The sequence below is a fragment of the Achroia grisella genome, unplaced genomic scaffold, assembly GCF_030625045.1.
Source record: "Achroia grisella isolate CSIRO2021 unplaced genomic scaffold, CSIRO_AGI_Agris_v1 utg1241, whole genome shotgun sequence".
In the NCBI taxonomy this organism is placed as follows: Eukaryota; Metazoa; Arthropoda; class Insecta; order Lepidoptera; family Pyralidae; genus Achroia; species Achroia grisella.
Window position 1 is genome coordinate 1,291,667 of NW_026712604.1, and position 59,404 is coordinate 1,351,070.

At 34.7% G+C, this 59,404-nt stretch overlaps 1 protein-coding gene and 1 pseudogene across 1 annotated transcript; both read left to right on the plus strand.

The window, feature by feature from the left end:
• Positions 1-436: 436 nt before the first annotated feature.
• On the plus strand, positions 437-18,431 carry LOC131854665 (adhesion G-protein coupled receptor G2-like; annotated as a pseudogene).
• A 28,411-nt stretch (positions 18,432-46,842) lies between these two features.
• On the plus strand, positions 46,843-58,741 carry LOC131854666 (mucin-2-like; the record flags this gene model as incomplete). Its single annotated transcript, XM_059205798.1, has 9 exons — positions 46,843-46,866; positions 48,033-48,206; positions 48,910-49,039; positions 53,069-53,676; positions 54,046-54,444; positions 54,823-55,074; positions 55,207-56,049; positions 56,164-56,369; positions 58,516-58,741. Coding segments are annotated over exons 1-9 (2,862 nt in total), but the record flags the coding sequence as incomplete, so codon positions are not given.
• Between the last annotated feature and the right edge of the window lie 663 nt (positions 58,742-59,404).

The following is a 59,404-nucleotide window of genomic DNA, read 5'->3' on the forward strand; positions in this document are numbered from 1 at the left end:
ATTGCTACTCTGGATATGCAGCATTGTGTGAGTAAAGTTTAGGACGCATTATATTTATTATATTACAACTTATTATACATTGCACAAATTAAATAAGTAATTAATAGACGAATTAACCATTGAATATAATTATATTAACCAGCAGAAGCAATAGCAATGCGGTTCACTATGACTTCCTTATAGATATGTCTTGCATTTCATAAATAAAGGAATTGCTAAATTATAATATAGAATTATTATATTGAAGTATAAGAATGCATTTATTAGATCACCACATTGAGATTAGTAATATTAAGTGTATATGCACTTAATGTTGTAACAACCTTTATGTTAAATATATTTTATATGAATAGCATAAATTAATAATTAGGGTTGTAAGAGATTACATTAATATATATGTAACTGTGAATATTGTAGGCATTGGGGGGTTTATTAGATGAATTCTGGGAGGTTCCCAGAAGTAGTGAAGGTGAGTGTTAATGCATTCTAAAAGAGCTCTTTAAACCTACACCCGAGTCACAAGTCTCGGGCACCACTTGTGGTTCTCTCCCTGAATCATCAGTGGCCGGTATGAAGGCTAATCGTCATCATAACTAGTGGGTTTAATAAACATGTACATATAAAGTATAATTGCTAATTAAGCCAGTATTATAATAAACTATATTGTTTCTTATTTAATAAAACTACAATGTAATAATATATAAAATAACTATAAATAAGACATGGGATCTTAACATCTCCAGTCATTTCTATCAATCAACCATTGGGCAATCGGAATCCCATGCGATGCATTATCAAAATTATTATATAATTTTGAATATATTGAAATACAAGACCAACCATATACATATAGATATCGGTAATAATAATATTACATTTTATTCTACAATCAATTCTAAGGAACTTCGGTTCTTTATTAATTAATATATTTAATATTATTCTTCTTGTTCCAGTCAATTCAATAAAATAAAGGTTTATTTTAAGGTCTTTGGCCTTAATAATAAATACTAATTACTTGAGCGTAAATATTCAGTATAATAATATTAGGACTCTTAGTCCTTTAATTTATATATACATATTATATGTGTATATATACATACATATATAAATATAAATACATACACATAATCACAGCTATGGGCTTCGGTCCTCAATGAAAATATATTTTATGACTATCCATTTTATGGCTAAACATTTTATCAATTACCAAGCCTTGGCTTTTATATCCAGGACTCCGGTCCTCTATCATATCGACTACCCACCTAGTGGTTGTCTATACATAACAATCATCCAGGTCACAGACCTCTGTCACTATTATTTATATTATTATGATTATTTCACTATGTGATTAATCAAATTCTACTGATTACTATATCAGGACATGCAGTCCTTCTACAAACTAAACATTACCTTCTGGTTGATTCTTTATGTGGAGCATCCAGACATCTATTTTCAGATATGGGACTTATAGTTCTCGCTTATAATATCTCATCAATATAAAGATTACTTCGCCATGCAAGTAATTCTAATTTACATATAATCAATCATAGTAGAGCCCAGCTCTTATTCACAAATATCTAATTCTTAATCCCTTGAGTATTCTTGGTATTAAGTAAATTTATAAACTATACATGCTATGTTTGTAATATAGCAATTATCAACATTATATATTGGATTGACCAATATTGTGGTGTTGATGGCATTGAGCTATCACACTACTCTATTATTATTATTTATCGTACTGCAATTACTGGTGATCTCCAATGTCACATTATAAGGCCGAAAGGATTATCCATTAGTAAGTTCTGGTATTTGATTGACCTCCTAGTTTCTGTTACGACTCGTACTGTATCTTCAGTCTGATCTCCAATGTCACATTATATATAGCCGAAGGGTATTCCCCATTAAGTAAGCTACGTGACCGAGTGATGCTGGGATTTAGTTTCGAGATCGGGCAGTCTCTTTGACAGTCTCTCTATCGCCACATAGAACCGAAGGAGTCAATATCCATAAGTAAGCTTCTGTGTCGTGAGTGATCCTGAATTCAGTTTCGATCTGCCTATGGCAACTATATTTTATCTACCTGCTTTAAGCATCGCAAGCTTGGTGAAACCACTTGTAATGTTGAATTAATAATATAAATTAATCTTGTTTTGGTGCTGAGAATACTCATCCCATTTCACTTTCAAATGGTGCGTATTGCAACCCTACCTTGCATATCCCACTTTATTTATTAAAACCATAATGGTTCAATGATTCAAATTTATACCTTATAATTAATATTCATAACATACTCTGTATCATAATTTGTATTATTGAGATATGTATTTATCTCGCAGTTATTACTCCATCATATACCAATAAAAGAATCTATAGTTACTACATATACACAACGGGTCCACCGATACTAGACGATCACAATAATTTATTTATATGGCCAAATGATTAAAGATTAAGTGTTCCATCGTTATATGATCTATTATTATATTAGCGATTCCTCTGTTATTTAGAGAGGGTGTTTAGTTCATTTTCATAGGTAAGGGGGGAATGTTACAGTATATCATAAACCTAGGTGATGGATTCCAAGAGCAAATGCAGGTTGAGGTTGACCTGAGATCGTGCATTGCTAGCTATATATTAATAGTAACCCAGGACAATTTACACAGCGCCATCTAGCGTCTCAATCTGAGCAGGCGTTATGAGGACTAGACATCTGATAAATATACTAAAATACTTTTTTGTAAATATACATAGGAAACACCCAGTTAAAAGAGCAACAAGCAAGTTTCTTGCTCGTTCTTCTTGTGATGAGTCAGCTTTTAGAATTAGCGGCAGATTAAAAGAAGGATAACTGTGACTATTTAAAAGTGCTTAAAATAAGTTTATTTGAATAAAAGACTTTCCGTTCTAAGAAAAGTAATCATACTCATTAATATAAATGTTCGTACCGTGCGAGATATCGAACCTGCAACTACCAGAAGTAAGTGTGCTAAACCAGTAGAACTCCGAAGCTGTGTATATTTATAAGTCTGATTATATCCACTACAAGCCTAATTTTTGTCTAACTTTATAAATACATAATACACAGACATATAATATATAATATAGGATCAGGGAGGGCAAAACATTATCGCTACTATCGACACAATATAGATAGGTTAAACTCCTGTAGAATATTATGTTATCTGTACAGCAGCTAAAATTATTAATTCCGCTGAAGACATATTACCAGTGGCACCATTTTGTGTTAAAGTTTATGAATAATTTAATAAACATACACACGTTGTTCATAAAGAGGAGTGTCGTGTAATTATAACAATTGTAATCTTTGAAGGTAAGCCCACAGCGTTTTCAATCTAATTGATATTCGGTATACATGTGAAAGCTGTAAATTATTTTTAATTTTTCCATGGTTATTTACAAATGTATATATTTACATAACTTCAGTCAACTATAGTTGCGCAGAGAAAATTTTGCTGTGCAAATGTAACGAATTATAAAAATAATGTGTCAAAAATATTATATACAATCAGTAAATTATATAAATATCATATATAAACATAGACGATAATGTGACAATGAAATAGGGAGAACATCCGACAGATAGAAATTAAAAAGAAGGTAGAAAGAAGCTGAAAAAGAAAACAACTAGCAAAAAAATATATATATATATATTATATTATTTATATAATAATAAAAAAGTTACAAATTGAGGTAATATTACCGCAATTTAAGCTTGAACAAAAATCTATACATGGCCTTCTTGATACCAAAGTGTAAGTGATTCTAAAGTTTAGAAGCTTGAACGGCGAAAGATTAGTGGAAGAAACCGGATAAATGAGCCGGAATATGAAGTTAACATTTGTAGTGCGAAGAGAGCAATTGGAAATGAAAGCGCGAAGAGAGCGTTGTCCTAATGGAAATGAAATTTACTGCTAATATAATATGAAGAATTAGAATCATATAGAATATAATAAAGAACACATGCCATATGTACATTTCTACGATAACAGATACATAGCCCTTTAAGCTAGGAATGAAAAGAAGAGATGTGATCGAACTAGCACAAATTCAAACGAAGCGATTAGATTTGTTGAGAAGATGATCCAATTTGTTTAGAAGGTCGGAATGAAAGTTCATGTCAGAAAAGCGCATATTACCATAATCCAGAGTGGAGCGAACTAAAGGTTAATGACAAGAAGGATTTGAGTACTTACAGAGAGGAATTTTTCAATCTGTTTAAGTTGCACAGTGTAATTGAAATTTTACGGGTAACATCACTAATATCTATATATAAAGAATAAATATACTATTTTATTGTTGTTGCTATGAATTATTTTCATTGATTTTTTATTTATGTAATTTCAGGACATTTTGCACATTTTATTAGTAATACAATTATCTTAGAGCTAATGTTAGTAAAAAAAAATAGTAATAACAAGATAACAAAATAATATTTTACTTTTTGAACCGTTACTGCAGAACTCAACCATATGGTGTTGGATTATCACGACTTCATCAGAATGAATTGTTTATATGTGAATCAACTAGTTTAAGATGTGGCGTTGAAGGAAAATGCTGCAAACTCCAATGCTGATTTTCAGACCAACGTTTCTAATCTAGGGGAACTTAACATTGAAACTAGTCTCTCTACCATATGTGTCCGTATAATATTAGAGGTCTTTGGTTACATCGCCCGAAAAGAAGGTTATAACCTGGAGCAATTGATGGTGATTGGTAGGGTGGACGGTAAACCTAGAGCGGGTAACCTTACAAGATGGTTAAGCCAAATTCGCTCATCGTTGGACACAACCGTCGTTGGTTCCATATGCCCTTCATTATATAAAAGCCCAACACAGATGGAGCTGTAATCAGAGAAAAAGTAATTCTGCAAGGGCAGGTGTGACTTGAAAAGGACGTGAACCAGCAAACACGTACAAACAGTAACAGCCTGCCAGATTGTTCAGGATGCTAACAGTTTATTAATTTCATTTACAGATGCGAGTGTCAACTCTGACATGTGCAATTTATTTGTTCGTACTTGCAACATGTATTCAAGTAAAAGCTGAGAAATCGCAGAACATGGAAGTGGACACCGGTATTAATGAAGGTGCCAATGTTTTAGACAACAACATTACTATATTAAAGAACGCCGCAGATAACACTGATAGTAAGTTAATTAATGAATTATCAAAAGAAAGAAGATTAAGTGTGATCAATATAGGTACTTAATTGTTATTTTATGTACAACTAGCAATCCTCCTATTCTTTGTACGGGTATTTCAACCTATTTACACAGAATCTTAACGAATTACACAACTACAGATTAAGAAATAACTGTACTAGATAAGAACCGTATAAACATCCGTTCAGTAGCTTTTGAGATTATTACAAACAAATAGACAGACGCGGTGGAGAACTATGATACTGATGTTAGTAACATCTGTATCAATAAAATATTATTAACGATATTACAAAATGTTTACTAAGAAGAATGGAAATAAAATTATATCCTTATAAATGTAATATTAATAATATATTATTATTAATACACATACAGCAAACTCTGTTGCGTAAAAAGGTATTAATTAATTTACCTCATCAAAATTATATATATATAACTCGAATAACATACTGATGTAGACTTTATAAAAAGTAGTCAGCCTCTCCGATGGCTCACTTATTTCAGCCGCCAAGGAGCTTGCTTTGTAAGATGTGTTCAATTGAAGGGTGTTTGAAGAGAGAGATAAGGCATGGGAATCACAGGATAAAAGGTATAGGAGGTCTAAGGCCTCGAGAATGGCAACACATAAGCGATATTATTAGGGCACATAGCTCGTAGGACAGATGGCCGTGTTGGCCGAGGGCAATAAAGTCGAAGAGTTTAGTTTAGTTCTGATGGTCGCTGGTTCTATACCCACACAATACAAACATTTGCATTCAGTCGTTAGTTATCTGTTTGTATTCGTCTGGGTGTTTTTCTATGTACTTGTTATTGTAATCAATATAATTTACATTTCCAGATGCATCAGATTCTAAAGAAATTACGAATATTCATCAACACTCGAAGTTGAAATTTGATAATACATCACTGGTAAGTTCAGATAAATGATATTACCTCATCAAATCCAATCAAATCAAATAAAAATATCTTTATTCATGTAGGCCTATTACAGACTCTTATTATATCTTAAATCTACTGTCAGTTCATAGTGCTTTCGAGCTAAGAACTGACAAGAAACTCAGCTCTTATTCTTTTCAAATGAGCTACGTCATAACATCTACCTGCACGCCAAATTTCAGCCCGATCCGTCCAGTGGTTTGGGCTGTGCGTTGATAAATCACTACGTCAGTGACCTTTGAGTTATATATATTTATATAAAGCAGGAGTTGTGTGTAAGCACTTTATTTTTGTTATTAAATTAACGTCAACTATGTTGACTTATTTACTAAACTATGTTTTTTTCATGTCCAGGGTGTGGAGATAGTGGGACTCATAACGGCGGATGTTAATGATCGAGTTGAAACTGTCAATGTTACTGAGGTATTCACGAAATAATATAATAATAACCCAGAATAATTCACACAGCGCCATCTAGTCCCAAGCTAATGGGTACTAGACAACTGATAGATTTTATTTTGCTTTGATCATTTTTTCTGTAAATACATACATTTTATACATAGAAAACATCCAGACCACTACAAAATATACTCATGAATAAAAATATACCGCGCAAGGTATCGAACCCGCGACCATTAGAAGAAAAGCGGTGTACAAAACCGTTAGATTGGTAAAATAGATTATAATTATGCTGTACAACAACAGCGCCGCCATCAGTTACATATTAAAAGTAATAAAAAAATATTTATTTATTTACTTCATGCTACCAATGGCCCATATTGTAAATACCTTATACTTACACAAGAAAGTAATAAAAAAATAAAAATAAATAAAAATATACCCTAAAGAAGAAGAAGAAGTTAAGTTAAGAAGAAGTTAAGAAACCTCTTGTATTCGATAGTAATAAGTTGTGTATCTAAACAAAAAACTTACAAAAATACTGTAAAAAAAAACTTACATATGAATGTGTAACTGAGCCCGCGGTTTCACTCGCGTGAAATTTATAGCCTATATGTTATTCTGATGTATAAGCTGTATTACTGCAAAGTTTCATCAAAAATTTTTCAGTAGTTTTTGCGTGAAAGAGTAACAAACTTTCGCGTTTATAATATTAATGAGATGTTAAAATTAATATAAATTGTCTGTGTGGTCACGGCACTGATGACAGAAATCTGCCACGGTATCGCCGTTACACTATCCCCTCCGGCTAGTAGTCCTCCTTCAAGAAGGTGGTCAGTCAGTAATATCATCATCATCAACATCATTTCAGCCCAGAAGACCTCCACTGTTGGACAAAGACCTTCCTAAAAATTATTAAATTATTAACAACGTTATGTACATGTATTTACAGGTCATGGAAAATCTTTTGGCAGACATGACTGCTTTTCAAGATAGCACGCAAGTGTATGAATTGCATGAGGTTGAACCATTTATCGATCGTGTAAGTTATAAATATTAGGTCCTTACATATGAAATTGGCGTTTTGTCGTACTGGCCACTTTGATCTCAAATATCTCCTCTTTGGTTAGGAATTCCAATTTATATAACTATTTACTCATGCATTGTTTTTCCAAAACCGTAAACCATATGTTTTTTCCATCTTTGGTTTTTTCTTTGTGTCACAAAATGTGTTTAGAAAATGGAAAACTTAAAATATCGCGTTTATTTAAAAGTTTCGCCGTGGCACCAGTGCTGCAAAAACGGCTCGAAGGATTAATGATAATAGTTTTTCTACGTCTTAGTCGAGTATTTCCTATAGTATAGTGGAACAGAAAAGATTCAGATTAGCAGGTGTATGTTATAATGTAGCATTTGTCCATATTTAGACACAATTGATTGGTAGAACTATAAGATAATAATGAATTTATGTCGGCTTGAAGTTTAGAACTTATTCGTTGTCTTATACTTAGTCTATATCATTTTGTATAATTTAGTGTCATCTGCAAATAACAAGTAGTATGAGTTGTTGATTACGTCTCCAATATTATTGACGTACAATATATATATATTGTTTTTAGTTCAACAATCTTACTCACATTCTTCAAAGCGATGAAATGTTATTGGGCAAGATATTGGAACGATTAGACAGGTTTTTATACTTAACTATTACGGGTAATAATAAACAGGCAGCTATTATTCGAGACAATATTGCTGTCTTAACCCCTCCTGTGCCAATGAGGGGATTGAGAGTACACAACACAAATGGCCAAGGATTTACGGACTCATCATTTCAATATTTACACGGTGAGTTATTGTATTTATTTATGTAATTGGATTGCTAATCATGGCCTATCTGATGGTGGTAATCGTATTTAAATATGAACAGCACTGCGTACATCACGCTCGACACCCGCGATACTCATGCGTTGCTATTTCAGAGGACTAAAATACCATACGTCTTATTCTACTGCCTAATCTGCAGCCTACAACCAAATTTACAAAGCAAGCTACTTTTCGGCCGAAATACATCCCCGACGTTGAGTCCACCGAAGAACACTGATCGCAATCGACTCGCTCACTGACCACCTACAGTTGGCCGTCAAGGACTAAGACTCCAAGGAGGTACCGGCGGACCTTCGGACGGACGACCGCATTGACATAAACTCTCTGATGATGTAAGGATAATGAGTGAAAAGAACGCAGCGTACGATCGCTACCCCTTTGAAATGAACAGGATGCGTCTGCTTGTCTTATAACGCAACGTAAAGTTAAGGACCGTATAGCAGAGATCCGGGGCAGTTGGGGAAAGATCTTAGAAGAGATTATGCCATGGTGTGGTATGATGTGTACGCAAAGCGAAATCTCTCAAAACCGACCTACAGACAAACGATGCCCCTGTTAGTCCGACCCGACAACACTATAGTTTTCTTTGATGAGGAGAAAGCTGCGTTCAATTTAGAATACCCTAGCGCGCTCCCAGTCGAAGTACGTTATCTCGAGAAGATAGGCACAGAAGTTAATCGAATCTCTCTCACCGGTCATGCTTGAGGTCCAAACGCTAATTACAGGATTACTCATCAAAAAGTCATTCAAAAAAGGCACCTCACCCATCCCAGGCACCCTCAGACTAAACTCGTACCGACAGGCGGGAGTTGGACTTTAGCCGCTAATGATTCATGGTTCACACATGCTAATAGAATAGAAAATCATTTATTCAAATAAACTTACATTGAAGCTCTTTTGAATAGTCATTACATTTTTTAATCTACCGCTCGTTCGGAAAGCTGTCTTATCACAAGAAGAACGAGAAAGAAACTTGCGTGTTGCTCTTTTAAATAATTTTATTATTACTTTACATTTTTAAGTTTAAGTGTGTGAATACAAACTACCAATTAGCACTAATTCAATCAAATAGAAAAAAAATATTGAATATATAACCAACTGGTTAAACAATTAATAAGAGGAAATCAGTCATAGTGATTAGAGCAGAGCAGCACCCGTTCACGAGTATGACGGAGAAGCCAGCCATCACTGCGCTCGACCTAATGGTAGCGGAATTAAACAAAATAATATAAATTCTTTAAGTAATTTTGGTCAATTCGCCAAAATGGGTTGTCTTCATGTTCATCCAACCATCCTCCATTTGGCGATCTGCCATTTAATTTTCATCCATTAAAATTTAATCAATTCATTAATAATAATAATTTAAGTAAAGAGACTATATTACATTTTAACAATGTTTTTCCACAGAAATTCCTAGTAATGAATCGGACTACTTTTCGACTAACAACAGTGACGCAGTGGTTCTATTCCCGTGGCTATATACAAAAGCAAAGCCCAGTTTTATTGTATTACGTCAAGACTATAATATGGGCAACTTTGCAATTAAAGATGCACAGATTAACAGTCCTATTTTCCTTTTCGTTCCCGGAGCCTAACAATTACTGTGAGTTGCATTATATTAATGTAATTATTCTTGCTAATTCATACTAATATTATAAATGCGAAAGTAACTCTGTCTGAAAGGCATTCACACCAAAACTACTGACCGGGTTTAAATGAAATTTGATACCCAGATAGTCTAGACTCTGAGAAAAGACATAGTCTACTTTTGAATGCGAAAAGAATTGTACCGGAGGTATGTATGGAAGTATTGTCATTGTAAATGGTTACCGTAGCATATGGACGCCTGAAGTGGTGAGATGGATTCTTTACACACACATCAATTCACAGCAGGCCTGAAACTTCAGGGGTCTCACGTGCGCTTGTTTATTTGTCGTATAATTAATTTAAAATTTAAGTTGAACGTCGTTAAAGTTCAATTTTAAATACTCACAAAGCGACGTCTGTTTGTATTGTACGTACTGTTTAAAGACATTTTGACGTCTATTTATATTCGTCAACTACCAGCTATCTCAACTTATCTTATATATCTGTGTCTTTGTTACTCTGACTCTCTGACTTGGACGGATCTGTATGTGTGTGTGTATTTGTATCAAAGGTATGGGTAGGGTAGAGTGGGTAATGTTTATTTATTAAATGATTTTAAGAGTTTATAATTATGTAAAAAATAGTTTTCTGTGTTATTTTAATAAAAGGTGTAACTGATTTGTGTGATATTTTTAGTGCGGGTGCGAGTTATCCAACCCGCGACCATCGGAAGTGAAGCGATGTGCTAAACTGCTAACTACCAGCCGCTAAATAGTTTAAGTTTATGATTTAATTTTGTAAGATCTGCCAATTTATTTGATTATTTTATTTATTTTTTATAGTCCGTAGAGTATTATTTCAAACCTCGGACGCAATCTACCGCATATAATTGTTCGACTTGGCAACTCAACGAGCCCCATACAGTAGGCGAGTGGCGGAATGCAGAATGTCAGATGTCTGAGATGCCAGAGCCGGGGCGATTGGCTCTCTGCACTTGTAATAGCTTGATTTACACAGCTGAGTATATAATTCACGACACAGGTTTGTAAATAAAGACCTACTCACTCAATAGCTGTTTTTACAAGTAACTTCTTTCACGTGCGAATCTGTTTTCACGCAAGAAATAATGCGCTTGTAAATGTATACAATGAGAACTATACAGACCGCGCGCCGCCAGCTCGCGCGTTTACGCGTGCATGCTTTAGCGCCATTTAGTAATAAATATGTTTTAAAAGGTTTTTTTTATAGGTAGGTAGTACGTACTAGAAGGAATTTCTCTTTGATACTCTATTCTAAAATAATATTTAGTTGTAAAAATATTATTTATATTTTCGTATTACTTTAAACAGTTCATTTAAATGTTACAGGTACCACAACAACACAGCATTATGCGACAACTCTCGCGGTTTGTATAATTCAAATTCAAATTCAAAATATCTTTATTCACGTAGGTCCATTACAGACTTTTATGATATGTCAAATCTACCGTCAGTTCGGAATGATTTCCTGATGAGAAAAACTGACAAGAAATTTAGCTCGTATTCTTTACAAATAAATGTTGTACTGTACACGTTTACAATAATACAGATTCGTTTTTAAATTCAAATTTGCTATTGCAAAAGCAAATATTCTAATCAGTGTTCATAACCCGAATAGACCGGTCCCCACAAGTATGACGAGTCGACAGACCCAGTCAAAAGTATGACGGATGCACCAGCCAACATAACACTCAATCATGTTAGAGGGATCATATTGACCCGGCCCACCTATTACAGTATTTAATTTACCTTATTTAAATTACAACATGTAATTACATAATAAATTTATAATAAGTTTCTGTAATACTGAATACATTGATAATTATAGAAATATAAAAATACATGAAACATGTCATTACTCGTAATTCACTCTGTTAATTAAGGGATTTATATGATTTTGTTAAATTCCACTACCATTAGCACGTGTGCGATAACAAATATTCAGTGCGGAAACCTGACCACCGCTACTGGAAGCGTTACGACCTTCTGTTGGTGAGTTCTAGAGTCGGGAAAAAATACAAGTTGATATGCAATTTTAGTTTTTGGCATGAGAGCGTCGTGATTTAGTGTTTTACTTAAATCGCCAACTCAGCTACAATTCCCCTGGAACGGGTGTTCAAGTCAATGACGATCATGTGTGCCACAAGTTCCTTTGCCCCTATATCATAAAACGAAACCTTAGGACTTTAGACCTAACTACATGCTAGTTCAATCCAGTGATGATCGATAATCACTGATTTGTGTGGTTGTCGATTTTTAACAGCTGCGATGTGCTCTTTGACCCTTTCAGCTATCGTTTTGTTTGGCCAATATAAGAGCTTCTGCAGTCAATTTTGTAGACACCTAAAGCTTCGTACGTGAACGTAAATTGTTTGTTACTTTTGAGGGTGGATAATATACAGTCTTAATGGAGTATTTATTCTGTGCTGTTCCAATTTTGTCCGTTATTCCTCTTAAGTAAGTCATGTACGCTGATTGTCTGTTCACCTCCGGTTTCTAAATACATTTATTTACCATAAATTATTCGTGTTAAGACCCGCTTAATAATTTAAATAACCTGTTATTTTAATAGAACTATTTTTAATAATGTCTTTATTTTCAGCCCGTGGACGTAATTAAGGAAATTATAGACGAAATCAAAAACCTCTTACAGAATCCTCCGATATATATAACCGATGTAGACGAGATTTTTGATAAGGTACCGAATTATTTTTAATAGTAGTATTGTAAATGCTAATTGATTTAAAATATACACTTTCTATTGTAGTTCTTTATGGTTGTCGAGAGTTACAATTTGTTGACGATCCAATTTGGGTTTAAAGCATATATGTGAGTTAAAATATATAGTGAGGACATTGGTATTTTGTGTGTATTTTCTATAAGCGCTATATTTTTAAGCTCTGACAAACATCCTGGTTTATGGATCACCTAAAGATGGCGATGAATGTAAACAAATTTTTTACTCCCTTTCTCAGTGTTTTCTCCGGACAGCATTGTTACTTCTATGGTAAAATAGTTATATGTCTAGGTTCAGATTTAATTTATGTATTATACACCTACTACTGGAATTGGAATTAATGCAAAGCGAAAGAAGGCATAAATGCCAAAATTTTAATAGGGATGATCAGGACCAGGAAATCGTTATTTTGGTAATGGCAAATCAGTTTTTATAAACATAAATGTGCTTAGCGAGCATTACAACATATTTTTTATTGCAGATTAATATGCTTCTAAGTATAGACGAGGATGTAGTCTTCCCAGGTGAACTGTTACAATTGATTGAGGAACTTGGTATGACAATTAATTTAAAGGGGTCTCAGAGTGACAGGATAGTGAAGGAACAAATAGCTTTATTGATGGCGGATGCTGGGGATTTATACCCTGTTAGAGGGCTGAGGGTAGCTAGTACAGATGTTGACATATTTGTACATGACGCATTTGAGATTTTATTAAGTGAGTAATATTTGACAAGTATTTTATTCATGTATAATTTTTTTAATAGCCGTGTTTGGTATCACAGTTAAAAATTATAAATAACATAAACAACGTTATTGTTTTTATTCTGTATATCGTGAAAGACAATCAGAAGAGGCAAATTTCTGATATGATTGGATATATTGCTACTGTAAGAAAAATAAAAACTTTGAATTAAAAATTGTACCAAGAAATGGCTTTTTTATCGTGTGGAAATATCTTTCAAAGATCGTCCCCTCTGGCTGAGAGGCGACGATAGGTTGTGTGTGATTTTACCTTACCGACTAAAAAACTACTAGGTGTATCTTCAAAATCAAAATTATTTGTTTACGTGTTTGTTTGTGCGATACTCTTATATTGTCAAACTTGAGTTATGGTTTAACAGTTTTCGGTTCTATATATATTAGCAAAATCACGGCGGCTAATCCAGCTTGTACAAAATGCATGCGCCCGTTTTTGCTTCCGGATATCTCCTCGTAGTCATTTCTCTCTTCATCTGAATAATGCTAAGTTACTGAATATGTCATCACGCTACAGTCTTTATTTTGCGGCTGTATTGTTTGATGTTATTGATTCGAAAGTTTATTATCTTTATAAAAAATTCGTGTGGTCTTGCAATCAACATTCTTTTACAAGTATATATTATAATTATAAAGTTTTTTTTTATTAATTCATGATTTTTTCTGTACCTCTTGTATGTTATGTATCTGTAATTATTGAATAAATAATTTATGAGTCGTGGTGCGAGGTCGTATTACCATTCTATCGCGTCTCCTGGTCGTTGGCCCGCCCTGTAGATAGTGAAGAGCAGGCTTTTTTGGTTGTTAGGGCGACCTTTCTTATGGGGTATATCATTAGAAATATGTTTTATTACTACTACTATGCAGGTTAGGTTTTCTTTTGTATAGAGGTAACCTTCTTCTGGGAAGAAGTTATCACGCGGAAGGAGGCGGCCGCGGCAGAGAGGGAGCGGGAGTATTATCCCTTCACTTCACTAATTCCCCGAAGAAGAAAACTTCGGCCTAGTGGCAGGAGTATATCCGACTCTGCTTCACCTCTATCCGACTAAATGGCCCCAGGTTTTTTTTGGTCAAGCAGTAAGCTTAAGCTAGACCTAGCCTGCATAGTAGTAGTAATAAAACATATTTCTAATGATATACCCTACAATAGGGATTTTAGCCTGATATTAGAATTAACGATTGTTCATGATAATGATAAAAATGAATGATTTCAAAAAACTGCATCGAGACGTTTTTAATTTCGCTATAAAAAATTGTAGCCCGTATTAATCCTTGTTTGCTTTTTATTTTCATGTTCCTCTACGATATTTCGCAACTACGTATACTTTTGACATGAAGTGGATGTCAATTCAACGCATTTAAACGTGAAGGAGACTGATGTTGTGGTGAATCTCCCGCAGTCCGTGATCAACATCCCGAGACGTATTAGCTTCACCGTATTTTATAACGAGCGCGCTTTCGATTACGACGGTGAATCTATCGTTAACAGTCGAGTTGTGAGCGTTAATGTGGAGAATTACACACACTTCGAATCTGGAGAGGTAATTGTACTAAAAATAAGTAAATGAAAGTCTTCTTTAATATCTCAGGAGAATTCACACAGCATCATCTAGTCCAAGCTAAGCAGACCTTGTGGGATGGATTCTGGACAAGTGATATAAATAAATAGAGAGATTATTTCTTGTAAATAGCATTGAAAACGGCAGACCGATACAAACAATTATACTAATGAATACAAATGTTTGTGTCTTACGAGGAATCGAACCCGCGACAAGAAATTTGATATAAGCAGTTACTCTGCTTTATCATTCGAATTTATCGTAAGATTTGTTGTTGACTTGCTGCATATTAAAAGTTATATCTGGTCCTGTTCCAGGTAGTCCGGATACATTTTAAACCTATAGAAGAACCAGATCGAGACCAGAGGCGATCTTGTGCATATTGGCACTTTTTGGAGAACGGCACTGGCTATTGGTCACAAGAGGGCTGCACTTTTATCAGCTCAAATAATCCAGACATTTTAGATTCATGTCGTTGCGACCATTTAACACATTTTGCGGAGATTTTAATACCTCGACCTGTCTTCTCTGAAGGCAATGAAAATGCATTAGAAATTCTATCTGTTATCGGTTGCTCTTTGTCTATTTTTGGTATATTTTTCATACTACTCACAGTTGCTGTGTTTGAAACATGGCGTTCTAAATTCCGCAATCAAATTTGGCTTCAGTTGTGTATAGCGTTATTAATATTATCAATTTGTTTTTTAATTATCGTGCATGTGAAATACTTATATTTCAGTGCTTCATGCATGTTCGTTGGTATCGTTTTGCATTACTCTGTATTAGCTTCATTCTGTTGGATGTTTGTGGCCGCAGCAATTGCTTACAAAGACACAATACCATTCGGAAAGCGTATAACACATAAAGTAATAAAGACTTCAGCTTTTTCTTGGGGAGCTCCTATCGTGATCATCGGTTTACTTCTTATATCTGCACCACGGTCGTACGTCGGACGTTTTGAAGACATGACCCCCACTGGTAGTTTTTGCTATCCTTCAGGCCCAGGATTATGGTTGTCTGTATTTATGCCTATATGTTTAACATTATTGATAAATGTAATAGCCTTTTTCTATATGATAAGAGTCATTTACAAAAGCGAACAAAATACAAACTTAGGAAAACAAAAAGCGAGTTACCGTGAAGTGGCCTTGAAGTGCACGAGTACTGCGTTTGTTTTAAGTGCACTGGATATTTGGACTGTTTGCCTTTAATATTGTAGCAGCCTACTTGCGTCACTATTGATTTTTAATTGTCTAGGAAGGGATTAACAAACTACAATCCATATTTAACACAACATCTAGGAACGTATCTAAATTCGTTAGTTCTACCACTCATTTAAATTAGCTTCTTAAGTTATTAGTTTTTTACACAGTTGTATTTTTTCATTTTTAATATAAGAGCCACGCCCTTATCGGTGGAGCGGCATTTTACAAGATCTTACATCAGTCTCTTTAGTTATTTAGACATGCTCCAACTTTTTTTTTCTTAATCTGCTTGATATAGCTGTATCTTGATCTTCGCCTTGGCCTTGTATTTGTATATTTTTAAGGAATATAAAATTATATAATCTTTTTTTTTTCCATTCGGCTTTGTTTGCATTTTTCTTCGAACCGGCATTTGGTTCTATTTGTTCTATTTATTAATTCATGAATTGACGCAAATGTTGAAGTGACTTAAACAACATAACAATCATTATGTAAATAAATAAATAAGACATAAGCTGATGTACTGATTATATTAAATGTATCAATTTAGGGTGCAGATACATTTATTCCTTGGGTGTTTCTCGGTATATATGTATATGATGTATACTATAATATATAAAATTATCTGATGGCTTTCTTTTTTTTCTTGTCTTTCTATTATTGTTCTGATGTTGTTAATATAATAAGTTATTAATATAAGTTTGTATTATCCGTTGTCGAAATATTGTATTAGAATCACGTTTTTTTAATCTAATCACTATGACTGATTTCCAATATAATTATATATTCCATATTTTTTCCATTTGAGTATTTAATTGAATTAGTGCTAATTGATGGTTTGTATTCACACACTTAAACTTAAAAATGTAAAGTAATTTTAAAATTATTTAAAAGAGCAACACGCAAGTTTCTTGCCCGTTCTTCTTGTGATGAGACAGCTTTTCGAACGAGCGGTAGATTAAAAAAAATATAATGACTATTCAAAAGTGCTTCAATGTAAGTTTATTTGATTAAATGATTTTTTATTCTATTCTATGCAATCATGTAATATATGCCTACGAGTATAATAGCGTAGGGGACAAACATGGTTGCGGTTCACCTCTTGATAAATGATTACTGTCATCAATATCCGCAACACCAGGTGAATTGAAAGTACGTTGCCCGCCTTTTAAGATGGAATGAGTTCTTCTCTTGGAGGTTTCAATATCTTATAGGTTCGGAAAAATCAGCTGGAAGGTGATTCCACAATGTGATTGTGCTTGACAAAATGTTTCTTAAAAAACGCACGAAAGAGGACCGCCATTCATAAATCATACAAATTTATCAAATAATAATTCAGCCACAACTGTGCTGAAAAATGAGGTTCAGGAGATTTGTGCCAGTGACTGTAGCCCTAAAAGCAGCACAATGGTGTTCTTTGACAGAATAGGCTGTAATTTTGGGTCTATTTTGAAGTATCAGCTTAATGGTGATTTATTAAACTATTGTATGCCAAAAGTATCATTTGCATAAATAATTAATACAAAGAAGTCCACTAAAATAAACAATATTAAAAGTATTGAATATTTATTACAATTGAATGTGTAGAAGATTTGATTGTGAAAAAGCTTGAAAGGTCATGAATTGAGTGGAGCAAATCGACAAACACGCGTAGACTGCTGCGTTACATTAGTCAACCGGCATAATAATGAAGGGAATTTAAAATCAAATCATTACCTGTGATAAAAAGTGGATCTTGTACGATAATTGGATACGCTCATCCCAATGGCTGAACCCTGGCGAACCAAACAAATCCTTCCCCAAACGAAAATTGACTCAAAAAAAGTTACTTGTGAGCGTTTGGTGGACTAGTGCAGGTGATGTTCACTTTCACTTTCTTAAACCTAGCCAAATGATTACGGCAGATGTGTATTATCGGCAATTGCAAACCATGATGGAAAAGCTAGCTGCTAAACAACCGAGGCTGGTCACTATTAGACCACACACTGTCACTATTCAAGGATTTGTTCTTTTCTTATTTATTGTATGCGGTTATGATAACACTAGGAAGGCTTGGATTAACAAACTACAATCCATATTTAACACAACATCTAGGAACGTATCTAAATTCGTTAGTTCTACCACTCATTTAAATTAGCTTCTTAAGTTATTAGTTTTTTACACAGTTGTATTTTTTCACTAGAGTTTCACCACCGTACCACCCGCCAGAAACTGAAATACCATCCTGATCATCTGGATGAATGGCGGTCCTCCACAGTACGGTTTTCTAAAACTTTTTGCCTCGCACAACCACATTGTGGATACACCTTCCAGCAATGGTATTTCCGAACCGATACGATATTGAAACCTTCAAGAAAAGAGCTTATTCCTTTTTAAAAGGCCGACAACGTACTTGAGTTATAAAAAAAATAATTTCCCTAATATTAATGAGTGTGGAAATTTATCTATGAATATTCAGTAGGCCAAAACTACTGAACCGATTTAAATGAAATTTGTTACACAGGTAGTCTAACTCCTAAAAAGGGACATAGGTTACTTTTTAATGCGAAAAGGGTTCTAAGAGGTTGAAAGAAGTGATGAAAGGTTGTATAGAAGTGTCGTCATTTTTAAAGGTAGTTTTAATGTTTTTTTTGATAAAGAAAAATGGGTTGTAAGGGTTAAAGGAGAGTTGAAAGGAAAACTAAAGCTATACTGTATATAGTAATATGTTGACACAATTTATACAACATAAAAAGCCGACTGTCAGACTTTCAGTCATAAATAACAACAACAACACAAATCAGGATTATAAAGTTAGAGATAATCTTATATATAAAATTCTCGTGTCACAATATTAGTTATAATACTTCTCTGAAACGGCTCGACCGATATTTATGAAATTTTATATGAATATTCAGTAGGTCTGAGAATTGGCTACTATCTATTTCATACCTCTAAGTGATAAGAGTTGTCCACCCCTAACATTTTATTAAAAAAAAACATAATGTAGCATTAAAAAACATGTAACCCTAAATTTTCAGTTTTCTAGAACCATCAGAACATATAAATAATTTTAGTTAATAGGTAATAGCGATTTTAATTTATATGTCAAAAGAATGTTTGCGAGGTCAGTTAGTTTCCTTATTCCTCATGGTAATCCTTAATACGATAATATACACACATATAATGAGGTTACGGGTTATGTAAACTATAACGCGTAACCTCATTATATATCATATTGTGGATTAACCGAAGGCCGACGTAATGTGGTCGATAAGCCATGTGGGGATTCCCCGAAATTATGGTATCCATTGATACCTACAGGTTAATTACGAGCACACATTATTCGATTCATTCGAACGATTGTCCTATTCTTATGAGACATCATTCGATTGGTGCATTTGGTTCCAATGCCCCGCCCTGTTTTATAATGCGCCAATCGAAACTGAGTTGCTTAAGAGAATCGGTCGACAGAATCGTATAATGTGAGACCACACTAAGTTATAAAATGATAATGTGATAAATAATGATTCAATATAAAATAGCATAAACAAAATATTTGTGGAGATATTTGTATATTTACAAAAATATGTGCTAGTGGTGTCATACTTTTGTATATTTGCTTATACATATAGATATAGATTATAAGATTAGATTGTTACATCTTTATTTTAATTGAATAATAATCGTATTTCCATGTATTCTATAATTATCATTTTAAATTAGATATTACAACTATAAATGACTTGACACATTTGATTAACATTTGTAACTTGTAACATATATGAGAATTTATTTCTTCATTGTAGAACAGTTATGCTTGTGGGGACTGATCTGTTCGAGTTACGGCTGATTATATCTGACATTACTTCTTTTCTACAAAATAACAGTAACATATGGCAGTCACACTATTCTCCCTAATTAGAATTTATAATTGAATCTGTATTTTTGAAAACATGTACAAACTCATTGGAAAAAAATATGAACTGAGTTTCTTGTCAGTTCGTATAAGATTCTGTAATAAACCAACATGAATACAGATATTATGATTTTGATTTTTTGTTGCAGCTGTAATTTATGTACAATATGGTTTAAATAATATTTTTTATAATAATAATAATACACAATGATATTTCGAAATTCTATAGTTATATTCTGTAATTACGCAGCTATATTTCAGGATTTAAATCGTCAGTAGTTTATTATGTAGTAAAAGGTTGATAGTTCGAAATATTTTTATTTATTTCGAAATTTACAAATATAACAAATTGATTTAACATTGAACCTGTATGGTGTGAGTCCACAAAAGAAGTGCCAGATGTAATTATACTATTACAGATCAGTATGTGGAGCAGATTTGAAATATCATAAGAGTCTGCAAAAGATTCATACGATTGTAGGTCTAGGACCTGTAGCAACAGGTCCTAGCTCCTGACAATAGCCCAAACAGCCCAATAAAAAAAGGTCATACCACTTGTAGCGGTGGTCAGGTTTTCGGGCTGAATATTTGTAGTCTAACATACTAGTTACTGATACTGATAACGCAATTCAATAAAATAATACAAATTTACTAAACAGTCCTGAATCTTCGTTTTTTTTCGAGGTGAAGCAAATACTACAAAATGGCGTCTCCCCAACTCTTCCCCGTTCTTCCCATATGGCCAACATTTTAACATACAATTTGTCCAATTAGTATTGATGTTAATTATTGTGACTTTTTAACAGTTATATCTTCATTTTCAAATGCATTGCACTTCATTTTAACATACAATTTGTCCAATTAGTATTGATGTTAATGTTAATTATGACACTAGTGGGGTCATCAGCACCCCACTAGGGAGGTGAAGGTTCGGGCCTCGGGGCGAACACCCTTTGCCCCGTCATCTACTCCGGGGGCAACAACCTCCGGGTGGCTAGTTCAAAGCCCGTAGGGCAAGTATACATAAAAAGAAAAAAGAAGAAAAGCAAAGAGAAATAAGAGATATAATGTGTTCAAATGTGCAATGAACATATTAGATATAACAAACAATTGGCGTGCGTCTGTCAGTGGTCAAGTTGTCATAAGTGCGTTAAAAACCTTGATTTTATCTGAAAATTTGGAATTTATCGCACGCAGAACTAGCCGTCTGGGACATGGGACCTATGTGATGGGACTCCTCCCTAGATCCGGGACTGCCATTAATGAAATGGACTCCTGCAAAATAACACCTAATTTGATCAAATATATAAATATATATATTGATATGTTAGGCAACTATACTACTAGTAACAATACCCCCCCCCCTCCCCCCTACACCCTTCAGATTGATGGGTGCGGTCTCTTTAATTTACAGAAAAATGTCGACTAAATATTTAGATTTCCATCCGGGTTTTCTTATCAGTTCTTGGAAATTTGTTTATCCATTACAGTAATCAGTCCTTATGATTATATATCTATAGTAATATAACAAATAGGTGAAGTTTGTGAGTTTGTATGCTTGTGGTAATCTCCGGTATTAATGATCCGATTTTGAAAATTCATCGACTGTTGGATAGTCTGTGCATTGAGAATGGATGAAGGCTATATAACCTCACGCTACAACAACGAATTAAAAAAGTCTAAATTCTAAGAGATTGCTCTGAGCGATATTGCCACCTTTTGTGTACATATTTTTATATTGTTCTTTTTTGTAATTATTTGTTTTTTTATGCACAATAAAGAGTTCTATTATTAATAATAATAATGTAGGTATGTTTTATTTTCACAACTTTGGTTTCCATGCTTTGTTTACGCAACAAAGCAACATACCATACTTACGGGCCAAAACCAAGTAAGTACAGAGTGTGTGTATGATATTATTATCTAAATATATATAACTCAAAGGTGACTGATTGACATAGTGATCTATCAACGCACGGCTACAAACCACTGGACGGATCAGGCTGAAATTTGGCATGTAGGTAGATGTTATGACGTAGGTATCCGCTAAGAAAGGATTTTGATTAATTCTACCTCCAAGGGGATAAAATAGGGGATGAAAATTTGTATGAAATTTTGTCAATTTTAAACCGATCGGGCTGAGACTTTGCATGCAAAAAGCTACTATGACGTAGGCATCCACTAAGAAAGGATTTTGACAAATTCTACCCCTAAGGATAAATTAACTTGAGCGAAGCCGCGGGCAAAAGCTAGTAACTCATATGCTTAAAAACATTTGTAACGGGGCACGTTATTTATTATGAAACTGTGTGTATTATAGTAAAACTTAACAAGAAACAGTATTATAATGATGTCACTGGAACTTTCTGGAAGCGCGAGAGGTGCGCTCCTATTGGTCAGTCGCGTGGTTACTGCTCGACGCGCATGCGCTGTAAGGTTAGATGAGTCTCACGGCATAAGTCAGGGTCACAGAGTACTTTATTATGTATAGGAAAGTCAGGGTAGGCGAACCAATGGCACGCGTGCCATTGACGGCACGCGACACAATATTTTGGGTCAGCTGTCCACCATAAAACTGTTTGAAGAAGCTGGCTCATGCTATTTTAACAATATTTTCACCTACCTATGCGAGTTATTATTTTCAGAGATGAATAACATTAAAAATTCGGTTAGAAACCGTTTGACAGATGAATCCAGTTCAGCATGCATTTTGCTAAAAGTAACATCGTACAAGCCAGACATAAATTATTTGTCATCTAACCTACAGCAACAGAATTCACACTAATTTTACAGTGATTTAATTTATGCGTGTAACGAAAATAATCCTAAAGGTACCTCTTTTGTTTACTTTATTTCATAGAGAGTTTTGATAGTATTTATTATTATTATTTTCCAAATAATCAGAAAATCAAAATTATTTGACCCCATTAAACATTTTTTGGAAAAAATGGTACGTTGATGCATGCCTACCCTAGCGTAGGTACTTACTATACATACGTAATACATATACATCTCGGTGTTACATATTTGAAAATCGTACAAAGAGTAAGAAAATATACTCTAAAAAAAGGTAAATACGTCATACTCAAGAACTTGTCTTTTCTTAGAATATTTCCGTTTGATAAAAATGCAATAGCACATGTCATGATATTCTCCCTAATTGAAATCAAGTCAGTTCTTCTTAGCTCAATAGCTCCGTATAGACGGTAAATTTAATATATCATAAGAGTCTGTCATAGACTTTTATGAATAAAGATGTTTTGTTTTTATTTGATTTGATTAACTTTAATCCACGAATTCGTCTGCTTTATATGACATTTACGATATATCTATATTTGTGATTTTTACATCTTTCATTACTATCATTTCATTGATTTAGTCGTGAACAGATAATAAACAGACGTACAGACTATTGCATTTATTATTAGTATTGTTATGCAATAATTAAACACAAAACATAAAGCGGGTAATTAATTATTAATAAAATAATTAGACATTGCTAATTAGCGATAAGGCAGCCAATTGTTACCTCCTTCGTGTAGTTATGACATTTGTTATCATAATAATATATAATTGGTGAGTATAATAAATTTGCACTTACAAAATTCAGACTGTCTACAGAAAATGTAACGTGTATAAAAATTTACTTTGCGATTAGCCTTTGGAACCAATTACCTGTAGACTTACGTAATACACGATGTAAGCCACTTTATAAAAATAAATTAAATATTTATTGAGTGTACTCAATAAGTATTTTCATAACTTCACAGAATCAGCAGAATTATCTTTAACTATTGTGCATCGTATTAGTTTTAGTGTATTTATCTATATTTAATGTGTATGTATACATATGTATATAATAATTTTGTTTACTGTATATTTATATCTTATATGTACTTGTGTCACAGTTTTCGTTCCCATACTCCTCCGAAACGGCTTGACCGATTCTCATGAAATTTTGTGAGCGTATTGAGTAGGTCTGAGAATCGGCCAACATCTATTTTTCATCCTCCTAAATGTTAGGGGTAGTCCACCCCTAATTTTTTTTTTATTTTAAGGCAAATAACGTTTGCCGGGACAGCTAGTATAATATATATATCTTGTATAGTTATTTATATGTATTAGTAAATTTAAAACAGTTCTCGCTAATACTAAGATATCAATATCTTGATCTTCATCTTGGACGGATGCTGCTGCTGATGTAAATGTGGAACAATGGAAGCCATTGTCGAAACTGTAACTCTTCATGGTACGTATAGATCGCAGCAGTTCATCCGGAACGGTGTAAGAACAACAACATTTCCCTGCCCTCTTTAGACCAAATCTGATGTACAAAATGGCATTTAGAGTTTTTATTCATAAACGGTTGCAGTTTGTTTTTAACTAGATTCATTTGACTGAAAACTCATTCAATTTATACGTTGGAATGTGGTAGTGACAGTTACGATATCGCTTACTGTGATAAATCTGCAAAGGTGTTATTATTAGAATCTAAACAATTCTATTTCATAGTCAAAATATGCTAAAAAAATATGCCAAATAAAAATAATAAAAATATCCCAAATTTTGCATAAAATATGCCAAAATGGCAACACTGCCCAATATGCTGTCCATCTGCATGAAGGAAGACTACTGGGAGAAGGGAGTTGTGTACCGCCGCTACCGTGGCAGATTGCCATAGTGATCAATATAAAGACAATATTATTATTAATAATAATAATAAAACTCTTTATTGCGCATAAAGAAAAAAATAACAAATAATTACAAAAAATAAAGAAAGAAAAATATACGAACAAAAGGCGGTCTTATCGCTCAAAGCGATCTCTTACAGACAATCTGGGAGATAAAAGTATTGGGTGAGGGAAAGGTAGGTGGCGCGCTAAAAAAGAGAGTTAAATATTATATGAATACTAAATACATATACATACAAATACTACAGGTCATCCATCATCATTGCCTTGCCTTTATCCCATTATTTGGGGTCGGCGCAGTATGTCATTCTCTTCCACTGCTCTCTATCGGTCGTCATATCTAAACATACTCTTCTTTTATTCATATCATCTTTCACACAATCCATCTTTTCTTAGGGCGTCCCCTCCCTTTACATCCATCCACAATCATATGATGATGTTCATATATATACATAAATAATATACACATACATAAATAAAATATATATAAAAAAATACATGTATGACGAAACAAAACATTAAAGAAAGATTTTTAATTAGAGAGAAAGTGAGATTTGACTAGTTTTTTGAAAATGGAATGGGATTGAGCAGATCTAATAGAAAATGGGAAGGAGTTCCAAAGACGAATAGCCTGGACAGTAAAGGATTGAGAAAAGAAGAATTAATACTTTATTTTCTTTCATTAATTTTTATATCATAGTCCTTAAAGTATATAAAATTTGGGCCCATAACTTCAAATTTAAAAATCGTTTATTCATGTAGGATATACAAACATATAACAGATACAAATAGACACTCCAATTTTATTTATATGTTTAGATAATAACAATGAGGACCTGTAATATACCACTCATAACAGTGAAAAGTTTATTGTTTTTTTACAACATTCCTAGTGCAATCTAGTCTCAATTTTTTTCGGCTTCATCTGCCAAACTAATAGCTAATTCTACGGTACCTACTAGGCAGATTTCTAGTAAGTACAAGGTAAGCTGTATAATAAAAGGATGACAGCTGACATTTTTGTAACACACTTTGAGCAGAGGTGCTATATATGTTTTAATCAATATTAATCATCAATACCTAAATTGATAGTCATCAAAATCGGTGATTCGTGTTACGTAGCTACCTATAGTGCAGATATAAATGTAAAATACATATTTAAATGTAAAATTATTATGTGGATAAGAAATAAATACAGTGTGGAGTCAGTACATTTGTATTATTTAACTAGCTTTTGCCAGCGGCTTCGCTCGCGTTAATTTATCCCCTTGGGGGTAGAATTAATCAAAATCCTTTCTTAAGGGATGCCTACGTCATAGTAGATTTTTTTTAAAGGATGATAATGGAATGGTGCACCCACCGGCACTAACGGTTTACGCAGGCGGGGCACCAGTGGAGGATGATAGGATGAGCATGAGGTCAGATCAGTTAGCCCAACGTGACAAATTCACCGGGAATGTATCACGATGGTTTCCAGGGGGAACCGCGTGGAGGTCGAACTGACATGGTACATTGCTAGCAATGGGATCATTAATCCACATTACTAACAATTCCCTTCCCCCCTCATAGTAGATTTATGCATGCAGCCTCAGCCCGATCGGTATAAAATTGACAGTCTCATACAAACTTTCATCCCCTATTTTATCCCCTTGGGGGTAGAATTAATCAAAATCCTTTCTTAGCGGATGCCTACGTAATAACATCAAATTTGTACTGAAACTAGTTTTTTAAATAGAAATAGAAATAATCTTTATTCAAATAAACTTAATATATATATTTTGAATAGTCCAGTTTTATTATTCTAGACCATTATCCACGAATGCAGACTCATCACATCTCTCGGAATATAATAAGGCAGGTAGGTTTAAGATAAATATTTTATGTCTTATGGAATCTATTATTTTAAAGTAATAATACAAATTATTATATGTTTGACGAATACTCAGCACGTTAAATATTTAATTATATTGTTTGAAATGAAGTTTATTTATATATTTATTTTTATTCCAATTTATATATTATATTAATTAATGTACAAGTATGCCTGTGTGTAATATGTGTTGATATAGATATATATGTTTAATAATCATTTTAAAAAAGAGACTGTAATATATATATATATATCTATAAATAGGTACAGATATAAATTTATATCAAATTTGTGTAATTATATATTTATTTTTACTATTTTATATAATAAAATTAAGGGGTAAAATTAAAAAAAATCCTTTCTTAGGAGAGAGAGAGTCTACATTTTTTTAACTTTATGAATGTAAACTCAGCCCTATCGATTTTAAAATTGACAAAGTTTCATCTTAAACTTTCATAGACTAAATATTATGTTCAATTAAAAAAATCCTTTCTTAGCGGATGCCTACGTAATAACATCTACCTACATGCCAAATTTCAGCCTGATCCGTCCAGTGGTTTAGGCTGTGCGCTGATAGATCACTATGGCAGTCAGTCACCTGAGTTATATATATTTAGATTCCATTTACTTGACGTAGACCATTATCCACGAATCGAGGTTAACAGTAATCGGAATATAATAAAAGAAGATATGAAATATACTAATAAATAAGTCATTTGCAACAGTTATTTAACAGTAGAACAAAGTGTTATCGGTGCGTGTTATTGATAAATATTTAATTATATTATTAGTGTAGAAGTAATTGATTTTTTGTGATATTAATATAGTATAATATATGTTATTGACTGCCATACCTGCCTGTGTGTATTGTGTGATGATATAAATATATATGTGCTACGTGAGTGCATTTTAAGAAGAGAGTGTAATAATTTAAGATATGACTTCACAAAGTACAGATAAAATTTTATGAGAGTGAGTAATTAATTATTATTTATTACTATTTTATATAATAAAATTAAGAAAGTAAAATTAAAAAAAATACTACATAAAGGGAGAGAGAGCTACATTTTTTTAATAGGAATGTAAACACCGGAAGCACTGAAACGATTTGAGAAATATTTGCTGTTTGAAAGTTACATTCTTACAGAGTGACATAGACTAAATATTATGTTCAAATAAAAATCCCACAGCTATAAAGCTGCCGGGTGGGGTCCACTAATAAAAAATAAAAATCTTTTTATTCCACATTCAAGGCAAGGCAACACAAAGAGAAACTAGATCCTCTAATTTCCAACACGTTTATATTTTAGAACCCTGTACGTTGTGGCGCCTCTCAGCTGCCAGTAACATACTGAATTGCATTCTATTTATAAATATTTCTTTGTTTAATACATTTTATAAACAGAAATTATCTCTTGCTTTTACTGAATTCTATTAGAATTCCTTTACTGTAACTAGTATAAAGTTTTTTTTTATTATTCATTTTCAAGCCTAAAAGCCAAATATAAAATTGATTATACATTGGACCCAGCACTAGGCGAACCTGTATCGCGGGAGTCCACAAGAGAATTGCCAAATAATTAATTAACTATTACAGATCAGATCAGTGAGTAAAGTAGATTTGATATAAAAATCATATCAAGTTATTCGTTACCAGTGATTATCATAACTGCAAAGTCCATTGATGTTTCTAAACGACAAATTAAATAGTTTAGTTTCAGTAATGAAATGAATGAAAATTTTCAGAATAAGAAAAAAAATATCTATATATTTACTGTAATAATAAAGTAAGCCGGCTCGAGTAGAATGTAAATATTTACGGCAAAATTTCCGTTTGAAATTATTGCTATTGGGTGATGAATGATGGGAGACAAGAACTCTGAATAGAGAACTTTAGAAATCAGGTGATGGATAGATAGAAGTTCCAGGGGAACCACTCTGAACTGTTGTCTCCAACGCGGTGTCCACGCCCTACAGGGCGCAATTTGATTGTTAAAATATATAAACGATGTTGAACTATAATTATTAAAAAACATAAATATATTAACAATAATAACATGTCATAATTTTAAGTTATATGAGCGGTAGATTAAAAATAGTTGACTATTCAAAACTGCTTATATGAAGTTTATTTGAATAAAGATTATTTCTTTTATTTCTATTTCTATTAACATTCGTAATGAACATATGAAGTTTTATAAATATCAAAATATTTTTTAATAATAATAATAAATTTATAATATGTAACTTTAATTAAATTATGTAAATAATAAATAATAGATAAATTCAAATATGTATTGCAAGTCTATAGACTAAAGGTGAGAGCTATATTGTTATAAATAACCATACCATCTGTTATGTACTACTCTTATAACAAACTAGCTGTTCCCACGACTTCGTCCGCATGCAATTTAACTTTATTCATATTATAAAAGAACTTTTCTAAAATAAAAGTAGCCTAAGTTACTTCTTATTATATTAGCTACTTGCCCAAAAACGTGTGTGGATTTGACCTTTGACCTTGATGAAATAAAAAATATATTTTTATTTTTGGGTTAGATTATTTAATACAATAGTCTAATCCAGAATAGCCAAGCTAAAAGTTTCATCGTTCTAGCTTAAAAAAATATGAATGGTCCAAATTCATATTTTTTTATTTATACTATTAATGCTTATTACTAAAAATATGCATGTAAATGTATTAAACTTTGATATAAAACTATGTTGCCCTAAAAGCGAGACGGGGAGACTTAGTATAGTCCCTAAAAAAGTAGAAAGTCTGGAAATTGACATCCAGGAAGAAAAGGACAAAAAAAAAAGCAGCGTGACGGGGCACGCCTTACACTCAGTGGCGCAGTTAGGTAACCCTGGGCCAAATAAAAAAATAGGTTTACATACTTTAATCTATATTACAGTTTTATTATTTATTCACATATCGCTATCCGTCAAATTGACAACACTGCCAACCCACAGAAAGATTTTTTTTTAAAGTGGGTTTGCAACCTGTCATATTTATTTTGAAAATGGGAGAAATTCTCAAAAGTTCCGATCGATCGAGATTTTCTGGTAAGGGTTCGAGGATCCCCTGAGCTTGAGGGCCCCGGGGCACTGCCCCGCCTTGCCCCTACGTAGCTTGATTCATGGTAGAATTCAAATGCGATCTCGCGGCTCCAGCAATGGCGCTCGTACGATTTATATCTCGTACAAACTATTGTCTTAATTTGAATTTGGAATGCGCTTTGCATTCTTTTGTTTTTTATTCATAATATTATTAGAGACGTGTGAAAATACCACTTATCGCCACAATTTTAAACTAAGAATTATACAGATGTTTCTTAGTGAAAGTCTAGTAATCTGTCACACCTCTACGACACCGCCCTGGTGGGGGACGGTCTTTTGAAGATGATGAAAAGATGGATATGCCATTATTTTAACAGTTAGCTTAAAATTAGATTAGGTACAGAAAATATATAGTTTTTTGGAACTAACCAAAAATATGATATTTTTTTCTTTGTCCTTATAATACTTGCACTAGTGATAATAAAAATATTTTGTACAAACTGGTGCCCGTGACTTCATTTCCGTAGGATTAGTACTTTAAGTAGCCTATTTTCGTCTTCAAGTTCCTATCTATCTATCTATCTTTATATCTTCTATAAGAGATTGCTTTAGCGATAAAACCGCCTTTTGTTAGCATATTTATGCTAAGTTCTTTTGTTTCAATTATTTTTTAAATAATAATAATAATAATAACAATATATAATATATAATAATAATAATACCCATAGTCCTCTCATATACAGGTATCATACCTAATCACCTACATCATAGCCTGAAACAATTAGATATACAAAAAACACATCACCCTTCAAAAGGCTGCCATCGTAATGACCTGTCGTACAGTGTCACCAGGCACACAATAAGTACACACACACTCACCCATACACACACATACACACACTCTGCACTTACTTGGTTTCGGCCCATAAGTGTAGAGAAAACCAGCAAAAGCTGAGAAAAAAATAAATACTAATAATATATTTATTTGTCAGTATATAGTATGTACAATGGTGGTAATTATATATAATATATGTTTCATTATATTCTGCTATTTCCAGCGTACAAATATTAATTCTGTGATTCCTCATTATAAATCAATCAAGATGAAATGAAATTTATTTGAGTATTATACAGTTAGATATTCGGTAATATGTTCAGGTAAAATATTATTGGCAACTGTTTAATTGCCCCAATTTACGGGCATGCAAATTTTGGGTATATTAAAATTGAATAATCCATAATCTTATAATTTAAAATTAATGTCTTATGTACTATTCTAATTATATATTAATAGTAATCGTTATATAATATAAAAAAAATCAACAATCATCAGATAAATATTCTCTGATTCTCTGATGTCATAAAAACACTTGTCCAGTAATATAATCGATTTTTTTATTTATTCCAAAAGTACGGGGATAATTTATTAAAAAAAAATTGTGTCATAAATAATACATTTCTTTGGTAAAGCGTCAAATTGCTCTTTGGTACCAATATTTTATTTTTTCTCTGTGATCTGAGACAGTCTTTTAACTGATCATCTGTGGTAAAAAATTTTGGATGTTGTTTTACAAACGTGCAGATATCAAGTATATACATACAACTCAACGGAAGAACACCAAGTTTCTTAAATAGAGGTCTACATGATTCTCTGCATCCGACATTGCAAAGGTCTCTAATACATTTTTTTTGACCTTTTTTTTATGCACTAAAGAGTTATATTATTATTATATATATATTTAGATATCAAAATTAGTCCTGTGTCTAGTCGTTACGGCGTAATAGATGCGCCCCAGATTTTTTTCAACTATCTTGAAACATACATATATATATATGCATATAATCTATATTATTGTAAAGTTTCTGTAAAATTCATTTGGTAGATTTTGCGTAAAAGAGTAACAAACATTCATATATACACACACACAAACTTTTGCGTTTATAACACTAGCCGTGCCCGCGGTTTCACGGGTGTTAAATTTCAATAGAGTTTCATCAAAATCCGTTTTGTAGTTCTTGCGTGAAAGAGTAAGAAACATCCATACTTACAAACTTTCGCGTTTATAATACTACTCGCCCCGACTTCGCACGGGTGTACATGTATTATATATATATAAACCTTCCTCTTAAATCACTCTAACTATTAAGAAAACCGCTACAAAATCCGTTGCTTAGTTTTAAAGATTTAAACATAGTTAGGGACAGACAGCGAGAACGACTTTATTTTATACTATGCAATAATCATTAATGATAGCGCTGTGTAAGATAAACAATATGAAAGGTGGAAATTTTCACAGATAATCCAAATTTCTTAGTACAGATTGCAATTGTTTGTTGAAAATATATTGCACTTTTTATATAGCTTATTAGTATAGCTATACCCGCGGTTTCTCGCGTGGAATTTATAGCCTACTATGTAGCTGTACTCGCAACTTCGTCCGCGTGGAATTTAACTTTATTATTCTAAAATAAAAGATTTCTTATGAAATAAAAGTACCCTAGTTATTACATCAGCTACCTGCCAAAAAAAGTCCCGTCAAAATAGGTCCAGCCATTTCAAAGTTTAGCCGGAACAAACGGACAGACAGACAGACAGAAAAAAATTGTAAAAATGTTATTTTGGTGTATGTACCGTATTTATATTTATATGCATGTAGTAAAAAATGATTATTTCAATATTACAAACAGACATCCCAATTTTATTTATATGTATAGATGTATAGATGTGTCATTCTGATGTATAAGCTATACTTTATACTATGCATATTCACAAACTTACAAGCTGAGTGCTACAGACTATAAATTATTAATGTTAAAACCTATTTAACTATATTAATAACTTGCTGTTATGATCTTGACCTTGACCCAATAAAGAAAAAACATTCAATAACCCAATAAAACAAACTTTCATCTTATATCTTATATTATCCTCATAAGGGTAACATTTTTACAAACTATTGATATCATATTTATTTATATTTAAACGACAACCTAAAATAAAAGTTTTTAGCTTCTAGCTTTAAAAATGACGAAATTTCCATACAAACTTTCAACTCCCCTTTCAAACATTTACAACTCATTTTTCGAAGTAAAATGTAGCCTATGTTCTTTCTTCAGTGTCTAGACTATCTGTGTACCAAATTTAATTTAAATCAGTTCAGTAGTTTTAGCGTGACAGACAGACAGACAGAGTTACCTTCACATTTATAATATTATATACGAAAGATAAGCATTAGTAAGGATAAGATTATTTCTATTTTATTACTTTTTTGTTTTCTTTGTTTACACATGCAAATGTCATTTTTCTGGCAATAAATAAATAATAACATTCTGTTGCATCGCGTAACATTTTCCGTTTCAATCATTCTAATCTATTTACAGACAAAACCGAAATAATCTATTGTTATTATGAGCTCTAATGCTACGTTTACATTCAACCGCTTCCCCTGCCACTCGCGCTGCCGGAAATATTGCCGGGCGACAACTGAGCGAGACGGCTGAATGTAAAAACACGCTGCCACTCGCGCTGCCAGTCTGACTTGCGCACGAAAAACCGACAATCGAGGGAGCGCCGGGCAGCGCGAGTAGCAGCGCCAATGGCATGGGAAGTGTTTACACTCTCGCGCTGCTCACTTCCCTGCCCACTCGGGCTGAGTGTAAATTGGGCATAATAATTGTTCCACTATGCGACCATTGCAAATATTAAACTTATTTTTAGGTAAGGTCCATCTATTAATATAAATAAAATTGATTTGTCTGTTTGTTTATATTGAAATAATCGTTTTTTACTACATGCATATGAATATAAATAAGGTACATACACCAAAATAACATTTTTTACATTTTTTGTCTGTCTGTCAGTCTGTTTGTTCCGTCTAATCACTGAAATGGCTGCACCGATTTTGACGGGACTTTTATTGGCAGGTAGCTGATGTAATAAGGAGTGACATAGACTAGTTTTATTTTACAAAAACTAAGTTAAATTCCATGCAGATGAAGTCGCAGGAACAGCTAGTAATAAATAAAATAAGAATGTTGTTGTCATTATATAGATAAGTAGTGTATATAGTTAAGTATAATAGTTTTAAAATATAAACGTTGGCAATTAGCTGTAAGTTTATATTGTGTTATTTAAATAAATTAAAAAAAAACTCGTGCATATAATCGCGGTTATATATAACTGTAACGAACTCCTTGATAGGTTTTTATATTATTTTTAAATTTTATAATAATATTCTTTGACATATTCTTTATTGTTACGTTCTATTATATATCGCTGTCATACTAGTCGCATTTTATTTAATCTCCGTATTTTCCTCATTAAAACCCTCAGCACCTCTCACTCATCAGACACATTTGATACCTCCGCTTCAATAACTGATAGGTAAATAAAAAAATTAGCTATTTATAATTCGGTTGTCGAAGTCATAAATTAAGAAAGAATGCGATAAAGAATGTTTTTACACTATTGTAAGCTATCTATATAACATAGTCGGTCATATTGTCGTAATACTCGAGTGAGACGGGGCGGCAGCAAACAAAGAATATTAAATTATTTTACTTATATGCATGTACTTTTCAAGCACTAAACTGTGCATATAATAACATGGTTCTATCCAAAGACAGTAAGTAAGTAGAACCGTGACAATGAATCCTAAATCTACTCAAAAATAATAATAATAATCTTAGGACAATTCACACAACGCCATCTAGACCCAAGTTAAGCTAGCTAAAGCTTGTCTTATGGGTACTAGATAACTGATACATATACATGGATATATATTTTTTTTGTATATAAATACATATTATAGACAGAAAACACCCAGATCGATACAAACAATCATACTCATGAATACAAATGTTTGTGCCATGCGAGGAATCGAATCCGCGACCATCGGGTTCGATTCCTCGCACGCCACCTCTAGACCACCAAGGTTGTCAGAATATTAAAGTAATCTTATATGCATGTACTTTTCACCTAAACTTAATTGTGTACAGAATATCATGGTTCTATCCAAAGACAGTAAGTAGAACCGTGAGAGTGAAATCAGAATCTACATATATATGTATATTGTATTCAAAAATAAACATGACATTGTAAAACTGTGCTTTTTCTACCGCAAATATCATCAAGATTCTTTTAAGAAATTGTTAATGAATTTCACCATTACATTACCCGCCAGAAAGTAAAATACCATCTTGATAGTATCATCAAGGTGGTATTTGTCGATCTCGGTGGTCTAGCGGTCTAGTACACCGCTTTACGACCAACGTCCGCGGGTTCGATTCCTCGCACGGCACATACATTTGTATTCATGAGTATGATTGTTTGTATCGGTCAGGGTGTTTTCCATGTATAATATGTATGTATATACAAAAATATATATATATATCTATGTATATGTATCAGTTATCTAGTACCCATAACACAAGCTTTAGCTAGCTTAACTTGGGTCTAGATGGCGCGTTTGAATTGTCCTGAGATTATTATTTTTATTATATTATTACTTTCTGACTGACTATAAACATGACATTCCGTAACTATGATTTTTTTACCGTATATATCATCGAGAATGTTTCGAGTAATTGTTAATACCAGCTGCTGAAATTCACCATATACCACCCGCCAGATAGTAAAATATTATTCGATGATCGAATTTCGATCTGAATGACGGTCCATTACCGTCCGTTTTTCTAGAAACTTTATTCCACGCATAACCACGTGGATTTACCTGCCAGCAATGGTATTTCCGAACCGAAACGACATTGAAACCTTCTAGAATAGAGCTTATTTCTTCTTAAAAGAGCGGAAATGCACTAGCGGAATCGCGTTTGTCTTGCCACCCGGCTCTCATAGGTAGTGATAGTCACTTACTATGAGGTGGGGCGCAAGCTCGTTTGTCTCCTATGTTATGAAAAACAAAATTCTTAAATTATTTTACACAATCAGAACCGGCCACGAGTTGCTGTGGCTAACAGTTTCTTTATATATATATAGGTATATAAAATAATTTGCAATAAAATAACATTGCGACTGTAAATTGAGATCTAAGCTTTCAAGTTAGATCAAATAGCATACAATGTGCAAATCAAATTAGCGATCGCTCCAGTAGTTTAGGAGTCCATCGCGGACAAACAACGTGACAAGTAATTTTTATACACAAAGATTATAATTATAATTAGATGTAATCTTCACTATTCATATATTTACTTCAATTTTATAGGCACTATTCATATTAATTAATTATAAATATATTGTGATTGTTATCGATTTACAAAATAGATGGCGTTGTAGTCTCGGAAGGTTGGTTTAAAACGAATTTCTTTTCCAATTTCAACTGAATACAAAAAAGGAATCCATCTGTATTTCTTATATCAATACAACCTACTAAAAGCGATCATTAAAGTCAAGAAATAGAAATAGAAATAATCTTTATTCAAATAAACTCATTACAAGCACATTTGAATAGTCATATTTTGATTCTACCACTCATTCGGAATGCAGATTCATCACAAGAAGAATGAGCAAGAAACTTGTGTGTTACTCTTTTTAATAGATGTTTTTTTATATAAATAATTACAGTATAACAAGTAAGAGGCATGCGATAATCAACAAGAAATCGCTACGCACTCATTATTAGTGCAATCAAATAATATTGTCAGTGCTATGGATTTAAAGTTTTTGTATAAAACATTATTGTCGTTAACGAATTTTTCAATTTTATAGTAAGCATTTTTGCAAAGGAACTGTTTTATTTGACATTTAAATCTTTTTTCTGGCAGATTTATAACAGACTCTGGTATTTTATTGTAAACAATTGCCATAAAACGAATTACTAACTTTAGCCAAACGACATTTAGGTAAAATCAGTTTGTTATTGTTACGTAAGCTTTTATTGGTGCAATCACTAACTCTTTTGAAACTGTCTATATTCTTCCTGCCAAGACATTCGATATTCAAATATAAATTAAAAAATAGCATATATTTTCAAGTAGAGTTACATCATTAGCTTACTTTTGCAAACTTCTACCCAGGATATTGTTTTAATGTGATTTTTTTTATTTGAATATTATGTGTGGAACTTCTATTTAGGTTATGTAGGTATGCTATAGGTGAAATTGAAGAAGGAAATCTCATTAAATCAAGAACAGCATTATTGACATCATGAAATCATGTGACTCCAGTCGCACTCATGGGTAATTGTTATTTTATAAAAAATAATACAGAATAACCCAGGACTATTCACATAGCGCGATGTAGTCCCAAGCTAAGCAGATCTCGTATTATGGGTACTAGACAACTGAAATACATTTTTGTATACATAGAAAACATGCAGAACAATACCAACAATCATATGTACAATACAAATGTTTGTACTGTGTGAGGAATCGAACCCGCGACCATCGGAAGTGAGGCATGTGCTAAGCCAGTAGACTAGGTTATCAAATATCACTAAAAAATAGATCTTACATAAGCAAATGTTCTAAGTCAGTATTAGATACCCCTCCGATCGATCCCCCAACTCAAACGGGGATCGAAATTACGATAGCCTGAACCGAGGTTCGAACCCCTAGTGGTGCCCTCAGACTAAAGTCGTATCCGTCAGGCAGGAGTTGGCCTTCAGCCGCTCCATAAGTCCTACCGCGGGTTTAGAGTGCCATCTGCACTCGCCTCCTAACGTCCGGTGAAGCTGTAAAGGCCAGCTACGGCCAACAGCATTAGAGTAGTCCGAAAAAAAAAGTATTACCTACGATAACAGTATGACGCAAACAGACTTGTTCGAAGTTTGTTTTGGTGATTAGTTGTACATTTGATTTATGGAGTCAGTAGGAATATGTTAGACGTTATATCAATTCAGATTGAAATTATGATGCCAATGCGATTGACTGGTGTACAATTATGTGAATTGATAAGATAGTGTGCTTATCGTTCAATGTTTATCGACGGAAGCAAAACTACTAATTAAATAGCAACTGAAATCAAACCTTGACATAAAATTTTATGGAGTGCCAAAATAGTAGTTCTCAATTTAAAATCATTTTCGCGCAATAGAATAGAGTAGAAATAGAAAATCATTTATTCTTATTCCTATTCATAAACTTACATTGAAGCACTTTTGAATAGTCATCACATTTTTTTTTAATCTACCGCTCATTCGGGAAGCTGTCTCATCACAAGAAGAACGAGCTAGAGACTTGTGTGTTGCTCTTTTAAATAATTTTATTCTTACTTACAATTTAAGTTTAAGTGTGTGAATACAAATTATCGATTAGCACTAATAAAATAGAAAAAACATTCAATACACAACAACTGGTTAAAAAATTAATAAGAGGAAATAAGTCATAGTGATTAGAGCAGAGCAATCCCCACAAGCAGCACCCGTTCACGAGTATGACGGATGAGCCAGCCATCACTGCGCTCGACCATATTTTAGGGAGCCCAATGACCCGGCCCACCACGCCGCCACAAGTCTGGACATTTTAGTGAGCATGACTACTCAAAACACCAGATAATCCTAGTACTACAAATAATCCTAGAATTAGATTTTCTAAAAAGTAATCTGTGTTGGTTCCACTCACCTTTTTCAGCCATCAAGAATGTTGATTTCTAAGCTATTGTAACGGTTATCTAAAAAGAAGTATACTGAGAGTGATACAGGTTATATGTTTATTTACATAATGGCCATAAATAAATTTATCAACTTTCCAGAGGAATTAAACCAATTAAATAGAAGCAAATTAAAAAAAGAACTATATAATTGGTTGTCATCTATGTGTTTTTATAATGTAGATGAATACCTTTCCCAAATGGTAAAAAAGTGACCATTCTAATTGACAGTTGTCTGTTGCATGTCAGAAATGACTAAACGTGCAACAAAATTTAAGATTTTAAAATACCACAACCATTGTACCACAATAAATTTAATTTATTAATTAATAAACTCTTTATTGCACCAAGCATTTTACACAAAAATTACACAGACCAGAGATATAAATTTAAAAAAGGCGGTATTACCGCAAGGAAGTTATCTCTCCCAGACAATCATTGGGTAGAGAAATAATAAAAATGGTAGGTGGCACATGAATGAAGTACAATATATATATATTTATTCTTATGTATATTAGAAAATAACATACATTATACTATAACCTCTTTTGATATTGATAATGTATTCCCAAGAAATTATATATTTTTTTCTTTGGCAAGAGGCTAGTGTTGCCTATTATGCCACTAAAAACAGGAAACGAGACGGGATAATGGAAAGGTACGGGTTCAATTTTGAATATACTCGGAATTAGTGGTCATGGGTTTTAAAGTTTAATGTTATTATGGGAAATAAATGACGCAAGAGATTTATAAATTATAGGATTAGGATGAGCTAATAGGAATACAATGGATGAACAAAAAGGAATTTCTAATGAGATGAGTGTCTCTATAAATGAAGAACGATCATAAAATTTATTTCCAAAGAAAAGATGTTCTATTGTTAATTGTATTTTATACCAAGAACACTGAAAAAAATAGAAAGAAAATGAAGAAAACCTATTTGTTGACATTGTTGCTCACATATGTTAAGTAATTTCTAAATATTTAGAATTACACATAAATTCGTCGGCCGTCCATTAATCACGTGATCATTTTGGTGGTGGTGATCAACCCCGTGGTGAGGTTTGAAACTACTTAATATCCGTAATATTTCATATCCGTATCCGTATCCGTATTCGGTATAATAATCATTCCTATATCCGAAACCTATCCGTATCCGATATTTCATATCCACAACATCCCTGAGCCATACATACGTGTACGAAGTAAACAGTGGCGAATGCAGATATACATGCCAGATATTCCAAAACTTTGTACTGCTGATATGAAATCACAATAATGCTATGCAGCAACGTCATAATTGATCAAGATATTATCTATACTCTATACATACAAATAAAATTGGAGTGCCTGTTTGTAATGTTGAAATAACCGTTTTTCACTACATCCATATGAATATAAATATGCACCATGCACCAAAATAACGTTTTTCACAATTTTTCGTCTGTCTGTCTGTCGGTCTGTTTGTTCCGGCTAATCTCTGAAATGGCTGGACCGATTTTGACGGGACTTTTTTTGGCAGGTAGCAGATGTAATAAGGAGTAACTTAGGCTACTTTTATTTTAGAAAAATAAAGCTAAATTCCACGCTGACGAAGTCGCGGGAACAGTTAGTTAATAATGTAATTATGCCAGATTAGCTGTACCCGCGGTTTTATTCGCGTGTAATTTATAACCTACTAGCTGTACCCGCGGCTTCATCTGGGTGATTTTCAACTTTAAACAAAACATTTAAACAAATATAAAAGTAGCCTAAGTTACTCCTTATTACTACCTGCCAAAACAAGTCTCGTCAAAATCGGTCCAGCCGTTTCAGAGATTGGCCGGAACAAACAGACAAACGGACAAAAGTTGTAAAATATGTTGTTTTGATGTATGTAATTTATATTCATATGCAGTGTAGTAAAAAATGGTTATTTCAATATTACAAACAGACACTCCAATGTTATTTATATGTATAGATGAAGTTACGCAGTGAATTCAGGAAACGTGATGATTATTTTGTAGAACAATGTCGGCAAATTGAATTTATTGGATTATACTATATATTGACGACCTCTGTGGTATAGCGGTTTAGCACACCGTCTTACATCCGATAGTCGCGGGTTCGATTCCTTCCGCGCCACCACCATTTGTATTCATGTTATATATATGTATAGTATGATTGTCTGGGTGTTTTCTTTGTACAATACATATGTATTTACAAAAATAAATCTATGTATTTGTATCAGTTATCTAGTACCCATGGCGCTGTGTGAATTGTCCTGGGATTCTTATTATAGAATTTATTCCACAACTTTCGCGTTTATAAAATTAGTAACAATCAGTGAGATTAGATAAAGTATGGGATTAGTTAAGTTCCGAGTAACTAAGTATAGATATCTATGCATATCTGACAATGGAAGCCAATTTCAGATATTGTTAACTGATTAAACACTATTCATGTTTAAAAATGAATTTTATTTCATTAAATATGTACAATAATCGGTTGCATTTTCACGACAACGAAATCAACAACGGTTGCCTAGCAACGGTAATTAACCAGCAATAAAAACTATAAGGCACTATATAATGGCTTGTTTAAACAATACCTTTGTAAGATTGTGTGATTGTGTGTACTGTATATATTTGTATGATAATCATTTCACATCATCACCTCTTTTCATGACAACTGGCCGCTTATAGACGAGATAGACACGTTTCATATGTCACCTATAAAATATTCTCACATCGTCCGTCACATGCCATATACAGCTATAATTCTATATAATACTGCTGTTCCTGCAAACGTTTGGCTTAAAATAAAAAAAAATTAGGGGTGGACTACCCCTAACATATAGGGGGATGAAAAATAGATGTTGGCCGATTCTCAGACCTACTCAATACGCTCACAAAATTTCATGACAATCGGTCAAGCCGTTTCGGAGGAGTATGGGAACGAAAACTGTGACACAAGAATTTTATTTATAAGATGTTCTAGTATCGATTCTGTAACTTTTCTTAATATACAGTTTTCTCATTAGTTGATGTCTATTTTACTTACATTATTGTTACTACCGACATTATTGTTACTATCGATATTCATACATTTTTTTTATTAATATGTGGGATATTAATAAAAAAAAATGTATGAATATCAGTTGTCTAGTACACATACGTTTACCGTTAAAAGACTCCATTTATTCTTTCAGTACACAGTTTCATGTTACTCCTTGATATGAAACTAGATCTTGACATTTTGACGGCCTCGGTGGTCTAGCGGTCTAGCACACCGCTGTACGACCGATGGTCGCAGGTTCGATTCCTCGCACGGCAGAAACATTTGTATTCATGAGTATGATTGTTTGTATCGGTCTGGGTGTTTTCTATGTATAATATGTATGTATTTACGAAAAAAAATCTATGTATATGTATCAGTTGTCTAGTACCCATAACACAAGCTTTAGCTAACTTAACTTGGGCCTAGATGGCGCTGTGTGAATTGTTCTGTCGCCTGTCCGTCCCTTAAATCTTTAAAAGTACGCAACGGATTTTGAAGCGTTTTTTTATAGATAGAGTGATTCTAGAGGAAGGTTTATATATATAATACATGTACACCCGTGCGAAGCCGGGGCGAGTAGCCAGTGCTATATAAAAATAGGTCTGCTTAGCTTGGGACTAGATGGCGCTGTATGAATTGTCTATTGATTAATAGTTGATGTAACTTTGTACGAAAATTGTCAGATGTAACGAAAATCAGACAGAGCAATATGAAATTTTGCACACTTAGTTTAAATAGAGAAGGAGTTCACATATATTACATATACTTGTGTGTTTATGCATGTATGTTCACATATATGCATAATTAAAAACATTACACATACTACCATATATACTCACCACGCATATATACTCTTTTGTTTATTGCCCATCGCCTGCCAGTGCCTGTGTTTATAGAAGTATAGTCTTTGATAACAGAATCTTAATAATGTTCAAACTTACAATTAAAAATAGCTTTTGCCCGCGGCTTCGCTCGCGTTAATTTATTCTCTTAGGGGTGGAATTTATCAAAATCCTTTCTTAGTGGATGCCTACGTCATAGTAGCTTTACGCATGCAAAGTCTCAGCCCGATCGGTTTAAAATTGACAAAGTTTCATAAAAACTTTCATCCCCTATTTTATCCCCTTAGGAGTAGAATTAATCAAAATCCTTTCTTAGCGGATGCCTACGTCATAACATCTGCCTGCATGCCAAATTTCAGCCCGATCCGTCCAGTGGTTTGGGCTGTGCGTTGATAGATCACTATGTCAGTCACCTTTGAGTTATATATAGATTATTTTTGATTGAAGTTAGACTACTGGGCGACCACTAATAATATTATTACATACTAGCTGTGTCCGCGGTTTCACTGCGCGAAATTTATAGCCTATATGTTATCTGATGTATAAGCTATATAACTGTAAAGTTTCATCAAGTCAAAGAAACTTTCGCGTTTATAATATTAATTAGGTAACCGTTGAACCAAAACATTTTACAAAGCAAAGTGTTTGGCAGCTGGTGAAGATAGACATAGACGAATATACAAAGTCTATTTGAGTAAACTAATACCAATAATAGTATCTTATCTCTTTATATATACTATAATCTCATTTGCATTATCGAAATTAGCATATTAAATAAAATATTTAATTAGGCTTGTCTATGAGAGATTGCTTTATGATTTGATGATGCCGCATTGCACGATGTACAATTGTTATTTAAAAAAAATATATTTTTCATGATAAAAAATGATAAAGAATTTTTATAAAGAAAGACCGAGTTGCTAATTAGCATAAATCTAAAATATTTGTAGCTAGCTACCGACCCCGGCCTCGCACGAGTGTATAATACATGTATATACATATAAACCTTCCTCTTGAATCACTCTATCTATTAAAAGAGACCGCTTCAAAATCAGTGGCGTAGTTTTAAAGATTTTAGCATACATAGGGACGGACAGACAGCGACAACGTCTTTGTTTTATACTATGTATGGTTGTACAAATAAAGTAATTCAAAGAGGGAACGCTGCCAGTATCTTCGGTACCTTGCCTAATTGGACTCCTTTTAATAATATATTTTAGTTATTATATTATATTATTTAAGGTTTTTAATTATAGGTTCTTGGTTGTATAATCCTCTTATTAATTGTTTAACCAGTTGGTTGTATATTAAACATTTTTTCTATTTGAGTATTTAATTGAATTAGTGCTAATTGGTAGTTTGTATTCACACACTTAAACTTAAAAATGTAAAGTAAGAATAAAATTATTTAATAGAGCAACACGCAAGTTTCTTGCTCGTTCTTCTTGTGATGAGACAGCTTTCCGAGTGAGCGGTAGTCTAGATCCTGAGAAAGAACATGGGCTACTTCTTGAAGCGAAAGGGTTGTAAGGGGTTGAAAGAGGAGATGAAAGTAGTATGGAAGTATCGTCATTTTTAGAAGCTTGAAACTTATTTTTTGAGCTGTTGATTTAATATGTAAGTAAATATGACATTAAAAGATGTAAAAATTTTACCCTAAATTAAATAAAATAGGGGATGAAAATTCGTCAACTGCCAAGTATACCGCTAGAAAAGGGGCACCTTTCCATATTAATATTTGTAAAAAAAAATCCTGTGGAATACCAACATTTTGTTATTCTCCCACGAGTATCTGTAAAGGTTATAACTTACAATGCTGTACGGCCTGATTTAAATGACTTAAATATTTACATGACAAATTAATTAGTCTATTCAATTATGAACGAAATTATTTCAGTGTTGCCCATTTCACATCACAATACATTTATGAAAATATCATGTATACACGGAAGAATTTAGAGAGTTTTAAAAAACTCAAAGACTGTACAAGTAGAAACTTACGCAATATAAATAAGCTAATTTTACCTAAATGCCGTCTGCACAAAATCAGTAACTCATTCTATGGTAATTGCGTAAGATTTTATAATAAACTGCCAGAATCTGCATTAAATCTGACAGAGAGGCAATTCAAATCTTATATTAAACAATTTTTATGTAAGAAAGCCTTTATATAAGCCTTTATATATTACAGGATAGACAAATTTAGGAAGAAAGAATTATATTTGTTATATTTTTAGAATAATATTAGACATGTAAATAGTAAATATTACAGATTTTTTATACGGGGGTTACTACATATTTTTATTTTATATTGTACTGCATTTTAGTATCCTGCCCGGTTACCATGTGCATGGAGCAAGTAACTTTAATCGGAGAGTCTATCTTAAATATATTGTATTGTATTGTATTGTATGTTGGACTCCAGTCTCCGCAATTAGCCTCTCATTCGGGCCGTTGTGCGTGCAGAGCCAGACTACTAAAGTAGCCAGCCAAGCTCCTCACAAAAGCGCAGAAGACTTCTGGTGTCTTCATAGGCTTCACGGAGCGACCTCACCGTTCCGAGGATTTGTTTTCGTTGTTGGGCCACTGCCGTGCACTCCAGGATTACGTGAGCCGCCGTTTCTTCGGCTTCAAAGCAGCCCCGACAAAGGGGACTGTCTGTAGCATCAATTTTGTATAAGTGTTTGTTTAAGGAACAATGGCCCGTTATTGTCCCTATTATTATTTTAAGGTTATGCCTATCTAGATTAAGTAGACGTGTGTAGTATCTTAAATCTATCTACATATTATTTTTTATGAAAACCCGTACACCCGTTTAAGCGCGAAAAGGTAATAGATAGATAGACTCACTTTTGCATTTTTCATATTAGTGGCAACTCTTGACTCTTAATGATTCACCTCTAAAATTAGTAATTCGTCGTTATAATTTCTTTAGAATATAATAATAATATCTAATCAAATCTATAATAATCGATTGTTATATCAAAATTCCAATATTTAATTAAATACCTGTCTGTAAGAAATATTATAATAGGTTTTTTTAAGTTACCTAGTCAAAGTTCAGTCAGAGTAGAGTCGAAGTCAGAAGTCAGTCAAAAGTCAGAAGACAGAGTAGAGTCAAAAGTCAGAGGCGAAGGCAAAGTCGCTTTTTATTATGCACATCTTACCAATATTATAAACACGGAAGTTTGTGAGTGTCGATGGATGATTATTTGTTACTCTTTTGTAAACTACTGAACTGATTTTAATGAAACATTACAATAATATAGCTTATACATCACAGTAAAACTATTAAACTAGTAATTTATAAACATGTTGTAGTAACATCAGGGGCAGATCTACTTAAGAGATTTTTGGGCTGCAGCCCAGGGCCCCAAGGATACAAAGAGCCACCAGTCCCCACTGAAACGTTATTTAGAATATAAAAAATATCTAAAATTTCAAAATACCTATCATAAGGTTGGCAACACTGAGATCATCAACAATGCAAGTGCGCGTCTATCGAAAGGAACGGGGAATTTCTGGTCGCTTGTTTTTGGTCGGTGCATTTTTTTAGTTGAGTAATATAATTGGGTAGGCCCCTAAGTAGGTTTATCCCAGGGCCCCACATATTCATCCGCCCCTGAGTGACATTAATGTGTGTGAATTGTCTAGGACCAAACACACTAAAAAATCTTGTCCACTTGTATTCAGCTAGTGTACATAAGCAGAAATTAATATTATAAACGCGACAGTTTGTAAGCGTATATAGATAGTAATGTATGGATGGATCTTTGTTACTCATTCACGCAAAAAAACTACTAAACGGATTTTGATGAAACTTAACTGTAACTAGCTGACCCGGCGTACTTCGTAACGCCTAACAGTCGATTCTTTAATTTTTTAGTTTATTTAATACTTATTCTGCTATTCAGGACGCCGGGTCAACTAATAAGATAAAAGAAAGTTCTATCGTCAATAATTACATTATGTCAAAAATTAAAAATTAGAAAGCAACTAAAATTAGTACAAGCAACTATAATAGTTATTAATAGATAGTCAAATAAAAATTACATTTTCATATTTTTACTCATTCGAAGTGAAGTTATATTTTCATTGTAGTATCATAAAGATACAGGATATTCTTTAGGTGAATATTGACAACTTCATCAATTTTAACTTAACTTAACATTTTATTGCACCTATTGCAATAAAATGTCCTGCATGTTGGCCCACAGCAGTTTTATTAGCTCTAACTACTAAATACTAGCCTTGTCTTGCAGTCGTTATCTGACACTGGTAACAGTGAACCTGTTCTGTGATATATTTAACCTTCTATCTAAAGTAAAAGAAAAAAATGAAGTGTAAAAATATATATGGGTTATAATAGTTGTGATTAATAAAAATACAATAGCAAATACTATTACAACCCTAAAAAAATGGCATGAAAATTTTCCAAACTACTTTTGTTGCTCCAAATAAAATCATTTGATATCAATTGTTGTATTGTTGAATATTGTTTAAAAAGTGTACGTAATCGGTTCCTATTTCTAAAATCAATGAGTACAATGGTTCTGGAGGTGGAAGCAATGGTATCAAGTTCACCTTTCCATATGCGCAACACAATCCATTAGCTCCAGTTTTGTATGTATATAAATGCCTTACAATATTGTAAACTGAGTTCATAGGTCCAATAGTAACATTATCAATTGACCTATCGTAAAAGAAAGCAGCTTGACTCGTCAATCGCTCGATGTCTTACCCGAATTCTTTCATCTTTATTGCGATCTTCATGTTCCTGGGCAGCATGATTAATTTGATTATTAATAGAACTTCCAGACCTTAGACTTAACAGTTGAAGATTATTGAGGGTTATCATATAAGAGGCTTGCCTAGTATAAATGAGTTACAAACACGCAACACTTTAAATTTTTAAATTTTTGGCTTTTAGATTTGTAGTAATATTATATATATGCACATCAATGAGACAAGTACCTACCTACATTTCAAGTGACATTTTATCATTGACAACATATTTTCGACTAATATTGACACATGGCTTCCCGGAACCTCTCTACTTACACCTGAACTTTATGGTATGGTATTAAAGTTCAATTTGCCTTTAAGCCGGGTACGATACGGGACAATCATAGCAATTCACTTTTAGGTGTTTTTTTATCTGTTTTTTTTTATTGTATGTATTAATGTAATTAATTTTAGGTAATTGAAAGATTATATATTATATTGAATAGATAAAATAGGTTTAAATAAATATAATATAATATATTTGCCTTTTAAATATCATAATGAATCGTTTGTATGGGATTCTTCCCAGAACCTCTCCACTAACATTTGAACTTAATGGTATGGTATTAAAGTTCAAATTGACTTTTAAGTATCATTAAGAATCGTTTATATGGGATTACAGAAAAGCGTTGTTTTTAGGCATTTTTAGGCAATTTTTTAAATGTTTTCTCTCATTAAGAAACATCCTCGTACCTCAAGGAATATTCTAAAAAAATAAATTATAGAAATCGGTTCAGTAGTTCTCGAGATTAGCGTTTACCAACACATTTAGCGATTCATTTTTATATTATAGATATAGCTACATCAGAATAATACATAGGCTTTAAATTTGAAGCGGATGAAACCGCGGAAATTAGTGTATTTGGGTCTCTATATTTTGAAGCATATATGTACTTATGTTGATATTTTTCTCGACTAAAAATTTATAATTTCCCTTTCTATTTATTTTCAGATGCAGGTATTACGGAAATTTTACTGCATACTCATATTTACACTTATTATATCGGTGAAAATTAATATTGTGGACAACCGACCACAAAACGTAACCTGTCCCTTGGGATATGGATCCATTCTCAACGATTGCGTGACGGATTCAACAGATGATGTCGAACGATCAGATCTCAAGGTATACTATACTTTATTTCTTATTACTAGCTCAGCCAATAAACGTTTCTTGCATGATAAGAGAATAGTGCACCCATCTGCGCTGATGCTACGTTTACATTCAGCCGCTTCCCCTGCCACTCGCGCTGCCAGTCCTTTGACTCGCGTACGAAAAACCGACATTCGAGAGAGCGCCGGGCAGCGCGAGTGGCAGCGCCAATGGCATGGGAAGTGTTTCCACACTTCCGTGCTCACTACCCTGCCAACTCGGGCTGAGTGTAAATTGGGCATGACTGTTTATACTGGCGGGCAGTCCCAGATCTAGAGGGGAACAACATAGGGCCTATTACCCGGGCGGCAAGTTTTTGGCAGCAAAATTCGAACTTAGTAGATGAATCAACACAACTCATCCTAAAGTACCTTTGACAACTTGACCACTGCGATGTCAAGTAAATTATTTTTCGCACAGAGCTTACACTTTTTTCAAAGTATATAAATTGTATATTATAGGTACTTAAATATTATACAGGTGTATATAAATGAATATTGCAAAAATGTTGCCCGGTACGATGGCATTCTGTATTAAAACTCGTTTTAGCATATTAAACTTTTATAACTACTTTTCGCAGTGGACAATTTTCGAGCATAATTTATTTCAATTAAGATTCATTTTTTTATGACTAGCTTTGATTCTTGTTTACTAACACTTGTTTGTTTTAAAGCAGAGATATTTGGACAAAGAGTCTCAGAATGTATCAAACACAATCGATTTGGATGATGCCGTTAGCAGAGACATTGCAATAGAAAACTTATTGGACATCGATACGGTTGGCAATGCAAGGGATGCTGATACAGGTAATTAACCTAAACATATTCTAAACTTATAATAATAATGTACATCTTAAGGTTGCCTGAAAGAAATCGCTATTTAGCGTTAAGGCCGCCCATTGTTACCTCTATATTGTAATTGTTATTTTTTTTTATATTTGGTGTGCATATTAATTTATGTAATTGTTAATTTCTTTCTGTGAGAGGAACAATAAAAAGTTTTTCATTCATTCATTCATACATTTATTTAGCAAAAAAGTGTTAACATTAGTAGACAATATATTAATTTGGCAGTATGTATACCTGTACACACACGTACATATATGTACAAACCGTCACTCCAATATAGTAAAACAATAATTAAAAACCAGTACTACAAAGAAATGATTGCTAAAATGGACTCCACTCAGCATATTGCTGCAGCTGAAGCTACAAACCTGATTTTCAGCGGAGGCCTTATGTAACTTTATGTTAGATAGCTGTTCCCGCGACTTCGTTCGCGTGGAATTTAACTTTATTTTTCTAAAATAAAAGTAGCCTATGTTACTCCTTATTGCATCAGCTATCTGCCAAAAAAAGTCCCGTCAAAATCGGTCCAACCATTTCAGAGATTAGCCGGATCAAACAGACAGACAGACAAAAATTATAAAAAATGTTATTTTGGTGTATATACCGTATTTATATGCATGTAGTAAAAAACGGTTATTTCAATGTTACAAACAGACACTCCAATTTCATTTATATGTATAGATGTATAGATGTTAAATTTAATAAAAAATTATAATCATAGGGCGAGCGCGCGGTGTAACCTAGAATTTAATATAAGTTCTACTTAGCTTTGAACTACATGACATAGTGTGATTGTGATTTTTTTTATTTAATGTTTTACGGCTCTGGAATCAAGTCCTTTTTAGCCCAACATAAAATACAAAAACTTAAAAAAAATTACAATTTCTTCACAGTGTTGGAAATAAATTTATATAGAGTCTTGAAGTGCAGGCCTTGATAAGATCTCTTTTAGAGACTTCGGTACTTTATTACTATGCTCTTGAATCTCGTGAATGAGTCTGTCTAGTCCGTATTTTCTACATTTGAATATAATATGATTCAAATCTTCATCTGAATTGTCGAGGTGTTACAATAATAGAGGTAATACAATACAATTCGAGGTGTAATAATATAGGTGTACAATACAATACATTAAATTGTTAGTTATGTAAGGTTTTATTATTATTTTATTTTCCTAATAAATAAAAAATAAATAGTAATCGTTAGGAAAAATATGTTTTTTTATATAATAATCATTTTCTAGTACCAATTATTTTTTTAATGAGAAATGAGTATGCGATGTCAGACATATGAGGGTACCTGTCACAAATACGAAATTTATATATTTATATTTATACAACATAATATATTCGTTCCGCACAATTATGAAAGAACTCATGAAATATTATAATTTATATATACAAAGAAAAAATATTTCTAAGCAACATTTTTAAGTATGAAACCCAAAGCCATGTTAATTATTCTGTTTTAATACGATACGATATGGAAACCTTCAAGAAAAGATCTTATTCCTTTTTAAAAGGCCGACAACGTACTTGCAATTCCCCTGGTGTTGCGGTGCTCATGGGCGGCGGTAATCACTTACCATCAGGTGAGTCGCATGCACGGTTGTCCCCTGTGTCGCCGTATAGACGCGGAGGAAGCGGGCCATATCAGTGCGAACATAACATCGAGCGTGGTGCATATAGGGTTGCCAGATAGAAAATTATCCAGTCCGGGATAATTCTAGGACAACGTTGTCGGTTCGTCGCAAAAGTAAAAAGTATGTTTTTTAATTGGAGAGGATTTTTTTTTATAATACAAACGGACAAACGTGCATTCGGCTCACCTGATGGTAAGTGATTACCGCCGCCCATGAGCACCTGCAACACCGGGGGAATTGCAAGTACGTTGTCGGCCTTTTAAAAAGGAATAAGATCTTTCCTTGAAGGTTTCAATATTGCATCGGTTCGGAAATACCACTGCTGGAAGGTGATTCCACAACGTGGTTGTGCGTGGCAAAAAGTTTCTAGAAAACCGCACTGTGGAGGGCCGCCATTCATCCAGATGATCAGGATGGTATTTGTATTTGAAAAGAAAATGACATTTATTCTCAAATACATATTTTTATTAGATAGGTATCTAGGTACATAGTAGGTAATTGACGCTAGTTATAATTTTAAGATGCAGTTTAGACTTATAACTTTGCTAGTAAATCTAATAAAATATAAATAAAATAAAACTTGTCAATAAATTTAAACTTTGGTAGAAAATGAAAACTATATTATAAATCACTATCTACTCGCCCCGGCTTCGTTCGGGTGTACATGTATTATATATATAAACCTTCCTCTTGAATCACTCTATCTATTAAAAATCCGTTGCGTAGTTTTAAAGATTTAAGCATATATAGGGACATGTTTATATTGTTACAAAACTCTACCAGTTTTGTAACACGTGTATATGCCTAAGTGCATATGATCATACGAATCAATGCTATCCATAACGACTCGTGACACAGTACATACATTTGCAACATAATAGTAATTCAAAACGCCTTTGTTCGCGTCTACCATACATAATTCTAAACCAAGCTATTGCATTAGTAGTGTAAGATATAATTAATAATAAACGCCGGTTTCTGTCCCTGGGGCCCTGAACCCCGGCCGACTGTGCTTCTGCCGAGGGTATGTTGCCATCTCCTCTCCTTAAGAGGGGAGATGAGAATTTTTGGGAAAAAAAATTAATAATAATAATAATCTCAGGACAATTCACACAGCACCATCTAGACCCAAGATAAGCTAGCTAAAGCTTGTGTTATGGGTACTAGATAACTCATACATATACATAGATATTTTTTTTGTAAATACATACATATTATACATAGAAAACTCCCAAACCGATACAAAAAATCATACTCATGTATACAAATGTTTGTGCCGTGCGAGGAATCGAACCCGCGACCAGCGGTCGTAAAGCGGTGTGCTTGACCGCTAAACCACCGAGGTCGTCAAGATAATTGTATATGCATATTGGTAAATGTAACTGGCTCCTAATAAAGATAGGTGACACTGCATGTTGTCAACTCACCCGGCCGGCCAGCGGTGCTTTTGGGCCAGACGGATAAGGTCTGCCTCGGTGCCATTGTTAGGCAAATTGTAACATCTCGGCTGGAGTTGTACAAAAGTGGAAATTAAAGAAATATAATAATATTAAAGTAAATTAAAAAAGGCACGGACGAATATGTCTGTGGATAATTGTATTTAAAAATTAAAAAAAAAAACCAACCTATACGTTTGAAACATTAATCATTTTTGGAATTCTACAACAAACCTCCGCTGATCCCTAAGTCATTGCATACACAGGATCGATGCTAATTCTTCTAATTCTAAAGGACAATCAGAAGGTATAGTTCTACTTGTAATAGAATAGGTAGAGTACCGAAAATAAAATACGTGGATAAATATGTACCATTCATCTTGCAGTTGTAAATATTTAGAATATATTAATAATAATCTACACATATAAATAAAATTGGACTGTCTGTTTACAACATTGAAATAACCGTTTTTTACTACATGGTTATGAATATAAAGACGGTAGACATACACCAAAATGACATTTATTATAATTTTTGTCTGTCTGTCTGTTTGATCCGGCTAATCTCTAAAATGGCTGGACCGATTTTGACGGGTTTTTTTTTGGCAGATAGCCGATGTAATAAGGAGTAACATAGGCTACTGTTATTTTAGAAAAATAAAGCTAATTTCCACGAAGTGAAGTCGCGTGTACAGCTGGTAGCATAAATAAATTAAATTAGTTAATGCATATTTTGAGATTCTAACAATATTATATATATTATTTTTTCAAAAATTAAACAAAATTTCTTATTAATATGAAATGTAAAATATAAATCGGTACAATTTAATTGTAATAATAAATAATATAGACTGAAATTAATGCTAAAAAACCGCCTAATAATTTAATAAATCTATTTGTTAACTAAAGAGTCGACTACCTCGGAGACTACGATTCCAACGGTGAGCACTACAGAAACAACAACAGATGAGACCACTACAGCTGAAGTCTCCACTACAACTGAAGAGTCGACTACCTCGGAGACTACGATTCCAACGGAGAGCACTACTGAAACAACAACAGATGAGACCACTACAGCTGAAGTCTCCACTACAACTGAAGAGTCGACTACCTCGGAGACTACGATTCCAACGGTGAGCACTACTGAAACAACAACAGATGAGACCACTACAGCTGAAGTCTCCACTACAACTGAAGAGTCGACTACCTCGGAGACTACGATTCCAACGGTGAGCACTACAGAAACAACAACAGATGAGACCACTACAGCTGAAGTCTCCACTACAACTGAAGAGTCGACTACCTCGGAGACTACGATTCCAACGGTGAGCACTACAGAGACAACAACAGATGAGACCACTACAGCTGAAGTCTCCACTACAACTGAAGAGTCGACTACCTCGGAGACTACGATTCCAACGGTGAGCACTACTGAAACAACAACAGATGAGACCACTACAGCTGAAGTCTCCACTACAACTGAAGAGTCGACTACCTCGGAGACTACGATTCCAACGGTGAGCACTACAGAAACAACAACAGATGAGACCACTACAGCTGAAGTCTCCACTACAACTGAAGAGTCGACTACCTCGGAGACTACGATTCCAACGGTGAGCACTACTGAAACAACAACAGATGAGACCACTACAGCTGAAGTCACCACTACAACTGAAGAGTCGACTACCTCGGAGACTACCATTCCAACGGTGAGCACTACTGAAACAACAACAGATGAGACCACTACAGCTGAAGTCTCCACTACAACTGAAGAGTCGACTACCTCGGAGACTACGATTCCAACGGTGAGCACTACTGAAACAACAACAGATGAGACCACTACAGCTGAAGTCACCACTACAACTGAAGAGTCGACTACCTCGGAGACTACGATTCCAACGGTGAGCACTACAGAAACAACAACAGATGAGACCACTACAGCTGAAGTCTCCACTACAACTGAAGAGTCGACTACCTCGGAGACTACGATTCCAACGGAGAGCACTACTGAGACAACAACAGATGAGACCACTACAGCTGAAGTCTCCACTACAACTGAAGAGTCGACTACCTCGGAGACTACGATTCCAACGGAGAGCACTACTGAGACAACAACAGATGAGACCACTACAGCTGAAGTCTCCACTACAACTGAAGAGTCGACTACCTCGGAGACTACGATTCCAACGGTGAGCACTACTGAAACAACAACAGATGAGACCACTACAGCTGAAGTCTCCACTACAACTGAAGAGTCGACTACCTCGGAGACTACGATTCCAACGGTGAGCACTACAGAAACAACAACAGATGAGACCACTACAGCTGAAGTCTCCACTACAACTGAAGAGTCGACTACCTCGGAGACTACGATTCCAACGGTGAGCACTACAGAAACAACAACAGATGAGACCACTACAGCTGAAGTCACCACTACAACTGAAGAGTCGACTACCTCGGAGACTACGATTCCAACGGTGAGCACTACTGAAACAACAACAGATGAGACCACTACAACTGAAGTCACCACTACAACTGAAGAGTCGACTACCTCGGAGACTACGATTCCAACGGTGAGCACTACTGAAACAACAACAGATGAGAGCACTACTGAAACAACAACAGATGAGACCACTACAACTGAAGAGTCGACTACCTCGGAGACTACGATTCCAACGGTGAGCACTACAGAAACAACAACAGATGAGACCACTACAGCTGAAGTCTCCACTACAACTGAAGAGTCGACTACCTCGGAGACTACGATTCCAACGGTGAGCACTACTGAAACAACAACAGATGAGACCACTACAGCTGAAGTCTCCACTACAACTGAAGAGTCGACTACCTCGGAGACTACGATTCCAACGGTGAGCACTACTGAAACAACAACAGATGAGACCACTACAGCTGAAGTCTCCACTACAACTGAAGAGTCGACTACCTCGGAGACTACGATTCCAACGGTGAGCACTACAGAAACAACAACAGATGAGACCACTACAGCTGAAGTCACCACTACAACTGAAGAGTCGACTACCTCGGAGACTACGATTCCAACGGTGAGCACTACTGAAACAACAACAGATGAGACCACTACAGCTGAAGTCTCCACTACAACTGAAGAGTCGACTACCTCGGAGACTACGATTCCAACGGTGAGCACTACTGAAACAACAACAGATGAGACCACTACAGCTGAAGTCTCCACTACAACTGAAGAGTCGACTACCTCGGAGACTACGATTCCAACGGTGAGCACTACTGAAACAACAACAGATGAGACCACTACAGCTGAAGTCTCCACTACAACTGAAGAGTCGACTACCTCGGAGACTACGATTCCAACGGTGAGCACTACTGAAGAAACAACAACAGATGAGACCACTACAGCTGAAGTCTCCACTACAACTGAAGAGTCGACTACCTCGGAGACTACGATTCCAACGGTGAGCACTACTGAAACAACAACAGATGAGACCACTACAGCTGAAGTCTCCACTACAACTGAAGAGTCGACTACCTCGGAGACTACGATTCCAACGGTGAGCACTACTGAAACAACAACAGATGAGACCACTACAGCTGAAGTCTCCACTACAACTGAAGAGTCGACTACCTCGGAGACTACGATTCCAACGGTGAGCACTACAGAAACAACAACAGATGAGACCACTACAGCTGAAGTCTCCACTACAACTGAAGAGTCGACTACCTCGGAGACTACGATTCCAACGGTGAGCACTACAAGAAGACAACAACAGATGAGACAACAACAGATGAGACTAGCTGAAGTCTCCACTACAACTGAAGAGTCGACTACCTCGGAGACTACGATTCCAACGGTGAGCACTACAGAAACAACAACAGATGAGACCACTACAGCTGAAGTCTCCACTACAACTGAAGAGTCGACTACCTCGGAGACTACGATTCCAACGGTGAGCACTACTGAAACAACAACAGATGAGACCACTACAACTGAAGAGTCGACTACCTCGGAGACTACGATTCCAACGGTGAGCACTACAGAAACAACAACAGATGAGACCACTACAGCTGAAGTCTCCACTACAACTGAAGAGTCGACTACCTCGGAGACTACGATTCCAACGGTGAGCACTACAGAAACAACAACAGATGAGACCACTACACTGAAGTCTCCACTACAACTGAAGAGTCGACTACCTCGGAGACTACGATTCCAACGGTGAGCACTACTGAAACAACAACAGATGAGACCACTACAGAAAGACCACTACAACTGAAGTCACCACTACAACTGAAGAGTCGACTACCTCGGAGACTACGATTCCAACGGTGAGCACTACTGAAACAACAACAGATGAGACCACTACAACTGAAGAGTCGACTACCTCGGAGACTACGATTCCAACGGTGAGCACTACTGAAACAACAACAGATGAGACCACTACAACTGAAGTCACCACTACAACTGAAGAGTCGACTACCTCGGAGACTACGATTCCAACGGTGAGCACTACTGAAACAACAACAGATGAGACCACTACAGCTGAAGTCTCCACTACAACTGAAGAGTCGACTACCTCGGAGACTACGATTCCAACGGTGAGCACTACAGAAACAACAACAGATGAGACCACTACAGCTGAAGTCTCCACTACAACTGAAGAGTCGACTACCTCGGAGACTACGATTCCAACGGTGAGCACTACTGAAACAACAACAGATGAGACCACTACAACCGAAGTCACCACTACAACTGAAGAGTCGACTACCTCGGAGACTACGATTCCAACGGTGAGCACTACTGAAACAACAACAGATGAGACCACTACAGCTGAAGTCTCCACTACAACTGAAGAGTCGACTACCTCGGAGACTACGATTCCAACGGTGAGCACTACAGAAACAACAACAGATGAGACCACTACAGCTGAAGTCTCCACTACAACTGAAGAGTCGACCACTACAACTGAAGTCACCACTACAACTGAAGAGTCGACTACCTCGGAGACTACGATTCCAACGGTGAGCACTACTGAAACAACAACAGATGAGACCACTACAACTGAAGTCACCACTACATCTGAAGAGTCGACTACCTCGGAGACTACGATTCCAACGGTGAGCACTACTGAAACAACAACAACGGAGACTACGATTCCAACGGTGAGCACTACAGAAACAACAACAGATGAGACCACTACAGCTGAAGTCTCCACTACAACTGAAGAGTCGACTACCTCGGAGACTACGATTCCAACGGTGAGCACTACTGAAACAACAACAGATGAGAGCACTACTGAAACAACAACAGATGAGACCACTACAACTGAAGTCACCACTACAACTGAAGAGTCGACTACCTCGGAGACTACGATTCCAACGGTGAGCACTACTGAAACAACAACAGATGAGACCACTACAGCTGAAGTCACCACTACAACTGAAGAGTCGACTACCTCGGAGACTACGATTCCAACGGTGAGCACTACTGAAACAACAACAGATGAGACCACTACAGCTGAAGTCTCCACTACAACTGAAGAGTCGACTACCTCGGAGACTACGATTCCAACGGTGAGCACTACTGAAACAACAACAGATGAAAGCACTACTGAAACAACAACAGATGAAAGCACTACTGAAACAACAACAGATGAGACCACTACAACTGAAGTCACCACTACAACTGAAGAGTCGACTACCTCGGAGACTACGATTCCAACGGTGAGCACTACTAAAACAACAACAGATGAGACCACTACAACTGAAGAGTCGACTACATCGGAGACTACGATTCCAACGGTGAGCACTACTGAAACAACAACAGATGAGACCACTACAACCGAAGTCACCACTACAACTGAAGAGTCGACTACCTCGGAGACTACGATTCCAACGGTGAGCACTACTGAAACAACAACAGATGAGACCACTACAACTGAAGTCACCACTACAACTGAAGAGTCGACTACCTCGGAGACTACGATTCCAACGGTCCAACGGTGAGCACTACTGAAACAACAACAGATGAGACCACTACAGCTGAAGTCTCCACTACAACTGAAGACACTACCTCGGAGACTACGATTCCAACGGTGAGCACTACTAAAACAACAACAGATGAAGTCTCCACTACAACTGAAGAGTCGACTACCTCGGAGACTACGATTCCAACGGTGAGCACTACTGAAACAACAACAGATGAGACCACTACAGCTGAAGTCTCCACTACAACTGAAGAGTCGACTACCTCGGAGACTACGATTCCAACGGTGAGCACTACTGACAACAACAACAGATGAGACTACAACTGAACAGTCTGAAGTTCCACTACAACTGAAGAGTCGACTCCACTACAACTGAAGAGTCGACTACCTCGGGGACTACGATTCCAACGGTGAGCACTACTACGAAACAACAACAGATGAGACCACTACAGCTGAAGTCTCCACTACAACTGAAGAGTCGACTACCTCGGAGACTACGATTCCAACGGTGAGCACTACAGAAACAACAACAGATGAGACCACTACAGCTGAAGTCTCCACTACAACTGAAGAGTCGACTACCTCGGAGACTACGATTCCAACGGTGAGCACTACTGAAACAACAACAGATGAGACCACTACAACCGAAACCACCACTACAACTGAAGAGTCGACTCTACAACTGAAGAGTCGACTACCTCGGAGACTACGATTCCAACGGTGAGCACTACTGAAACAACAACAGATGAGACCACTACAGCTGAAGTCACCACTACAACTGAAGAGTCGACTACCTCGGAGACTACGATTCCAACGGTGAGCACTACTGAAACAAAAACAGATGAGACCACTACAGCTGAAGTCTCCACTACAACTGAAGAGTCGACTACCTCGGAGACTACGATTCCAACGGTGAGCACTACAGAAACAACAACAGATGAGACCACTACAGCTGAAGTCTCCACTACAACTGAAGAGTCGACTACCTCGGAGACTACGATTCCAACGGTGAGCACTACTGAAACAACAACAGATGAGACCACTACAACCGAAGTCACCACTACAACTGAAGAGTCGACTACCTCGGAGACTACGATTCCAACGGTGAGCACTACTGAAACAACAACAGATGAGACCACTACAGCTGAAGTCTCCACTACAACTGAAGAGTCGACTACCTCGGAGACTACGATTCCAACGGTGAGCACTACTGAAACAACAACAGATGAGACCACTACAGCTGAAGTCTCCACTACAACTGAAGAGT